The sequence below is a fragment of the Columba livia genome, chromosome 1 (genome assembly GCF_036013475.1).
Source record: "Columba livia isolate bColLiv1 breed racing homer chromosome 1, bColLiv1.pat.W.v2, whole genome shotgun sequence".
NCBI lineage: Eukaryota > Metazoa > Chordata > Aves > Columbiformes > Columbidae > Columba > Columba livia.
In genome coordinates this window covers 47,428,292-47,500,380 of record NC_088602.1, presented here as the reverse complement: position 1 = coordinate 47,500,380, position 72,089 = coordinate 47,428,292, and the positions used below count along the sequence as shown (strand labels likewise).

Here is a 72,089-nt window from a genome sequence, read left to right as displayed (position 1 = left end):
CCCAATTATTTTCCTCACTGTGCACATGTGATCCATATCATGTGAGATGTTCAGACTCCCAATGCTGATCTAACTGAGGGCTACACTGCTTCTTGACTACTGCAGGCTGGGTTATATTACAGATGTTTTCACAGGGCAAATAATTCTTATCTGATGTTGTAGTTGTCCTGAGGACTAAAACTATCCTATGGGCCACAATACCCCGTAGGCTACCAGTTGGATGGCTTTGTTCTAAATTAACCACAGAGTGGGTGGTACTAATGAGCATACAAGAATAATGCTAAATTAAGTTTCATTAAAAAATAATATATTTTCCATAAAATGCATTTTTCATGACCCTCTGGGCTAGATGAACGCAAAGCTTTTTATGTGAGGCTATGCTTGTACAGCTACTGCAAACTGTAGCATCACTCCAAAATTCAGCTACCGATACAGCAAGATTTGTCTTCTGAGTGTGCATATTTAAAGAAAATTACTTTTTTTTGTTTCACTTTTGTAAGATGTAATACTATATGACTTTGCGACCTATGCGTGCTCATGTTTCCTTCCAAAAGCTGACACAAATGTTTGAGCAAGACTGACATGTGATCCAACACAACAATACCTGTGGCAGTTGTACAACTGCTCAGGCTGCTAAATATGATTATAGGGAATAATAATAATTTTGGGAATTATGTTTGTAATTTGGTCAATGAAATTAATTTACCCTACCACCATCATCAATTATGAGAAATTTCTGAATTACTTTGGAAAATATAATAGTAAAACCAATTAAAAACACACCAGAGAAAACACTTGTGTGCACACTGGCAAGCAATATGTGTTAATGATTCTGTCTCCAATAAGCTGCTCTAAGGTTTATTTAAAACCAAGGAGCCTAAGGGAAAGAAAAGAATATGAATTGGAAAGCACTTGTTGGTTAATAAGGAAAGTCATATTGTTAAAGCTAGATAGGAATGGGGAGGGGAGCTTTTTCCTATCAGAAAAATCTTTTGTGGGATTGTAACATTTCTGATCAAATTATTGTTAAGGAATTCTCTCAGGTCTAAACAAAAACTACTTCCATTTAAATAAGAGAAATAAACATCATCTGCATCATCCCCAGAGAGGCCAACAGCCTCCCAGTTTGAACAGTACCTGGGAAAGTAAAGTACAAATACCAACTCACCTCACTTAACTCGAATCGTTATCATGAACAGTTATCTATCACATCCCAACTCATTATACCAGAAGCCAAACTGCAGTCTTCTCTGAGACTGCATAACAGGGTTTATCAACAGAGCACTCTCACATAGTTTTTTCCTTTTGCTTGTTGCATTCAGAACATGGACATATAATCAGACTCCTTTAAAACTGTGTTTATTGAAGGAAATAATGCATTTTGTTCCTTTATCTGGGTTAATTTCAGAGAACTTTTATTCCAACACACTTCAGGATTCCTCATCAGCCTGCCTCCTACAAATTAAGCAGAAGTTCATACTATGAGGTTTTGCTTCAGGTTATACAATCTACCAGCCCCGAGCCAAGTTGAGACTACACTTTTCTTCATTTTACTATTCTTTGTCTAACTGCTTAAGTTCAAAACAGATCTTCCACCCACGTCCTCTTCCTTCAGCTTCCTCTTTATAACTGACATGCACTCTTCCCTTCAGTCTTTCTTGGTCCTAACTCATCTCCTGAGCAGATGGCAATGGGGAAGCTGCCAGGGCAATACTAAGGCTTACTCAACACCAGCTACTGCAGCTGCATTTTAAATAATCCCAGCAGTATACGTTTGCCTATTGAAAATATTTTACTTGGTATAAATGACTACATATTCTTTTAAGTGTGAAATCATATTTGTATTAGTTGCCCAATCATTTGGTTTTATTTATTCAGCAATAATCTTTGGGACGCGGGGAGTATTTTTATGTGTAGTATGTATATAAGTTTTAAAGTCTCGTCCCACTGTGGAACAGGAAAAGCATTTCCCATCTTTCTGTAGTTACTTGTTAGAAGCTGTCTAAGGAAATATGCTAAGAGAAAGAGAGAGAGGGAGAGAAAAGTGCATGAAGAGTGCTGAAGTTTGTTAGGCCCTCCCAGATCTAGAGAGAGATAAGCCTCAGGGAAAAGCTAAATATGCATACATTTCTTTAATTGGTTTCAAATCTGTTTTCTTTGAAGTGTCTCTGTACTATATAAAGATTCTGTTTTAAGAAGTTAGTTTGGTCATGGCATCAACCACTGTCATTGATTTTGGAGAAAATACATGGCCCAAGAATAAGTCTAACCCTTGAAATTAATCGTAGTATTCTGAAACTGTAGCCAAGGATGTTGTCTGAAAGTGAGAGTGTCAACTGATTTGTCCAAGAGTTATGTGATTTGTACTGTTTGTGTACATTGACATTTCAACCTTGGCCAACCTTAATGTTGGCTTCACCTAACTCTGGATAAGATGTGCTTTCCCCATCTGCATTACACTGAAGCCTCTACACTATGTTATACCAAAGTAGTCTCTGCTGCAATTTTTCTTCCTGAAGCAAAGCTGTTAAAGATCTGAGCTCTGACAATCTGGGTCTCCTTCCAGGTATGTCCTTCTTTGCAGAAAGCAAAGAAAGGAAGTGGATAAAGAAGGGACAGAAGACAGGAACAATGAACCACAGTTAGTGAGTAGCAAACACAAAGGGTACCACATGGCAGTGGCTGTCTGCCCTCTCTTCATCACTCCACACCAGCAAGGACAGAGCAGAAGAGTCAGTGTGGAGCCAATGTCTGCACCCAGCACAAGACCATCTCTGCTACTTCTGCTCCATTCCTCAGCGGGAAGTTTGCACTTCTTCCTGGAGAGACACTTGATCAACAATCATTCACTCAGTTTTGCACTCTTAGCTAAAGCTGGGAAAAACACAGTGGAAGGAAGAAAAAACCTCACTGTACAAGACTTTCTTGTTCACTTTCACCAACTTTTCCACTGTAAACAAAAGCATACCCATAAAACAGAAGTACTAAGTAAAATAATAGCGTGTTGCCATTACTTTTTTCTCCAGCATCATCATTGCACAACAGAATTAATTGGAAAACAATTATTTTCAATTTGACAGTTAAAAGTAGATACATACATTTTCAGAAATCATAGAGTGTCTTGAGTTTGAAGGGACTCATCAGGATCATCGAGTTCAACTCCTGCCCCTGAACATGACAACCCCACAGTCGACCCCATGTGTCTGAGGATACTGTCCATTCTGTTCTTGAACACTGTCAGGTTTAGGGCTGTGACACCTCCCTGTTCCAGTGCTGCACCACCCTCTGGGAGAAGAACTTTTTCCTCATGTCCAACCTAAACCTCCCCTGGCACATCTTCCTGAAATTCCCTTGGGTTCTGTCATTGGTCATGAGAGACTTCAAAAGCCAGGATAGTTAAAAGAAATAAACTACATGGGATAAATTGCAAGTCCTTAAAGAGAGCAAATGGTAATTTACTAAAGGATAATATTATAATTTATTAGTATATGTTAAAGGAGAAGTAAAGAAAAAGGCCTTACTTAGCAATCATTAAATCATATAAATAAGTAGGTTAGCTATATGAATAATGTAAGAGCCTCCAAAACACCTAGAATGAAGAGCAGAAACCAGAAAATAGTGACACTCAGCCTACATATGGTTTTCATGGGAGGAAAAAAAAAAAAAAAAAAAAAAGAAAAAAGAAAAATAATTACATGTTATTGTTCCGTTTGCTATGAATGACACTTTAAATACGTTTTTTCCCCTTTTGGCCATAGATGATGTTAGGAGAAGTGGCACATTCAGGCTAAATGTAAGTATAAATGCAGAATCATGCAGCCTAACTGCACTTTCTGCTTCTTTCTCAACCTCTTGTTTCTGGAAAACAGAATAAGGCAACAAAAAAATCTTAAGTGGCTCGTTATTTAGCTATTTAGCTGATACTCCACATTAAAAAAAAAAAAAAAAAAAAAAGGGAAAAAAGGAGTTTTTTATTTAATGCTGAACTAGTATGGGTGCCCTGGGGCTACGGGACCAGCAGAGGGCGCCAGCAGCATTGGTTGTTTTGGGCTTCAACCTGAGAACCGAGCTTCGTTCTTCTCTCTGTGCCCATTCTTCCCCCAATAAAAGGTTTTTAAAACTCCATGATTGCACTTTCAGTGCTTAAAAGCACCATTGGATGCCTCGTGAGTACAGCTGTAAGATAACATAGGTGTCAGATTGCTGTGATGTAAATAACTTTTAGCACCTGGAACACCAAGGCAGACACAGATAGGGAATTTCACCAAGATGAGATGTGAGATATCCCCAGGCATGGTGGCTACATGGCGTGCCAAAAATTTACCTCCAAATCACCCACACTTAGTGGCACAACACGTGCTTATGTGCAGCAGCCACTGCACAAAAAAGAAGATGCTGTTTTCCAAAGGGCATGTTTGTACACATACACGTACCCAACACACCTGTGCCCAACTGACTACAAGAGGGGTGTGACCTGGGTGTTATGAGAATTAATTAGCTAATGAGCCTTATCTTCCTGTCATTACTCAGGTTAAAGTTCCATGTGTCTGAAGCCAAATAACTGCAAAACTTTTTAGGATTAAATGTATGATATTTGTTCTACTTGCACAGCCGACAACAGCAGGGACTGTTTGCCCCCAGGCTCTGGCCAGAGGAAAAATATGAGTTAAGCTCTTCCATGCACTAGAAAATGCATACAAAGGACTCCAGAAAACTTAAAGACAAAGTCAATTAAGGCCTTTTCTTCGTGATTCTTATTGTTGGATTCTCACAAAATTGTATCCCACTTTACCATGCCTTCAAAGAGAACCTTGTTAAAGGAAACAGCAATACTCAGCATCTTACAGGTTTTATTCTGGAGTTAAAAGCTCACTGCAAAATCTAGTAGATCAATGCATCCCTCGGCTCCCTGACTCTCCCTAAAAGAGCCTGGAACCATAAAGCTTCAGGATCAAATTTTCATAAGCTGAGGCCTAAGGTTGTAAAGGATCTTCTCATGCACAGTTACTGCAATTGCATATGTATAGCTGGCTTTTGTACATAAAAAAAGAGCCTGTATGCTAGTGCACAGCTCAAAGGAATCTAAACAGTTATACAAAAATACACATGGGCCTCAGTTCTTATTTTATGATGTGAATAAAGTGAAGGGGGAAGAAGGAGGTGATGGGAAAAAGATGAAATTCAGACCTCATCAAAGTCAAGGGTAGTTTTCCTATAGACTTCAAAAGATTCAGAACTTCATCTGTTACATTTATGTGCTACTGAACCTAGAGATATGTTCAGAAACAGGTTTCACCCTCAATTCATTTGGCAGCCCAGCTTCTTCCTGGTTGAATGGTGGAAGTACTGACAAGAATCTCTAAAGAAAATTCAACCATGATCTAAATCGGTGTTCCCATCTTTTTTTTTTTTTTTTTTTCTGGCTGTCTGGGCAACATAGCTCCTCCTAAGAGCCAGTAAGAGCTTTATATCCCAGCCCTTACGACTCACATAGCCTGCGGCAGAGTATGCGTGGTCTATTGGACTGACATGCAAAGTATAATAGCACAATATTTCCCAGAAACCATGAACGTGCTATGCAGTTCATTCCCAAGCTGTCCCTGCAGAAGAGGACTTCTGAGAGCAGGCTACAGACTGGATAAATAGAGTTTGCAGGCTGTGTTTGGCCTATAACTTGCAAAATGGGTGTTTCTCCTCCAAGTTCTCACTGCTTACACAGATCTGACTAATGGCCATTAACTGTTCTTCAACAGTCTCTTACATCTTTCTTTGGGGAAGAAGGATTGGGGGGAAAATGTGAAAAATATTCCCTTCCTGTGGCCAAATTTAGCCTTGGTCTATGCAAGTACAGCATTGTTGACACTGCTGGAGTTATGTATTGAGTAAAATCCTGGCTATACTAAACTTGATGGCAAAATTCCCATTGACTCTAATAGTCTAGATTTCACAATAAATGTTAAGGGATCTGTGACTGCAAGACTGAGGCAAAGGCAAAGTAAAAGCAAGAACACGTTCTTCACTGCAATCCGGGGACAGGGCATAGTTCTCCAGGACTTTAAGGCAAGAAATAAGAAGATAAATAAATAAATAATATGGATCCTCCTGTTCAGAAAGTTACTAGTTCTTGGTCACTCTTTCTCCCATCTTCTCATTTACAGACATCCATCCAGCTGCCTTTTCTTCACACTTGACTGTCCAGTTAAGCTTCTCTGTCAGCCTTGCTGTCACTCCTCTTTCAGCACATTATGTCAGCCTCCCCCTGCCATCTTGCTGTCACTCCTCTCAGATGGCAGGGTTCACAGCCTTAACTCGCAGGCCTGTTTGTGTATCGGAAAACAAATATTTGTCATACTTGCTTCTCATCCCCCATTAAAAATGAGCTTAGCTAAGAAGGAAAAGCCTGTCAGGAAAGTACTGACACTGGCTTCCTCTGCCAATGGTGTTCCAAAATGGTGTATTTTTTTTTTCTTCTGCCTCTCCAAAAAACTGAGAAGAATTGAGAAGTAAAGGATTGAGCTCTGCTGGGGAATACGCATACATATTCTGTAATGGCTTTTCAAACGCTTTCCTGCACGTAGGTCAGTGCAGAGCAGTTTTTGTCATTATTATTGTTTAGTTGTGAGGTTTTGTTTGTTCACTTGTTTATTTGCTTTTTTCCCCACTGTTCTAATGCTATCCAAGTGGTCATTTTGCACCACTGGGCAAAGGCGATAGCAAACTTTCTAACCATGAATTTTTATACCGCTCCCCAACACAAAAGACATACCGCAAAGCACCCAATTTGGCAAGTTCTAAAATGCTACTCAGTTTAAGAGCAAAATATTGCCATACATACTGTATGAGCAGACATTAGAATAGCATTAGTGGGTATAACGTGACAAATGAGAATGTGTAATCCTTGCTCACAGCAAAAAAAGAGTAAGCGAAAAAGTTCCATAGAGTGAAATCTTCCCCATCATGGATTCCCAATGTGATAAACCTTTGCAGGATATGGATAACCCCTGACTTTCATGTGGAGCTGGATTCTCAGAGGGTGGAAGTTAGCAATGGTACATCACTCCAGCTGAGTGTCTCCTCCTCAGTATAATAAGCTGTTTATTTATCCTGCTGCAAAAGTGTTCTAGGAAGTTGCCAAACAGGAAGGAGATCCTTGCCTGAAGTAATTTGCAATCATCTAAAGACTGTATCCTACCAAAGCATCTGGTCTGAGGTTTTGAACAGCTTTTACTCCCATAAGATTTCAAAAGGTATTCAGGAAGGCAACGTCTTACAGCATGCTGTAAGGTTTGGCTAAAATTGCCTGTAAACTAGCCTCAGGCTTTTAGTAAGTCTGTGTTACCTTAGTCTTTAAAATATAGCATAAATTGCTATGGATAGGTGAAGAGGAAGTAGATGCACAAGGAGATGAAATTGTATTAACAGACATATAAATGTATCATATTGCAAATGAAATATAGGCAGTAACAATACTCCACAAATAAAAAAAAACATACAAATCTTCCTTCCCATGGCCTGACCCATGAGTGCAGAGCTGCCAGGAAGGGTGAGTTAGTGAGTAAACTGTAATGTATCTATAGATCATAGATTTAAGCCAGCTGCTACACACCTCCTTTCTCAAGACAATTTATTTTGCTCAAATACGCTCTGGTCACCCTTAATTGAACAGTGATATTCTTTATATCTTGTTAATAGGTAGCATGATAAAGAAATAGGAACACACAACCTGTGTCATGTGAGTAAGGAAAATTTAATGCTGGTGGTGATCAGCTAGCTCTTTCTTTTCGACTCAATTTCCACAGACCCCAAACCTTCAGGAAAGTTTGTTTTTCTCCTTAATTCAGTCTCTGGTTTTACTGTCAGTATTTTGAAGAGTTACATTTCTGGCTGGAATACAATGTTTTAGTCACACTGCAGGGACATTGCAGAATATTGCAATGAATATTTGACCCCTGCCTTTTATTTCCTAAGTGCATCATCAGTGCCAAGCACTGAATATATTAGCAGAATCAGGCATTGCTAAACGACAATGCTAAGTCTAACAGATCTGGATTTTAGTTAGTTAGCATACAGTGACTACCTCATTTGATGGCAGGAAATGACAGCTCCAAGGCTGAAATCAGATCCAGGCAGGTGGGCTCCTGAAGGGGCTCCATGCAAACACAAATGTTGGCCCGTGCAGATCCAGCTGCAGAAACAGAGCCTAAGGTTGCAGAGGCCTTTGGAGAAAAACCTGTAATTGTATTTAAAATTTAATGCATCCTGTGCACACACATCATATAAGATGTGTCATGTGTGATGATACATCAGCACTGCCTGCATCAGACAGATAAGGGCAATGAGTGCTGCGTATGTAAAACACTAAGTATGGCATAGACGTCCAGACTTGCCTATGGCAAGACATTTCAGTAATTCTCAGGTGCAGGGATTTTGTTCCTAAATAAACAGATCTACTAAGCCCAAGACATCTTTTTGAACTCCAGGATAGGGAGTTCCTGTGAGAGAGGAGAATCAGGGAGAACGCCTTATACTTGCAAAATTACAATAAAAACTTCCCTCGCTGTGTGCGAGACAAGGGACTAGTTATCCTCGCCAGCAGAGCAGATGCAGAAGCCAGTGGAAATGAGGAGATAAAAAAGTGAAAGCTCAAAGATTGACTAACAGAGAAAGAAGTGTCGTGACTGCTAAATCACCCAAACTGCTTTGCCAAACTTTGACATGCTTGATTTCCTGTGCTTAAATAATTTTTAGGTTAAAAAAAAAAAAAAAAAAAAAAAAAGAATGGGGCGGGGGGTGGAAGTGAGCAAAAATAACCAGCTGTTCCTTGTATAGTCCAGGAAACATGTTTGATTTATTGCTTTAAGGTTATTTTTGAAGGGGCTGCCTGTGGCAGCCAGAGTGCCGGAGAAGTCACTGAGGCCTGTCCACTTGAAGGGCTCAAACTGTTTCCTGAACAGCCCTTCTTCACTCGTCACCTCCGACAGCTCTTATTGACAACGTGTGACTGGGGCCCCGGAGTGTTTTAAAGCCGCGGGGGGCCGGGCCGGACAATGGGGCTGTCAATTACCTTTTCCCCCGTTGTGAAAAGGGGCTGCGGACAATGCGCCCCGCCGGCGGGGGGTTGTGCCGCTCGGGGCCCGCGACCCCCGCGGCATTCAACGCCGGGACGCGGCGGTGCCGGCCCCGGCACCGTCTCCGTTCGGGTGAAGGTGTAGGAGTCGCCATGGCGAGCTCCGAAGGGGCGGCGGAGACTCCAGGGCAGGAGCGGCCGGTCGCCCTCCGTGCTCCGGTGGGGCGAGCAGGGGGGGTGCCCCATTCCCCCCATCCCTGCTCACCCGGGCGGCGGGGGGGAACGCCCAGGCTGCTCTACCTATATTGTGCCTTTAAAAACTTCCTGTGTGCCTTGATCACTTGCTGGGAGGACTGTCCATCATACAGGCGCTTTGTCTGGCAGTCACTTCCATTTGAATTTGACTGACTGAGGAAGCCCGAGTTATTTGTAAAGAACAACAAGGCTTTTCATTCATAATTTCAGTAGGGGGACAGGGTGCTAATGACTGAGCTTGAATAACCAGGGAATGTGGTATTCAAGGCAGGAAGAAGCCCAACTGGCTGCCAAATGAGAGGAAGGGAGGAAAGGGGGTGGGGGGGGGGGAGGGAAGATGTAGGTGAAAGTGCCTGTGTGAAAAGGCAAACAACGAAATCGGGATCACACACATGTATACAAATACAAATCAGGTTCTCAAAAGGTGAGACAGGCAAAGAGAGAAGCAGGAAGGAGAGCTGAGGAAATTCCCGTTTGTATTTCATTAACTTTACTTCGGAATCGGCTTCTGCAATGCTAAAAACGAGAAGGTCTCTGCAAGAGGAAGCTTTCTTCCTTCCTGCCGCCCCCTCACCACGGAGAAAACGCTTTAGCTCTCCTGTTCCTTTTTACTACAGAAAAAATCTCGGGTTTGAAGTTGGGCTGAATGAAGATTTTGCCTTTGCTGTTTAAGCTTTAGCTTTGACAAAACATGAAAGCACTAAAGCTAGCCCGGGCTGCAGCACAGCACATACCATCCATACATATAATTTTATACATTGACTGTCAAAATACACATATTCTCTAACTCTGCGAAGACCGTGTCTTCTCAAAAGTCATACTTGACCTGATGCAAAATATATTCAACTAAATAAAGGTTGTTACCGTTATTTCTATAGTCTGCAGTGGGATTTTGAATAAGGCATTAACAGAAATTTCCTTATATATGACAGATTTTATAGAGCCATAATTTGTGTCCCTGTGGGGAAAACAATTCTACAGAGCTAAGAAAGAAAAGAAAAAGGAAAAAAAAAAAAAAAAAAAGAACAGCACATAGTTTGGAAAACATAATTGCTTTGACACGACGTAAACCATCAGAAGTTGATATAATTTATGTCTATTTGAATTGTGTTGCAAGAAAGCAACAAGAATAAAACTTAAAATACATTAAACAGCTTAAACATTTAACCTCAAGAATGAAGGAAGTTTTCTCGATGGCTTTTTTTGCAAGCTCGTTCTGTCAGATGCAGTGGATTTATTGCCTATGTTTGTAATGCCATTTACAGCACTTCCTTTAGCTTTCATTAATTAGGACACCATCCTGGGAGCTGCTCTGGGCAGCTGGATTCCCTCTGAGACCCAGAGCACCGCAGACTTTCACTTGGGTTCCGGAAGGTGTCAGGGCCCAGCTTAGGAGGAACAGCTCAGAGATTTGGCTCCTCGGTTAGTTTCTGCCTTTGTCTCTAAGGGGTTCTTGAAAGTAATAGGTCTACTTAAAATACAGGAAAATATGATTACAAAACCACAAATAAGATAGGAGTAAATACCCCAGATGCAGAGACGGAAGTTTAGAGGAACTCTTTAATCAAGTGCTGGGAGTGGATGCTCCTGCAGAGATAACCTTGTTTAGATAATCATTTTGTCCTCTCTGAGTAAGATAAGTACAATTATCTACCAGTTCCTACTCTCTTTTAAGGTGTTCCGACTCTGTTAGACACAGACCTTGATATTATAGTTGTGCAGAAAGACCCTGGAACTCATAAGGAAATACAACACCATGGGTCTCTGTGAGAAGCAGCATGTGCACAGTGGAGAGATTAGACTGGGACCTGAGACTCCTAATTCTTGCTTTTCAGATAAATTACTTCTTGTTTTCACCCATGGACTTTCTCCCCTATAAAACAGACATAGCAACATCTCTTAAAAACACTTTTGAGATCTGTAGAGAAAACTGTGATAAAATATCCAGCATTTTTATTATTTTCATCAGTATTGCCATTATGATCAGGAGAAAGAAGATAGTCCTACGCAGACCTGACAGCAGGATGAGGGTCTTTCACAATTTTTTTTTGATTGACACAAGCATGCAAACAGTATTTTTTGTTGTGTTCTGTTTTTCAGACAAAAGATGACCAAACACCAGTTTTTATTTTCCTTTTCATGCAAAATTCATTCATCTCTAGGAAATTATTCTGTTCCACTCAAGTCACCTCTGCTTTCAGGATGTGCTTGTGTGCCACTCAGATGAATACAAGCCTTTCACAACTGAGGAAAATAAAAATAATCTCAAGCACGGGGGAGAAAGATGATACAATTTTAAACAATTGCTCGATCTTCTTGCTTTGGTTTGCAGCAAAATCTGTAAGTTTTACTTGTACGTATCTCTTGGCTGGTTTGCAAGGTATATGCTACCAGTTGTTAATCTCTCAGGTGTTTGTTTGAACTCCAGCTTCCAATGAAGAAAGGTACCTTATGGTCTGGGAGCAGAGTATCCATCGCAGCATGACGGTCCAGAGGAGCTACCTCCCACTTCTGAGAAGAGCACACATCTGTGCTCTTTTAGTTACATTGCTTACAAGACCCAAGATATTAATTTACCTTTCCACTACATTGCAGTTTAGAGCTAGTTTGGGTATCTCTACATCAGTGGTTTTCTAACTGCGATCTGTGGATTCCTATGGACTACTTCTAAATGGGAGGTCTCATAATTTATAATTTTCTAAAAAAGTTTGCACTTCCCTTGTGATTTTTTTCTTTTCTAAAGCATAGAAAAGTCTACAGACCAAAGAAGTTTGAAAAGTACTGCTGCAAACCACAGTAGAGATGTGATAAATCTCTTCATAAAACCTTCTTGTTCCCAAATTTCCCGTAACTGCTAACATTGACCTCTTCCATTTCTTCTGAGTCACTTTAATCCCAGGTCAACACACAAATGTCTGTTTCCTGCTACAAAATATTTGGGGAATTTCCAAACTAGCACGCACTTACTAACATTTTAATAGGCAATCAGTTAATTTTGCATAAAATTCTAGTATAGTCAAGCCCAGTGTTATCTAGTCTCTAAGTGAATGAGGCTAGAGAGTGCAGTGTTTCAAACACTGACAGACGTAGCTTGTCTGTAGTGTCATTTTCATGATTACTTCTACCAAAGCAGTCAAAAACATTAAGAGGAAAATTCTAGGCCAAGCAAATACACCATAAAAAGCCTGCCATAATACCAGTTTAGCAAATAAACTCCACTTAGTCCTGTCCATGCTAAATTGTCCCACTTTTGAACATTTGGTCTCAAGGTATTTGAGAAGAGAGAACTAATTATAAAGTACACTGTGTAAGCTGGAGAGGTTTATAAAGTTGAATTCCAAAAAACCAATGCTGATTTTATCAAGGACACAAATATAACCAAATAACATTGAACAGCACATCAAAGAGCATACTAGCTTTATTAGAACAATTTATATGCAGAAGTTTCACATTATATTATAAATACTAAATGTATGTATTCTTCAGTATAATTTCAGAAGGATCAGGAAAGGGTTTTGTTTATTTTTTTAAATTTACGTAAGTATATTTGGTATCCAACAAGAAAATATTATCCTGGCAACTGTCCCTCCTTATACTGGGGCAATCATAAGATGGCATAAAGTTACACAGGATCTGGCCTATATCACCTTTAAGGAAGGTGGTGATCATTAGCTAGATATGTATAACAGTAGTTTAATCCCAGAAGAACTGTGCATCCATAAAAACAGGAGACCAAATCCCAGCAGCTGCAGAACATGTGTATTCTCAAGCAGAGCAGCAGGTATTTATCCTATTTTTCACATTTAACAGTGTTGCTCCTTGTCCCACCAGAGTGGGTTCCCAGTAGCCTTTGCTCATTTTCCCCTCTTAAGGAATTCTGGGATTTCCTTCAGGTAAGCTACAATAAAAATCACAAAAATAAAATTACTGATTCAGGAACACCATTTTTGTCATAAAAAATGACCAACTGTTTATAGCAAAGTGACTTTTACTTCTCTGTTTCTCTCTGTGATATATCTAAGTGTCCTTGTCTGCCCTGAGAATCTCAATAAAATGTCAGTAGGCAAATAGCTTTACAGCTAATTACTTTTAAAAAATTCAATAATTCTTTTATGTACATTACCTTTTTCAGAGTTACAAACATGAAAGACAATCAATTAAAGGTTTAAGTTTCTAAGGAAATAGTGGTCATTAGAAGCAGTGTGCAGCCAAACTTAGTCCTTTCAGGATGTGCAGAATCAATATCCTTAATTCACTGTATCAGCTCAGGAGATAATGTACAAAATGTTCTGAAAGTCAGCAAATTTACTGCACTTCCATTCCCCTGCAAGAAGCAGTTCCTTATGAATGAACTTCTTTTTAATTTACAAAAGGGGGAAATACTACTTGTTTTCAAGTCCTGGATCTGAAAATCAAATAAAGTAAAATCTTGTGGGACAATTTCAGCCTGGAAAAAAGTTTTTTACTATTTCAGATGGGTGTCTGTAATGTCACAGACCTCAACTCTGCCCAGTTTTTCACCTGAAGTCACTGGAATTGCTACTGTTCTAATATATCACAAACACATATATCTATATGTATATAAATACATATAAGTGTGTGTGTGTACACAACATATATGTGTGTGTGTGTGTGTGTGTACACATATATACACACAACAGCTACACTCCTCTGCTGAGAATGAACTGAAGACCTTCATCTCCGAAAACAAGGTCTGCTTGGTTTGAAAGCAAAAAAATTCATGCAGTGGTTAGAGCAAACCACTAGGGGAAACATAGTCACATGCATTAAGCCACTATCCATGAGAAGAAATGCGAAATGTGAGTGATCTACATAATCCTGCGAAAGCTGGTTCCAATGTATCATCAAATTAAAGGCCTGAGAATTCAGCTTTGAGCTTCCAACTCTAAAACAAAAAAGAAGCCCACTTAATTTTGTGTATTTGTTCACTAGTTATTGATCACCTGTGTGCAAGTGAAGTTTGTGTGCAAATCTTGGCAGGTTTGGTGCTTCGTTTTCAAACTTAGCAGTACTAGGATGCTTTATGCTTTTTTGGGTTTTTTGCTATAAAACATTGACACTTCACTATTTAGCATGCATGACTGGCTCTGAATAAAAATAGCTTTGCTGTTTTCATATCTGTTTGAGGAACTACTCACTGTATTAAGTGTATACACCTGTACTTGAGAAATGGCATATAAATTGACGATTGGTCTAGTAATCAACAGATTTAAAAACGATATTACGAACTTTCCAGTTTAAACACTATTTATATACACAGTATAAACATTGACAAATAATCCAGCAGACCTTTCCCATGTGCATACCCTTGCATAAAGAACTCTCCACCTATTTTTTGACTTAGCTATGTGGAAGTGATTTTTCTGTTTCCACGATGAAGTGAAATTAAGATTTCACAGGTATTTTAACCTATGCCCATTTCTCGCAGCTGAATCCCGTGGGATGACCTTGTCGACAGCGTCCGCAGCCAGCACATCGGAGGACACCCAGGTCGGTCTTCTCCACAGCCGCACACCGCAGCGCGACTCCACGCCGGTGGGTGACCCCTCCCGTGGGGAAGACCCAGGGGAATGTCCGTGAGCTTCCTCCCGCCCTTCCCCTGCCCGCCGGCGGGGCTGCTGCCTCCGCGGAGGCTCCGGCGGGTGCCGCACGGGCGCCGTGTCCCACTCTCCCCGCAGGCCCCCGCCCCGGCGCCGCGCTCCCTCTGGCGGGGAGAGCGGCCGGGCCGCCGCCTCCATGCACCGGGAGTCCTGAATGAAACCCAGCCCCGCGGGGCTGCGGCTCCAGCAGCGGGGCTGCCCCCACCCCGACGAGATTTTTGCTCCATCTGCGGGTCCAGGGGGGCGAGCAGGGTGGGAGTGGAACGGACGCCCGGGCCCCGAGCACCTCCCGCGCTGAGGCGGCAGCAATTTTAGGCAAGATAGGGGCTTGGTGAAGCCGCCGTGGAAGGAAAGAAGTTAGACTCGCGTAACTCAGGCTAACCTTACTGACAAGCAACTATGGAAAAATAATTTGCAGGTTCAGAACATTATTGTGGACGACTGGATATTTGCGTATAAAAGTATGAAAACCTAAAGGCCCCCCGTGTAAAGCACTGCTCTCTTAATTTCCATGTTTTTGAGAACGACCACCCCCTTCAAAAAGCTGTGACTAGCAGGTGGAGAAGAGGAAGTGCCTGCAAAATTGCCTGAAGTAGTAAAAAAAGGGCTGATGGGGTTTTTGCACTGGGGCTTATTCATGTAAATAATGCAATGCATTACCGCCTTACACATCGTGTATATTTTAAGCAGTACTACACGTGATACGGGTATATTTGTGCTGGGTGCACGCCTACGTGGATACGCTGCTCTGCGCGTACATGTAGGCACAAGATGCCTGGGCCCAGCGAAAGTGGGCCCGTCAGTAACTTCAGCTCATACTAAAGGGACCGAGCTGTGGCCGTGTCAGGAAACGCCCAGAAGACAAACAGTCACGTTTGTGAACTGCTTGCAGACTGTGTCCCCCCAGGGGAATGTGAATTAATTAAAACAAAGTTTTTTCCTTTTTTTCTTTCGTTTCCCCCTGAAGAAAACCTCACCCCTCCGCACAGGCGAGGAGGCTCCGATGCTGCCCTGGAACACCGCAAACCGTGCAGCTGCCCGAGGCACGGAAAGTACCGCGGCGCGCTGTCAGCGGCCTGTCCCGCCGCCCCGTGGCCGCGGCTCCGCGCCCCGCGGGCCCCGCTCCGCGCTCCCGCCCGGCCACGGGGGCGCCTTCCGCGCCGCCTAATCGCGTTAATCCGCGGGACAATGCCCCGAGTAATCACCCTTCCTTCTCCCTGAGCGGCCAGGGACTGATGAAAAGAGGGGGGAGGGCAGAAAGTGTAAACTTTTATTCCACTCGGTTAAATGAAAACACGGGGCGGGGGGGGGGGGGGGGGGGCGGGAAACTGGAGGGAACACCTGGAAACGGGTCTCCCGAAAGCCCGCAGCGGCGAGGAGACCGGGTCTCCTCGGGAGAAGTGAGCTCCCCTCGGCTCCCTGCAAACCTATCGCTGCCTTGCCTCTGAATAAATACAGGAGCACAAAAGCAACCCCGAGCGCCGTGTGACCGCGCACGGAGGAGCCTCCTGTGAAAACAGGCTGCGGCGAGGCCCCGGGAGCGGGGCTCCCCGCCGCCCCCGCGCAGCGCAGGGAAGGGCCGGGGCCGGGGCCGGGCTGGCGCGGCGGCAGCACTGCCCTTTTGAATGCCTCCCGCAGCTCGGAGTGCTGGCAGGGCGCTGGGAGCGCCAGTGAATGTAGCCCCGCAGAGCCAATGAGCTGGGACCGGATGCGATATATCCTCTGGGACAACAACTGCTCTGTTCCTCCTCAGATCCACATGACGCCATTTACTGCTGCTTTTGCAGAGAGATCACCCTACGTCCTCCGGAAAGAAAAAGAGAGAGAGGGGGAGAGCGAGCGAGCAGAAAAACGCCGAGCCCCTACAGCTCAGATCTCAAATCTTCCTCCTCCTCCTCCACCTCCTCCAAACACACAACAACAACCACCACCACAAATCCGCTGCGCTCCCAAAACACCCCCCCCCCCGATTGCAAACCACAGAACTGCCTGCAACACACACACGCTCGCAGAGGGAGCGAGAAAGCTAGAGAGAGGGGAGAGGAGCTTGCAGCAAGCAGCCTCTCAGCAGGACGGCTACATTGCACAAGCTGCTTTTTTGGAAGAGCTCAGTGGAAGAAAGCTTTGGGATTTTATTTTAGTTCCACTTTATTTTGTTTTCTTTGGCTTTTCCCTGCCTTTTGATCATTTGCAACAACAACAAAAAAGTGACTTGGTATTGGCGATTCGGCCTCCTGTTCATTGAGGAAAAAAAAAAAGTGTGTGTGAGAGACTTGAGTGATTTCTTTCTAGGGGCAAAGAAAACCCACCCCGATCCGAAGAGGTGTTTTGATTATTGTTAATAGTATATACGCGCACACACGTATTTGTAATCGATCTGGGGAGAGAGACCTAGCTTTGCTCTGGACTTTTTTACATGGTGATCATTCTTACTCTAATTTGCAAGTTGGACTAAAGCAGAGTTTGGAAAAGAATTTTTTTTTGCTTTAGGGCTGGATTTATTTGCAAACCGCAGGAAGAAGAAAATACAAGAGAGAGAGGGGTTTGGTGCAGCGCCGCGATCACGGTGAGAGCCTTTTCCTTCTTTGCAAAACAAGCTTTTCAGTACACCCCCCCCCCCCCGCCCCGGTTGCTCCAAGAAAACTCGTGGAAATGTTTTAGGCCGATCCCTTTTCCATTCGTACAGGTTCTCCCTCTCCCCCCTTCCCCTCTCCTTCCTTTCCCAAAGAGGAGCCGGAGGTGGGATTTCGGAGCGGTTTCTCTCCGGGGAGGGGGGTTGGGGGGGGGGAAGCTCTGCTTGGGTTTGCGGGCTGCGCCGCGTTTGCTCCCCGCCGGGGTGCCTCGGGGGCGCAGGGGGCGGAAGGCTGCGCGGAGGGCGGAGGGCTGCGCGGGCGCGGAGGCAATGCCTGCGGGGGCTGCGAGCGGGGCGCGGGGGGGACGGGACGGGACTTCGGCGTGTTTTCCCTGCAGCGGAGAGCCGGGAACGGGCGGTCCTGCGCGCTCCTGCCGCGCCGGGCACGCGTGGGTTTCCGACAAGCCCCCGGGGGAGTTGAAGGGAAGGCGCTGCGGGGTTGTCGAGCGCTGGGGCTGTTTGTCCCTCCGGCTTGGGGGAGAGCAGGCAACCCGCCTTCCAGTGACTGATTTACGCCCGTCTGTAGTGGCGTCGGGAGATCCGTGCAATTCGGAAGTGAGTGCACGTCTGATATAAATATATATGTGTGTGTGCATATATACACATATATATTTCTCGTGTGATTAATTCGACCCGTAAGACGAGGAAAGTTCTTGCTCAGATTCTTCTATGCAGAGGATATGTGTGGAGCGGAAGGAAAGCCTTAATTTTTGCTGTTACTTTTTTTTTTTTGGTAGGTTTACTTTATACCAGCCCCTCCTAACCCCCCTCCAAAAAAAAAAAAAAAAAAAAAACAACAAAACCTGCTGGTGTTTTCAGCAAGCTATTTGTGTGTCAGTTTGCCCCACCCCGATGGTAAAGTCCCTTTTGCCCTAATCCATAGTCTGATCACACACTCGGCCCTTAATGGGGGTTTCAAAGCACTTTGAAAGAAGAGGAGGTGGTTGGTGTGTGTGCGGTGAGGATGGGGGTGGGGGTGCCTTGCACTGGCTCCGGCCACAAAACAGAAAATCACGGGCAGAGGACTTCTCCCCCTTAGGCTTGCCTTCTCCCAGCCAGAGACACGGGGTTTTTCCACAGCACGCAAGAAGCCCCTTGGGTTTTAAACTTCCCCAAATGTGCCGAACGCGAAACCCGGCCCCCTTGCTCGCCCTTTTGCCAATCCCAGCTAGGAAAAGTTAGCAATCATGGCACTTGAGCTCTGCGAGAGTGGACTTTGGCTTTTAGAAGTGGGGAATCGTGTTGTCGCACACATGCACGCAGAAAAAAAAAAAAAAAAGGCAAATGCTGCTTCTCTGCTCTTGGTGGATGGAAAGGAGAGAAGGGCTAGATCAGAGGAGGGAGAGACATGCTTTCCCCTAGGAATTTTCAGGCAAATGTGTGTTTGCAAATAAGTGTGCTGGAGACTTGCCTCTTGTTCTTAGCGGATCTATCAAGGGGAGAAAAAGGAGGATCTCCCGGCTCGGACCGATGTCCCGCTGAAAACGCCTTCTGGGTCCCTTCGGGCTGGGGCGGAGGGGGGCGGACTGAAGTTCAGGCAGTTTGCAGAATATGCGTAAAATAACAGGAGCTTTTCCAGCGGCCGGCTTTGTGGAGCTGAATGGGTGCTTATGACAAGGCGAGAGGGGGGTAATCTGCCTTTTGCCCAGCTGTCCCGGAGGTGTTGTCTCAGACCGTCTCCAGGGCGCCTTGCACTATCCGGGAGGGGAAGGCTTCTTTAGCATCTCTCGGGGGAGGGCAGGGGGGGAAGAGTTGAAAGGAAACATGGGTTTGACTTTCCCGATAAGGCGGCTGCAGCAGCCCCCTCCCACCTCCCGGCCCAGAGGATGTCTCCCGGTTTATCTCCAGGTTGGCTGCACTTGCGGGGCTGCTGGCGGCGCCTGCGGCCGCGCTCCTGGGGGCGAGGGGCGGCCGCCTCCCACCTGCTGCGCCCCGGGATGGACCCAGGAGAGGGGAAGGGGCCAAAGCGCCGAGGTTTCTCTTCCAGCTCCCACCTTGGCGTCTGAAAGGGGCTTCGCCACCGAGACCGGTGTCGTTCTTAGCGTCCGCAGGTCAGGGTCAGCTTTGCTTTAGCGCTGGGTTGTCATTTCTGGAGAGGCAGGGTTGGACTCGGCGTATCTTCTTGGCTGGCTGAGTCTGGCTCAAGTCTGGACGTGGAGAGCGGATAGGGCTGCTAGTTCCTCTCAGGAAGGTATTTTATTTTCTGTTCTTTTTTATCTCCAGATAGTTTCAGACAAAAAAAAAAAAGTCTCCTTAGGCTACTGGTTGAAACTTTTTATATGCCAAAGATTTTAATTTGAAGAAAACGTAAGCAATGCTTCACGATAAGTTTGCAAGACTCTTTTTGGTTTTTTGGTGGTTTTTTTTGTTTGTTTGTTTTCCCGAGGGATTGGACACCATGACATACACTCTGTGTCCAAAACCAGGATTTGGCAATATTTAAAGTAGGTGGTCACTCTTAAAACTTAGTGGCCTTTTTGTTTGTTTGTTTGTTTTTTAATAAGAAAAAAGGCACTTGTGGGGAGGGAGCCAGGAGTTAAAAGGTTAAATGTTTTCCACTGCTGTTAGAGTAAAGACAGTGTCTTGAGATATTCATTGTTAAACTGTTTGGCTATATTTTATTATACCGCAGTATAGTATTATTGTTGGTAACTGATGTGTACAGAGTAACACTATGGTGCCCTTTCTAGGTATAATTGAAGACATTGTGTGGTCCTTGTAAGAAGCTTGGTTCCTGCTTGGGTTTTAATTGTAAAATGTTGTTCTGGATTTTTGTATAGGTAATTGGATTTTGGAACCACTTTAAGATATGATAAAGGCAGAACAAATATTAACTAATTTAGAGGTCAGTACTTGAAACTTTTGCATATCTGAGTGTGGAAATTAGTTATTTACAAGTTCTCATCTTCTGAGTCTTTTACTGTCTTTACATTTAAATTCTTAAGTCTGCGTTTCTACTTTGTAGTTAATGATCCTTTAAAGTCATATTCACAGTCAAGTAGACTTCTTGGATGCTGGCATTGTTTGATTATATTATGCATGCCTCTGTCCCACAAGCCACTCATGGTAATATATACAATTTGAAATGTAGTCTATGGAATTTTTTACACATTTAAAAAAAATGAAACTGTGGTGGTGTTGCTTTTGTAGTATTGAGCCTTAAAATAACAATCACAGTGGTGTACACAAGTGTGACACACATTAAAATACTGGAGAGAGATATTTTTACTTGTGCTGTTGAAGTTTTTGGTAGCACTAACTCATTTAATGTCTAACCTCAAACATTTTATTGCTATTTAGTGTTTTTCTTGGGACCATTGCTATTAAACTAAAATTTCCTATTTACATCATGTAAAGTTTAATGTGTAAAGAGACTAGCCTACCAAAATATTATCCAGTTTTAAGCAAAATTGGAGAATTATATGTCTGTCATCAGCAGGTCACATTACACTTGCTAAATACTTGCAGGTTTTTATATATATATATGTATATATATATATGTTTTTCAGTAGCCTGATGTGAAAAGAAGAGTCACTTCAAGTGGCTGAAATGTAATCTCTTTAAAGGCCGTGGTCTAACCAGAAGATGACCTGGGAAGCCTTGGTTAGCAGGCACAATAGGTAGACTTTCTAGAGCCACAGGTTTATATGCATGGACCTAGAACAGAATTCCTTTAAGTTCTCCACAGGAGTGGGCAGGACAGGCAAAGGGAAGTGCATTCATCTGACCCGTGCTCTGCCCCAGATGTGACTCCTTTTTTCTTTTTCTTTTTTTTTTTTTAATGGCTGATGCATTACTTGATTGTGTGTGGTGTTGTGGGATCCTGCAGGCTTGAAAGGCTGCTGGAAAGGGAGCGTGATATGTGTTGCAATAGTGAATCCTCTCTTTGTCGCTCCAGGATTTCAGATGTGTTCTAAGCCTGCCGGGGTGAGCACGCTTCCGGGCACTGATGGAGACAAGAGCTCAGCACAGCAGCGGGTCGCAAGCCTTGCTACAGGCTCGGCGTGACAGTGGGAGACTGCACGGGGAGCCCGACCTGCGGGATGTCCTGATGCAGCAGGTTCACGTCTTGTCGTTGGACCAGATCAGAGCCATCCGGAACACAAATGAGTACACGGAGGGACCTACGGTGGCTCCACGGCCAGGGGTCAAGTCCACTCCTCGGCTAGCAACCCAGCCCAAAAGTGAAAGACCCCATGGCTTGTCCGAGCATCGTCATTTTAGCCGGATTCAGCACACGCAGACGCACGCCTCTCCTCGGGCTCCTCTGTCCCGATCCATCAGCACGGTCAGCACAGGTTCACGGAGCAGTACAAGGACAAGTACGAGCAGTAATTCATCTGAACAGAGACTTCTAGGATCATCTTCAGGGCCTGTTGCCGATGGGATAGTCCGAATGCAGCCCAAGTCTGAGCTCAAGACAAGTGAGCTGAAGCCGCTGAGCAAAGACGACTTGGGAGCGCACAGCTACAGGTGTGAGGACTGTGGGAAGTGTAAGTGCAAGGAGTGCACGTATCCCAGGACCCTCCCATCATGTTGGATCTGTGACAAGCAGTGTCTTTGCTCAGCCCAGAACGTGGTCGATTACGGGACTTGCGTTTGCTGCGTGAAGGGCCTCTTCTATCACTGCTCGAACGATGACGAGGACAACTGCGCTGACAACCCCTGCTCCTGCAGTCAGTCGCATTGCTGCACTAGGTGGTCTGCCATGGGTGTGGTGTCCCTCTTTCTGCCTTGCTTGTGGTGTTACCTACCAGCCAAGGGTTGCCTTAAGTTGTGCCAGGGCTGTTATGACCGGGTAAATCGGCCGGGGTGCCGCTGTAAACACTCCAACACAGTTTGCTGCAAAGTTCCCAGTGTCCCCCCCAGGAACTCTGAAAAGCCGACATAGCATCACTAGTCAGAAGTAGTAAAGTAACAAGAATTATTTTAAAAATACATATGCAACCAACTAAGCAGCTATGGTCTTGGCACTGTAGTAGAAGGGTAGGGAGATATACTTTGCTCTTCGCAGTGAAATGCTTCTCTCTGTGTGTGTGCCATCTTAACTGATCCGCTTGTTAGAATCCATCTAGTGGGATACAGAAAAAAAAAATGGGATGCAGTACATTGTGACCCACATATTGCATAAGCTAAAGCAACACAGACACTCCTAGGCAACTCTATTGTTTGTGAATAGTACTTGCAAAATCTGTAAATTAGCAAATGACTCCTTTTTTTTCATTTTTTTTTTCTGCCAGAGATAATGTGCTATATTTTTGTATATACAATAATATTTTCAACTGTGAAAAATAAGTGGTGTCATAAGACATGGCACAGTCACAAAATATTATACTAATATGTTGTACATTCGGAAGAATGTGAATCAATCAGTATGTTTTTAGATTGTATTTTGTCTTACAGAAACCTTCTATTACAAGATTCTGATTTCCCTTTGGACTTCATGTATATTGTACAGTTACAGTAAAATTCAGCCTTTATTTTCTAATTTTTTCAACATATTGTTTAGTGTAAAGAATATTTATTTGAAGTTTTATTATTTTATAAAAAGAAATATTTATTTTAAGAGGCATCTTACAAGTGTCACCCCTTTTTATGAGAACGTCATAGTTGCTGCAAATAAGGGGTGAACGATGCATATGTTCACTATAAAATAGAAAATATATTAACGTTTGAAATTAAACTGGGCTACTTGTCATTTTTTCCCCCCATTTATTGTTCTGAGTTGGGATAACTGGTACTTCTAATTGCAAACTTCACAGGGATATAATCACATTGAGTCTAATAAGAAGACGAAAATAGAATTTTTAAGTGTATTTTTATTGTTGTTTACTACTTCACCTGAAAATAATACAGGAATTTTGCTTCCTTCCTTTGCACAAATGTCCCGTATACTGTTCCTACAACAGAAAAGGAAAATGAACGTAGGGAAATGGATTAATTAATTCCAGACTAGGACTAATAGGCACTGAAAGCTTGACCTATTCTGTAAGTGATGAGCTTTTGTGCTTCAAATAGGAAATAAGTAATCATTCACAAAAAATGTTAGGCTTGCATAGCTTTACTCAGAGGAAGAGAGGAAAAAAAAAAAGAGAAAATTAATACGGTCAGTGAAAAAATCTTGCAGGGTTATTTGTTAAAAGTAGAGGAATATGCCACAGGGAATGATAGATCTGAGTGCAGTCCAGCCTTATGTCAAACATTTGCCTCACTCGTAAGAAGAAAGTTGCTTGATTTTTCATTTGTGGCATTTACCTTCCACTGAGGTCAAAATCCTTTTGCTGCCAAGTTTCCCACCGGAAGCCTAGAGAATGATTTACCTTTCTTTATTAACAAACTATCATTTCCTGTTCTGAGCATGTCTCTCCAAGTTTAGAGGTCTTAATGTTGAATTTTTTTTATACATTTCTTAAGCTGGCATTTAAGAAATAGTTGTAAGTATTTTTAAGCTGACGCTTAGAAAAATCTCACAGCCTTTTCTGAACCCTCTCCAACAAAAACAAGTTATAACCAATAAATTAGGAACTCACTAAAAGTTGAAAACCAGAGCACTGAGTAAACGTTACATCTTTTTGCCCCTTAATTTTAACCTATGATCTGGTGTTTGGGCTATTTTACATAGGTCTGTAGTACTCAAAAATCTTACTCTCTGTGTTTGTGTGTATTGGTTATCAATCAAGTGAAATTAAAAAGTACAAGTCCTGACTAGTTTGCAAAATGAAACTAGGTGATACATGGGCCTTGGTTTTTTTGTTTGTTTGTTAGTTTTGGGGTTTTGTTTGTTTGTTTTTACCTTACCTCTCAGGTGAAAAATGTAAGCTGGTTTTCTTTCTGCACCAGCTGGTTGGATACTTCGGTATACAAAGAGGAGCTGTATGTATTTAGCCTTCTGAGTGGAATTTGCCAGGAGGAAGGTGGCTTATATTGCATGAGTAATTTGTCTGTATTTAAAGTGCATCAGTATATTTTGACCAAGTGTTGGGGCATATAGGTGAGATCGTACTTGGGTGCTGATAAACAGAGATTTTTATTTTTTATCTAGAAATGTTGTTCTTGAAGAGGTTGGTAACCATCATATGTTTCCATTCAGTGAATATGATTCTTTAATTAGATTAGGTGCTTATGCCTAAACTGTCCTGGGTTGCTGACTGAAAACAAACGTGGGAATAATCAAATAATCCATTTACTTGGGGAATCTTTGACTTTTAGGCTATATTTTTTTAGAAACCCCAAACCCCACTGATTTCAGTGGACAGTAAATCCAGCCTTTTCAGTGTATTGATAAACTTGACAATGCTGAAGGTAAGCCCTGGCTTTCCAGTGATTGATGTTTCAGTCAAGGAAAGTATAAGCAAATGCTTTGGCTACCTAGATGACAGGTTCTAAGGGAAAAGGAAAACTGTTTTCTTGTTGATAGTGAAATTTGAACTTGGTCTTAACATCAAACACTGGTAGTCACCTTCCACTTGGTTCTTAATGAGGATAAATAGTGGATCCCCCCCTACCCTGGGTATGCCCACTGCCAGTGAAATGGGTTGCACGTATGACACTTGGGGACGAGGAAGTTTGGTGGGGGTGGCATTGGGCACCACCAATGGGGATAAGTGGCGCTGGGGTCAGAGCTTCAGGTAGTGTGAGTTAGTATGTGCACCGGGGACTTTTAAAAGTTGGCACGTGTGTGTTGGTTAACATCCTAATATTGCGCTTAGTTAGATAAGGTTTACTATTCTAAATAAAAGCAAAATCTTGCCTCAAACAGATTAGATTGCTGTAGTAAGAATTAAGAAGGCTTTTCAAGTGGATTGAGATAATGTTATTAAAGCGTGCCTACTTTGTCCTTTGAGATAGGAAAGTGGAGGTACAAGCAAAGAAAACTTTCCATACACAGGTTTTGAAGATAAATGTGAAAGTTGTGCCAGATATACATGTTATAGAAATTTGATTTTAGGCAGCTATTAAACCGTGAGAGAGGGGAAAACCCCTATTATTGCTCCATTTGTTGTGTTGTTGCTTTAGTGTTTTGATCTGTTAACCTATCAATTCTGATGTCACTGTGAGGGTTGCTTGGAGACCTACAGGACTGGACTCACATTTTTCCAAATGATGTGAGCTACAAATAAATATATCAAACTTGATTGTACAGTAACTTAGAAATATCTCTATTAATATCCTCAAGCAAATTTTTTATTTTGCTCTTTAATGGATTGAGGCTTGATTATAATTTCTTTTTTGAGATAGTGATCATAATAAAAAGAAAAAAAAATAGAGAGAGAAAGAAACTTGGATTCAAGTGGAGAGTAAAAAGGTGTAGTACTTTAGATGGAAATAAAATGCATTCTTAAAGGGTTTGAGATCATATTCAGGTGAGTATTTACATATTGAAGCAAGTTTGCAAATCAGTAAAGCCAACATTCCCCAAAGTTAAGTGATGGCGATGATTAACACAATAGCTTTTTTACAGTTTCCTATAAAACTCTTAGCATGTGTGAGGTGGAAGTGACTTGATAGTAGCAAAGTATTGATCATTTATGCACTACGCATGATTTGCCTTTTTTTTCTTTTAATGTACAGTATGACTTGTATTACCTTTTTCTCTTTCAGCAAAAAAAAAAAAAAGAAAATAATTCATTTTTTTGTGATGAGTGAAATCTTAAGGCTTATTCTTAAATGGCAGGGAGAGAATAGAATGCATTTCTGTACTGCAGCAGAACATTCAACTTTTTTTAGGAATTAACTGTTTGGAAAGATGGATTTGAACGGTCTGTCTCATCTCAGATGTTCCTAGTTGGGTGCAGGTACAACATGTAATAGTGATTTGATTTGCTCAGACTAATTTCTCAATCAGTCACTGAAGCAGAGACCCAGAAAGAAGTTGGCTGAATATGAGAGCACGCTTGAATGAGTAGTGCCTGTATGAATAGTACTGGATAGATTTCTCACTGAAAAAGTCAGCAATGTATTGGCTCATCTTAAATAAATCAGTTGCAGATCAGGGTTGTAGGTAGACTACAGTGTGACAAAGCACAACAAATCCTTACCAGTGAAAATACTATTTTTTTTTTCCCCCTGTCTACACATTCTGATTTTCAACTGGAAATTCAGAAATAAAAATTGATTTGTCATCACAATCAGGACAATTTGGCATGGAAATTATGTGCATATAAATAATACTTTTTCTTTCAAAAATACTGTCTGTTTCAAGACCCCCTATGTGATAGTCTTATTTATTTCCTTCCACATTTATTCTTTCTGCTCCCTCTCCTTCCCTTTGACCTTTCCTAGCCATAATACATAAGGGTTTACTGTCACTTACTAAGACAAAATGTGAGAGAGGAGGATGAAACATACTTTTCTCATTAATATTCTGTCTCTGAAAGTTTAAGACAAGGAGGAAAACATTATTACTTTGCCATACTTAAATCCTGCATTTTAGAGAGACATAAAGCATTTTTCTATTCATGTGACATTAAAATCCACAGTTGTGGAAAACATCTTATTTTCATGTCTTTAGTGTGATTTTTATTACTCGAGAACTCTGTATGTGTCTTTAAAGAGTTCCCCCTTGTCTTAACCTATTGGCGCTGTGTTTCAGATGAGGGAGGCAGAAGTCTTACTATGATAAAAGCATAATCTGCTGTTCCTCTATCACAGGGTTTGTTATTTTTGGGCATGAGTAGCAACTATTTCAATTGGAACAGGGTGGGAGTTTGGTGTTTTCAATCTTGGGAAAAGGCAACAGACATTGTACTATATATATATGCTGTAGGAAACTTTCTTTTTCTCCTCGGACTCGAATCCTTCTTGCTCATTAGAGAAGCTTATGGCTAAAATGTTCCAAGTTTTAAACTAAAATGAATTGGTTCCCATTTCAGTAGAACTTACCAATAATCAGAAGCTGTGACAATGTAGTCTACTATTATATAGGATTATTTATGGCTATTTTAATACTTTGGAGTTTAAGTTACATTTGAAAACAATCTTGCCAAGGGAGATAATCTGTTTTAAAAATATAAGAAACTGTATAATCAGAGTAGCTCTGCCTTCCTGAAAGCCTACTGTATAATTACAAAACCACTCGGTGCACCTGAGATCTTTTACAAGGGGAGACACTTGATGCAAATCAGATGTCGCAGACACAAGTTTAACTTGCAGAGTCTGAGCCCGTACATAAGGGTGTATCTGGAGGAAAAAAACACCTTATGGACATAGAGAGCACCTTGAAAAAAATGTGGGTTTTTCAATTTTATTTTTTCACCTTAATTTTATTTTCATCAAGAAGCAGTGTATATGACCCAATCATAAATCATGTGGTTGTCAATATGATTACTAAAAAAAGAATATATTGATGCTCTTTCAGAGTGTCTCAAAAAACACACCGAAGTGAAAAATGTCTAAATGATCATCCAAACTTAACATCATCTTCTTCAGAAATGAAGTCAAACACCAGAGCTATAGCATTATATGTTTCAAAATTAGTTGCACTGTAAGTAAAATGCATTGATTGGTTATACTTAAAACTGTTACTTTAATTAGAGACAGACAGTTCCACCTGAGGTCTAAAAATCAATTCAGATCTTTGTCAGCTTCCGCTGTAATGCAGGTTTTATCAGTTATTGATTTTTTTGGAGGCATTGATGTTATTTCTTGTTACCATATAAGACACGTGTAAAAGTTGGTGTACCACAAACACTTGCAAATACACAAAGTGAACCAAGTTATTTTTCCATCTCAGTTCTCTCGCATAAACTATTGCAAAAAGAAGAAAAATTTCATATTGTTTTGTTTGCTTTGGGTCATTTTGTTTAATTATTGTAGACAGAATGATAATTTACTGTAGTGTTAGTTTTCTGATTTTATTTTTTTCCTGATGTATTTGGCACTATGATGTATATAAGTGAGCAGTTAAGGGACCAACGATGCACTTTGTGAACTTACCCAGCTGCAGCTGCACTGAATAGTAGAGAAAAGCAGGAGTGTGAACGCTTTCTTGCAGACCTCGTTGAATGCAATGTACCTTTTAGCAGTAGGTTCACTGTCTTCTGCTGCTCTGCAGATAGAGATTATACAGTTGTTTATAATGTGTATATATATATATATTTAATAGCTCAGTGACTTTGTTGTTGTTGGAGAAACACTGTGTTCATACTTTAAAACCAGTGCAGGGGGATCCCATAATACTGCAGCTACATGTGAAGGCTATCTAACCACACACTGCCTACTATTCTAAATACTGGTTTTGGGGAGGAAGGCATTCCTCAGACCCCTTCGTATCAAGTGGAAGAAAAAAACTGTGTAAGTTATTCTGAAAAATGTATGGGCGGGAGAGTAATGGTATAAAAAGTGAACTTCCCATCAGGGCTGTGCCTGAACTGTTCTCTCCTGCAATACCATACAATCACAGTACAAAGTCTGAAAGTGTGCGACAGTGTCCCTGGTCACCTCTGTACTAGTAAATCAGACAGTAGGTGGAAATGTTCCTGGACAATGGATTGCAATTGCCCACGCTAGTGAAGCGTTAAGACTTTCCCTGGTGTGAGTTAAGCAAGTGCCAAAAAGTGCTCTCTCGCCCAAGCTATTCCCCAGCACGGTTCAGGAGCTTAAATGTTCCAGGGCCATTCCCAAAAGTCAGCTTGCCAGCAGCTCCCCTCTTTGAGAGGTTAAAGTAGTTGCCCAGCGTGGACACTGTCCTTTCAGGGCCAGCTGGAATGTGGTGTCCAGGAACATCCTTGGACACATTTGATTTATTTGCAGTCCAAGAGGAAGGAGATCCTTCCCACAAATCTCATGTCAATGGGAATTTGCCCACAGACATCCTCATGAGGGATGATGACACAATCTTATCCTGAAATAGTAACTTAATTGCACAGAAGCGACATATTTCAGTGTTTGTCAAAGGAGTCAGGGAGTTGGCAACATAGCTTGTTAGAATTTTGCAAAGCTTAGGTGATAGGGGCTCTTGCTTCAGTGCAGAGTAGCTACCTAAACTCTGTTATCGACATGTTGTATCAAACCTGAACCTGTAGGTTTTTTTTTTGTTTGTTTGATTTGAGGAATGGTGTTTTTCTTTCAGCAAAATTATTCCTTAAGTATCTGCTGATAGGTCATAAAACCAGAATTTTCCGTATATTTATCTTTCATTAATGTGCAAGCTTTCATATGTCACACCACTTAATTTTTAAGAATGAATTAAGATGGTATATCTTACTTCCGGAAGTTACATACATCTCAAAAGTAACAGTCACAAAAATAGTTTCTCCCATGATAATCACCATAACCACATCTTTCCACAAGATACGGAAAGTGTTCTCTCTTTTTTCCTTTCAGCCCCTTGCTCCCTTAGCCCCCAGGTTGCAGAGTGGGTGGTTTATGGAACCTTGCAATTGCTGAACGATTTTGCAGGCTTTCATAGAGAAAAACTGGTGTGTGAAGTATTGTCCTTGAACTTGGCATCTGGGAGAATGGATCTCACTAAAGTATCTTAAGTGTATGCAAAATGTATTTCTATATGCACACAGTCTGAGGGATGTGGCTGAAGAGAAAAAGACCATCACAATCCACTCTTTAAAATCTCTGCTTTAGCAAAATGCAACAATATAAACAATTTTTTTTCCTTTTTTTTTTTTTAAGTTGATAGATTAAGCTAAATTAAATATTAGATGGAGAGATGTCCTGTTCGGTTTATTAATTATGGCCAAGATTTGTGTTGTTTACATTCCACATAGATTTTATCCAAAGAGCTCACTTCAGCTGCAAGATTGGTGGGTGAAATGCCTGGCCTCACTGGAGGTAATGACAAAATTCTCCTTGACCTTCTTGAAATTTTGTATAGACAAGAGGTGAATTCTTGAATATGTCCTGATTGAGCATACACTTGAATGGGTATCCTGGGAAAATCCCAGCTGCCTAGGGAAACTGAAAAAAAAGAAGTTTATAATTACATGAGACACACTTTTGGATCAAGGAATAGCTGTCTTACTTTAGGATTTTTAACCTTCATTCTAATCTGACTTAACTTTCTCTATAACTAAGAGAATTTATTCTTACCGCTGCTCTAGCATATATGCAGTTGCTTCCTTCAGACATCAATCCTTAGGATTTTGCTGAGCAATTCTGTTTTGGGGGTTTATCCCATTAATGGTGCTGCAGATTCCTGTTAGGCTTTTTACTGACAGACTTGTGTCAATACTCTTCTGCCTTTATTTCAGCTTACTGTTATCAAACCTTTTTGTATACTGAAACTGCAACAGTTTGACTGAATTCAATTTAGCTCAGCTGTTGCAAAAAGGTCTAGAGAGGGTATTAATTTGGTTTAGCTGACAATCTGGTTAATCAGCATAGGCTTATTCATACTAGAAGTATCTGGACAATATTTTGTTGCAGTATTACTAAATCAGCTATAAGGAGTACTTGCGGTTAAATGAAAGGATGCTTACAGTAAACTACAGTGAACTATTCTCAGGCAGAAATGTCTATGCACACTAGCATTGCTTTGACGTAAGTTGCCCATTCAGATGGGCAAAATGTTTTTATAGTTACATTTCTGTATTGCACATTGTATCTCCCTTATGTATGTGCATTTCACAATTACATCTTCTTTAGGGGAAATGACGTGTGGAAGGAGACTACTTCCTATTACAATGTTTCACTGTTACTAACACTCTTCTTTCAGCGTATCAGCTTTTCCGGGAACATTCTCCCCTGGTTTCCAAATGAAACCAGAACAGACACTCCTTTCCCCCTGAGAGTGTGCATCTGCAGAGTGAAGTGCATCTACCCTGTGCTCTGTGGTTTGTATACTGAAGTCTCCTCAGTGTGGTGTGTTGGTCCAGTAAACAGAAGAGCTTTTTGCCCACGCAGTACTTCCAGTGAGAAATGAGCAATGAAGATGCTGTTTTTCTTATTGATAATCATACATAATATGGCAACTTTTAAAGGCTTTGTCAGTCCCCGAGCAGCACTGATATAAGCTCTCACACAAATGAACGGAAAGGCAGATTCTCAGCCCTTTGCAATTTATAAACTGCTTTGGAAGAAGACATCATCAGAGGGTGAGTGGTGAAAGGGCAGATGAGTGCACAGAGATGATGTGGTTACATAAACCAAGTATGTGCACATCTTGATGATGCCAAATCTTTTAAATATTCCTTAAATGTATCAGAGCTTTTTAAATGTTGTTTTTTATTATTAGTATTTTTGTTCGTTTGTTTGTTTTCTTTTTTATTTGTTTGTTTGTTTGCTTGTTTTAATCTATGCAGAGAAGCAGAAGAACCCAGTAGATTACTGGTTTGGTTTGGGTTTTTTTTGCATAGGTACAATTGGTTTACCAATTTCCCCCTATGGCTGCAACTATGCTACAAATAAAATCATAGGGTTACAAGCAATTTATATCCTGGTTTTCAGGGGGGGAAAGAATCCTGTCTAAATGCATGAGGGCTGTCATAGCAATGGCCATGAGCAGCTATGGACATGAAATAATTAATGACTGTTGAGTTTTACTGTTGGTTTGTCGTTATTGAGAGATTCAGTCCCACCGTAGCATGGACACTACGTAGGCACAAAGAGAGTTCATTTCTAAATTTAGTGACTTAAATCTGAATTGTCCACATGTGATTTAGACATCTCACATTGACGGCATGAAGGATATTGTTTTTCATCTCTGTTTTTTTTTTTTAATTATTTTCCTGGTGAAGGCAGGCTACAGCATGCATGGCAATGAAAGAACTCCCATCCTTGGTACACATTTCAGAGATGTGCAATAAGACTTACTGAGACAAGGAAACACCAGAGACCAAAAAAAAATGTTGAAGTGAAAGGTTTTTACTGTTTTGATGTTTGCTTCATTGCTGAGGTCGGTATTTTTTTGTTGGCAGTGATGGTGATTTTATTATCATTATTATTATTATTATTATTATTATTATTAGTCTTTCCTAGCAGTCCAGTCTCCTTCAGGTCTCTTAAGGTCTGTCAGTCCTGCAAGCATAAATCATCCCCTTGCCTTAATGAGACAACATGGAATATGAAAATATACTCTTGTAGAAAATCATGTTCCAGCATTGCAAGACAGTGGTTGTTATCACCATGGGGTTTTTGTGGTTTTGTTTGTTTGTTTGTTTGTTTGTTTGTTTGTTTTTAATAATAATTTAACTGTGGCCCAAGTTCTTAAATTCTTAGGTTGAGTAAATCAGCCTGGATCCACTAATGGTATCGATGTTCTGGTGATTTGCAATAGCAGAGTGTCTGACCCAGTAACTTACTACCAAAAAAATGTGTTACATAGTAAAATAAGAATCTAAACTTTTTATCAGCTTTTGTTTCTCACTGTGTCTTTGTTGAACAATAGCTTTCACTGTAAATCGAGACAGTTCAGATTCCTTACTTATAATACTTTAAGAGCAATTATTTATTATGCTCAAGATGCTTGCGCAAAAGGAATGCTTTCAATTCAGTCATTTATCTTTAGGATCCTAGGATCACTTGAGTGTTCCCAGACTTGTTATGAAAAAAGCAGAACTGATCATTTGAATTTACGTGCAACAGTGCTTTACATTGAAGAAAAAATACTTAAAGCATGCTTTGTGTGGCAGTCATTTATGCTTAGCCTGTTTATTACAGAGTGAATAATATTTTTCAAGAATGATTCATCTGGCTTGTTTTAGAGGCTGCCTTAAATTTGGTCATTTCTATAGATGCTGCAATTCATAGTCATTAGTAAGCTAGTGGTCTGATCTAACCTCAGCTACCTGTTGCTGACTGTGAATGGAAGAATTTATTTTTAGTGTGAAACCACAATATGAATATTTTCCACTCCAAAAATATAAAAAACCCTTTAAGTAAAAATTTTACTCTTTTGCTGTGATGTGCTGTGGCTCTGATGTCAGACATACTGAGTTTGTCTTACAGAAAATCCTTTAAAATGCCTGATTCTCTATTGAAGTTGACAAGAATTTCCTCCACTTAACCCCTTCGGTGCCCCCAGGCGTTCAGCTCACATCAAACAAAAGGGAGCTCCTCTAACTCCTAGATGAGGATGGTGTGATGTGATGTTGACAAATCCAAGATGAAAAAAGAATAAAAAAATGATGGAAAAATCTGGACCCTTGAGCAGTCAGGAAGGAGGTTTGTGGGCAGGTTCATGTAGCTGTGACACATGAGAGAACCAGAACCTCTGGAAAGCTGTGACTTTACAACCACAGAAGCATTACAACTGCCTTGCTGTTACGGAAGCCTGCATTTTGACGTGATGTGTTTTTTGTTTCTTTATTGGGTTGGTCTGTTTGGGATTCAGAGGTAGAAAGGTCTGTAATTTAGCAAAGTGTCAGCTCTGCTCAAAGTGTCAGCTCTGCTTAGTAAGTGTCAATGGATTAATCATGGTAGAAAGCCATCTACAGGCCTTGAGCACTTGAATTCTGTAGATAATTACTGAGAGGCACTTTATGAGTCTCATGCTATACAGAACCTCTTGGCTAGTCTCCTCAGTTAAGTAAGGTGGAGTTATGAAAGCTGTTATTCAGTGTGAGGAAGGATGGACCAACACACCCATCACAGACTATTTTGTGAAAGAATAAGAATCTGAGGCCCATATAATGCCATTGACCTATACACAAACTTCTTTTTTTTTTTTTCCATAAAACATTGAATTGCATTACAGATAAGATAAAACAACAGTACTTAATATCCAGGTGCTTTTATACTTACATTTGGTTTATAATTTTGCAGCCAAGCCTAATCTATAACACAGTTAAAAGCAAGGAGATCAGATGGAAAATAAGAATATAAGGCAGTTTGAAAACAGCAGAGTTTCTAGCTCATACCCATAGCTCAGTTCATTTTAAGGACAAGGACTGGCTCCTAAGCTTTGACTGAGAGCCTGGTTTCCACAGAATATTAAGTCTTCCAGATAATTGATGGGCTTTGGTCACTGTTCACCACCGAGCTTTTACCATTCCAGTCAGAGAGGCTACTGACCTTCCCTGCTTTAGGTTGTCGCCACATTTCCACAGCTTTAAAAAGTTTTAAAAATAATTTGTGGATTTCTTTGATCGAGGAAAGTGAGTTCCTCCTTCATATTTATGATGCCTCAGAAGTTCATATTTTGTCCCCTTTCTTAATGAGCCAAAACAAAGAAGACATAGGTGGTTTAATCCTGTTAGCTTAATTAATTTATCTTAGGTGAAGAAGGCTGTTGTCTTTGTGCCCTCACTAATATGGAAAAAAAAAAAAAAGTGTATGTTTTTTACTGCTTGCTCACACATGATCGTTAGCATAACGTAAAATGTTAATGTGGTCAAAGCTGCTGGAATTTCAGCACATGTGGTTTGGTCATTTGTGCTACCAAGAAAATGTTTACCATCTCTACCAATACATGTTATAAGCTACAGTCGTGCTCTTAGAACTGTGATTTTATTATCTGATAAGTAGAAAATGTTTATTTTAAAAACAAGCAAATAAGTACAATTCCCCAAATAATTTTCTTAGAATAGATAAGACCTGAACTTCTGGTTAACACCTCTGAAGATGTTACTAACCATCTTGCATTTCACATCCATGCCTTATAAAGCAAGAGACCTTGCTTTTATAAATCCAAACTTTTCTTCTCCTCCTGAGCAGCTACAAGGGCTTTTTCCAGGTACTCACCACTTCATTGCCCAAGTAGCTTCTGTTTGATTTTTGACCTAGAAAAAAGAAGGGACAGGGAAAGCATTTCAGGAGAACCCCCCATCTGGCTGCAGAAAGGAAGAAGGTGCAGTAGCACAACTCACTGCACCTCACTAGAGAACGTGATGCATGAACATCCTGTTGGTAAGTAATGTAACCTTATCACAGGACTGTAAATATTTTTGGTAATTGCACTTTTTTGATTCATACTTTTTAGTGTGATTGTGAAAGAGCCATCTCTGCTTTCAGATCTTCATTGTCCTGCACAGAAGGGAATCTTGACCATGATTAAGCCCCAGATTCAACTTCCCCCAATTTACAGAGACTGTAACAGGTTTTTTTAGGGATTATACATTTGTAAGGACTACAATAGACAGGTATTGTCTATTTTCCTGCTATCCAAAGACTAGAAATGGAAGTACAGAGGAAGAGAAGGAGTGTGGAGAGGGGGTGATGAAGCTGGCGAGGGGCCTGGAGCACAAGTCTTATGAGGAGCAGTTGAGGGAACTGAGACTGTTTAGCCTGGGGAAAAGGAGGCTGAGGGGAGACCTTATTGTTGTCTGCAACTACCTAAAAGGAGGTTGTAGCATGGATGGTGTTGTTCTCTTCTCCCAAGTAGCAAGTGATAGGACAAGAGGAAATGACCTCAAGTTGCGCCAGGGAATGTTTAGATTGGATATTAGGAAAAATGTGTCCACGGAAAGTGTTGTCAGGCATTGGAACAGCATTCCCAGGGAAGTGGTGGAGTCACCACCCCTGGAGGTGTTTAAAATGTGTTTAGATGAGGTTCTTAGGGTCATGGTTTTGTGCTAGAGTTAGGTTAAATTGTGGTTGGACTCAATGATCCTGAGAGTCTCTTCCAGCTGAAATGATTCTACGATTCTATTCTATGATTCTACAACATCTAGTAAGGGAAGAACCTGCTGATAGGTTTAAGAACCTCTTAGGAGACTTTCAAGAAGTGACAGCCAAGCTGAGATGCACCCATAAGCAGGAGTTGGTTGAGAAGATGCATAAGGCAATACCCAGGGACAAATGACCTTCACAACCAGACACAACCCCATCAACACCCGTAATGATAACCAGTTTCAAGAGCCCAACTGCAGCCTGCTTCTGGACTGGCTTAACCTCTTTCGTTTTTGTAAACTTGGTGTTAAAAAGTGAGACATGCACATTGTGTGTATCTGTGAAATGTCTGCTTTATAGACAAGAGATCCTTGAACAGAGATTAAAACAAATGGCTGGGGAGGGGGCAGTGTTCTGTCTAATATCCCAGTAGAAAAGTGGTACCTGTGGGAGGGGGAGGAAAGGAATGGACTGCAGACAGTGGCCATGTCTGCATGTTTTCCCTAAATAGCATCTCTGTTGTCACCATCAGAAACTGCATCCTGGGCTGTATGCACTACTTTTCCGAGGCCATGGGACGTCCCTATGTTCTTGAGTCATTTTGGAGACACAGAAATTCATACCAAGTCTGAACTGTGCTGGGTTTACCTCAAGTAGGTGTAGGGGAATTACAGGGACTGCCTGTGTGTCACTCAGCTGCAGTTTACTACAGCCTATCCAGGCTCAGATAGCTGGCCGTCCTTGTCCATTATCTTCATCTGGATTCTACTGGAAAACTTGTGTAGAAATAATGAAAAAGTACTCATGGAGTTGGGCTGGATCTATGATTATTTTTTTTTTTTCCATTGTGAATGGACCTAGCAGACATTGGGCAAAGATGAAAATTCTTCTGCTAAATATGTTGATAAAGTAATTCTCTACAGTGGTGTAAGGGAAGATTTTTCACTAAAATTCAGTCTTTCAAACGGTTAAGTCAATAAGACACTGCAACCAGTGTTCCTCAGAAAGCCTAACAACGTGAACACAGCTATTTAGCTATAGCTTGTGGATGATTCTGCAAGGTTAGCAAGTTGGCTAGGTGACAGTAAGCATCAGCTCTGGGACATCCAGAAAAGATATTAAACTCTGATACATCAATATTTAACGAACAGAAAAGTCCTTCTTTGCAGCTTTGCTGAATGGAGAAAAACACATCCCATTGGTCACAGTTTAAATATGAAAACCTGTTTAGTGGGGTGATATTGTTGAAGTTTATAAGTAAAATGTTGGAAAATATTTCAGCACAGTCCTAGTGCTTTAAAGGCTAAACTTCTGCACATTAGCTTCCCTGGGCAGAAAAGTGGTGATGTGATGTGAGGCAAAGTTAATGTGCAGACATAGCAGGAGAGAAAATTAGGGTTTCCCAAGGTCAGGTTTTGTTCAGGTCAGAATCACGTGTGTGTAAAGGGAACACTGAGACCCAGGATGGGCTTTGATTTGATCACCTAGTGCCTTTCTATCTGTAAGACTGGCTCTAATCCCACTCTTCATCTTCAGCAATAGTATTTTAGTGAGTAAATTCATAGTCCTCAGAGTTATTAGATCATTGGCTGAACTGACAAAAAATAGAATTATTATAGACCAATTTTTTTCCTCCAAAACCTCAATTAGAAAATCACACTACATTTCAGATGATTTTTTTTTTTTTTTTCTGAAGTGAGACCTTTTTGAAATATTAGATACTTGATAAAGGAATTGTAAATGTAAAATGTGGATATCCTCTCCTTTCCATTGCCTTGCTCTACTTTGCTTTCTCTTCATTAAAAGTAGTTTTAAAGAAGTCTGGGCACAATGGAGCCCTGGATGAATGAAGATCATCTCAATTCAGATGTCCACAGCTTATGCATCTATTTCTATACTCACCACTCTTGGGCTCCCATGCATTTTAGTGTATGTAGATGAATATTCTTTGGCTGTGTCTGTGTGGCCAGCTGTTACAGAGCAAAGAGTGGAGGATGGGGCTGGGTTTGTTGGGATCTGTTACAATTCTGTGTATTCACATTGCTTCTTCACTGGCAATGACGTTGATGCCCGTTGCTGATTCACAGCGCATCCCTGTCCTATGTAGAAGAGTAATTGCTGAGTGACTCTGCATCCATTTTGCTAGTGGGACACTGCAAATGGCACCTCATGGTACAATGTCCCCCTTGGCTCCATTCGGAGCAAAAGTGCTTCAAGCGCACCAGCTGTGTAAATCAGAAGACTCTAAATATAGATTAAAGACAAATTTGCATTAAGAAAATACCCTTCCAGTGCACAGAATAACTAGTGTAGGTGCACCTGTAGAGTACAAGCTGTATGGCCTATTTAATCTAGTTTTTATTCGTCTGCACTAGTATGAACTGAATTGATTAAGAAGCAAGTGTAAGTGACTAGCCCAGATGGAGACATCTACACTTAATTTAAAAATGATTAAAAAATTAATCTGATACTGTACTTTTTTTTACATTAAGAATTTTTCTCCACATTCAGATACACAAGGTGTCGTATTTAAGCTATTTTACTAACTCTTAACCTGTATATTATTTGTATAAGTAAGCCCTGCCTTTTATTTAGGCCTTTTATCTATTTGATATATTATATAATTTCACAACCAAATCTAAGTAACATTTTAAAATTCATATCTTTTTTTAACAAAAATGGAACGATGGCTTTTCTTAAATTCTGTATTAATTTAGAAATAATTAATTCAGGGCAAGCTTCTGTTTTAAATGTGGATATCTATACATGAAAGAGTTGTCTAAGCTTCTATTTCAGTCAATGAGAGTTCTAGTCAGTTGTTCACACTTGAATGCTTTGTGCCATTTGGGTTGTCCAAGTGTATCTGTGATATTTGCATGAGTCTGGCGTGATCAGCATGAGTGGCAGGTGGACTCCAGGTGCTGCACTAAACACCTGTAGACACAGAGCTGGGCAGTCGGAGGATCAACAGAGTCAGGAGATTCAGTGTCCCTCTCAAATCATCCTAAAGCAAATCTCTGAGTTTGACTAAATGAATAGCACTCTAAACTCCTTTGACCGGATTGACTTGGTCTCCACTGACTTTGCTTAGACACCTACATTTTTTGCTTCCTGAATTTAAATGTCAGAATCTTGAATAGAATCCTACCCCTCCTTGCTGAATTACTGTATCCTGTTCTTACTTGGTTAACCACTACATAATCATTTCAAGTGACTATGTGGCATACTAATTCAGAAATAGAAAGTGCATTCCTTATTTTACTCAATTTAATAGCACTCCCATTTTTTAAACTGTTACAAGTTTAACCAGCTTATGGTTCTGATAATTATGACAGCTTTCCATGGTCTTTTATTAATTATATTTAGTGTCATATACTAAATATACATGAAAACTACACATCCCATTTCTCCTCACTGTTGTATCTCTGGGGCTGAACAGTCCTGTTATTGCCAAAAATAATTCCCCTAGCACAGCTTTCATGGAGCATAGCACAGAGGTTCAGTAGAAAGTTGTTTCATGGCTTATAAAATACACTGTCCAATAACAGTGTCAGTGAAAATTTTCCAGGCATGTAGAAAAAGGCAGGACTGTACAGAATTACTTAAGATCATTTAGTGCAATCATCTACAGTAAGAAGGACTAAATGTACTGCAACCATTCCTTGCAGATATTTGCCTAATCTGTTCCTAAACAATCTTAATGAAGGATTTCCTGCTGAGTGTCTGTTCCAATATTTTACCTACTATATACAGGAAGATTGTTACTGCCTCCCTCCACAGGCTTCTGATTCTTGGAAAAAAGAAAAAAAATATCTTTCAATCAGTTGCGCATACATTTCATGGTGATTACATCTAGAACATCCTGTGGAAGTGCTTATGTCTGCATTGACCATAGTGGAATACCATGACCTCGTCTCACCGCAAAAATGTAAGACCAGTCACCTTTGGTCAGACAGAAGATCCATGTCACCCTTTATCCTATTCCTTACAGAAGGGGGTGATATATAAAAACATGCTAGTTGGTACAAATCCTACCCTGGGAACACTCTCCCATAATTGAGCAGCTTTCCACACAGAAACTTCCTGCACCCTACCTAGTGTTTTAATGGCCTTTAATAACCTTTCTGTTAATTTCTAAAGCCTGCTCTCTAAGCCATGCTAAAATTATTGTCCGCAGTATACTACAGCAAGAAATTGCACCGCTAGTCTATAAATCTAGTTTTTAGCTGGCCAAAGAAGGTAAGATTAATTTAACCTTATACACTTTCAAATTTATTATTCTAGATGTATTTCAGTATCTTTATGAGGATTGAAGGTACGCTGACTCATCTATACTTTGATCTATAATTCCTTGATTGTGTTGCAGCACTTAATCTGTACTATGAATCTCTCAGCAGGGATTATTAGCTCAGGTGCAGCATAAAGCAAGTTCATCTAACTGGGTATGTATGTTTCTAGGGTCTCTGCAACAAACTGGTTTTGGTGAACATTTATTATGCTGCTGTTGCTGCTAATGCTTTTGCCAATTTGCAAAAAAAAAAAAGAAATATATATATTATCTGACTGGTTTCCTTGTCTTTTTGCAGTTCAAATTCCTGCAAGAATTTTAAAGAATGATGCAGGATACAAGAATCACGGCAGTGTCATCTTTTTGTCGTAAGGCAAATGAATGAGTAGCACCAGAGTTATGCTTTTAGAGTTTTTTCTCATGGAAAGGGAGACCTACCTCAATATTGGGGCATGATAGATTCAGATTTTTAGACAATATTTGGTGAAATATTCAAGTCTCTCTGTATCTTATTCCATTTTACATCTTTGCAGTTTTGTTTTTCATCTAGTACTGTTTGAAGCTTCTTGTGCTCTCTCACAATGTATGAGTTTTCCCTTTTTCTTTGTCAGTTATTATTTTCAGTGTTACAGCAACAGTCACCCCAAATCCATAAATATCAGAATTACATCCTGCTCAGGAAGGGGCAGATAGGACCGTCATTAAATATAATGTGAAACATAAACCCAAGATGTACGCAGGGGCGCAAAATGCAGATGAGGTTAGATGTATGGTGGAAACTGACTGGTTAGACCATGTTTATAACTCCTTTGCACAGTGGCAAAAAGCAAGGAGGATAAACCAGTTTATCTGGTCTATTGATTTCTTGTTGCTCTGAATCCTGATACTTGGATTTTTTTGGCTTGAATCTTTACACTGCAAAAAGGGTGAAACTGATGCTTAGGGCCATCTCCCTGAGGGTAATATATGAATCAGGTATGCAAGTTGCTGGCAGAGGATTTTCTAAGGTAAGTCTGCAAAACATGCAGCTACAGGTCTCCCTTTAGGAAGGGTTTCAAACCCACCTCTCTCATTTTACATGTTAAATGTGGCCTAGAGGAACATCCACCCACACCAAATGGAAAAGCCAAATTTCCTTCCAGTTCCAAAAACATTATAGACATCTGCCAAATGACATTTCTAATTCTTCCCGTAAAAAATGGAAAGCTAAACAGAAGCATCACCCTTCCAATAAAATCCATTCCAAACTCTTCCTGATTTATTCCAGATCCGCTGTGCTTTGGTGAGGCTGTTAAATAATACCCACTTTTGTTCTTACAGGGCTTACCTCAGAATGTATTTTATATGGGTGTTCCTTCAGAGACTTTTAAAAATGCTCTAGAAATCATAAAAAGGCAAAGTTTGACTTCTGATACATGTGTTCAGTTCCTATTGACTTCGGTGGGGAATTTCAATGCCGGAATAGACCACAGTGTTGGAAACATTTATTTAGGCGTGCTAAGGAAAATGAGTAGTTCTGAATAAATGTTAATATTTCCATCAACCACAACAAAATTTAAGAACCCTAGTTCATTTTTTTTTTTTAATACAAGAAAGAGACAAATCACTAAAATGTGTTTAAGAAATCAAAGGAATGGTGAAATGAAGAAAGCCACAAAAAAATCTTGTCGGGAGGGTTTTTAAAGACTAATTAATAAAAAAAATCATGCAATAGATATATCATCTCTAAGATGGAAATAAAGGATAAAGCTTTAACTCATTTTTTACTGAAGTGTGATTGTTGAAAAGCATCCAAATTCATGTTACCATAAACAAAATAGGTCTTAAGATTTTATCCTTTACATTCTAAGGCTGTTGAAAGGGCTGTTTTCAGCTGTTGTGCCTCTATTTGTTCTGGAAGGTTTTTGCAGCCTGACTACTTGGGAAAGCACAAGAAGACCCAGGATCCTCTGGCTATGCCCTGACCTGGTCAGACAGAGCCAGCTCCTGTCCTAAGTCAGGTAATTGCTCTCAGGTTGCTCAACCCTGCTTGTTACCTCAAAACACAAGTGCCAAGTGAATGTGTCTTATAAATGACTTTGGATCAGAGCTGGCTCATGTCTGGCCATTTTGAAGAACAGACAAACAAGCTCGCATCTGTCTGTACCTGTCCCTGTAGATATACCCTAAAGCTGCTAAATAGCTGATTTTTTTTTTTTTTTTATGTCACAGTAAACAATGAATATGGAATGTCAAGCATCATCATGGAACTAAAAAATCCTCAACAAAGAGAACAGGTAAAACAATGCAAATAAAATGAGATTTTTTTCCTCCCACACCCATAAACTGTCATGCAAGTGCAATAGCTGGAATTGACGTAAACTCTTTTTGAAAAGCTAATTTAGTAGTGTGCAGTCACCTTTTATTTTGTTCATTATTCTCCTATTTTAATATGTTTCTTTTTCTTTTAAGATTAAATTGCATCTTGATATTTCCAAAGTGTGAGCAAGAAATACTGGCTATTGGCACAGAAACTACAAGGGAGCCTGTGAAATTTTCAATTTTCTTTCATAAAATTAAAGGTCCTGGTAAACTTTGCATAAGATTCCATACTTTGAAGTCCTAAGTGTTCCATGAATGTGTCTCTTAGCAAAATTTTCCTGAAGTATATTTGTTATTAAATTCAGTAATGTAGCAAAGTAAAAATGGCCATTGCAGTGTATGAAAAAACATTAATTTCTTCAGTAATAAAAAAGAATACCACAGGTAAAAACAGAAGATAGATGTATAATCCTCACTAGGCATTTAGAGCAGCGCTGTCTAATATTATTATCTTTTTATCATAAATATTTGAGGGTTCATTATGTACTTTTAGTTTTGCATTTTGGTTCTTCCTTTTCCACGTTTAACAGACGTCTTTTCTTGATTCTACTGGCATAATTGCCGTTAAAGTACTGATGTAGTCCTATGCCAAATATTGCAGTCCCTGGTCTGTGGATCCATCCTACATGGCCTGCTATAAAGCTGCCGTTGTGCTGTTTTACCTGTGGTTTTGTGCTTTCTGTGAGTGAATACAGAGGACTGATGACCACATCATGTTTGGCAATACCATAGCAGTAATATACATGGGAGAGAGATTTATGGAACTCTTCCAAAGGTCTTTCCCAGGTTTTCCGAGGAGCTCTAATAACATGAGAGGTAAAAGAAAATATGGACCAAAGCTTTTGTATCTAATTTGGGTCCCTATCCAAACTCACATTCAGATGGATCAGAGGACTGGCTTAAAGAACTGGTGGTCCCCAGTGTGATCAAAGAGCCATTCCATTTTACACTGACAGCAGGATACCATATTCACAAATAATACGTTTTAAATAAGTCTTTTAAAGCACTAACTCTCCCCACGATTTGAACATAAAATGGAACTTTGTTCTAGCAGGAGACAAACAGGTGGCAGCCAAGTCCAGAGGTGCAGCTGAATCTGAGAAGATGAGACTTAATTTCCCAAAAGCTTTGCATAAATAAAGGACAAATAGCTTTAAACATAGCAGCACTTTACACCTAAAATATCATCTATGTCAGTAGGAAACAGCAATATGTCCCCAAAAGTAGACCAGAACACGAAGTAGCTACAGAGCTTTGTGAGTGGGTATAAATATAGAAGATCTGATGAGCCATCTCAAACTTTTCTCCAGCTGCTTTGATGACATCATTGGTTTCACTATCTACAGTGGCACCATTGTCACATTAAACAATGACAGTTCTAAAACCATCCTCTCTGCTTTCCTGACAGATATTCATATGCTGTAGAAGGGAAAAAAAATCTTCTTCTTGTCATCAGAATTTTTCTTTCTTTTCTTTTTTTTTTTCCCTCCCACATAATTCCCTTTTGTCCTTCAGGTCTTAATTGCAATTCATTATTATTTTTGTGAAGAGCAGCCTCATGAAGGCAAAGAGTTAAAGACGTCACTTTAAATGACAAAAGCTGAACACTTTACCCCACTTTCAGTCTCTCATCTATTCATCCTTTTCATTGTGAACTTCGCTATTTCAGCTTTCTAAGCTCTTCAACTACCTGCCCCTAATTTGTATTCCTGGGAAGAGGCCTAGGCTGGTTATTTTGCATTTGTGTGCTAATGGTGATGAGTTTGCTTCTAAGAGGAGAACAGGGAGGGGAGGGCAGGAACCTCCAAAAGGGTTTAAGTGGGAGTGGGGGTGAAGGTGCAGGAAGGGTTGTTTGGGGGAGAGTCATGCTGAATTTTAACCCTGAATGCTTTCTTATACAATTTAGCACAAAGCCCTCCTGATTATATGGAAAATGACACCCTGTGAAAACTTGCCTGTTCATATACACCTTTTAAGCAAATAGTCAAGTGTCTGGAAAGCCTGGGAGACAGTTGGGTCATCTTTTTATTAATACATTAAAACATGACATACATTTTCCAAAGCTTTTTGCTGCCTTTTTTTTTTTTTTTTAATATGGCCCTAAAAATTATGTAACTTATTCAAAGTATGTAGAGTATCCTAAAATATGCTTATTAGGGGAAACAGTCTGTATATGTAAATGACAGCAGTGCAACCCAGCTCTGCTTTGTTTGATAAAACCATTTGCTTTCACAAGGTTAATTTTGCCTGTGTGTTTAGATGCCATGTGAGATAAAATACCTTTCATTAGATTAAATAGGCAAACAGAGGCTTTTTGACTTATTGACTAGTATTTCAAAGCTGAGCATTTCTTATGCTAATCATTTTTATAACTAATTTAACAGACGTAAAAGAATGTCATTATGAATAATTAGAGATGTTAGTAATTTAGTTTGTAATTAACCAGGGATGTGGCAGACCATTACAGATGGGAATACTCATTAGCCATGAGAGGCACTGGGTGTTTTACTGCTTGTTATAGGTTCTGCCTATACTTAAAAATGGTTTGGTTGTTTGCACTTTTTAATATGGAGCACTTTCATGCTGCAGGGTATATCAGCTCCTTGTACTTTGTCGCATGGTAAACGAGACAACTACACAAAGCACCTGGTGCAGCAAGCCATGTAGGCACTCATTTTCCATTTCACGAACTACTGTGTGACAGCATTTCTCATCCCAACTCCACGCCCCAGAGGTGAATTCGCAAAAGGGGCATTTTTCTTTTGCAGGTGTAAGTGGCTTGTAATACAATTAAGCACGTAAGTGTTTGATCTTCGAATCTGTGCCCATGATTCATTTTGTGAAAAAAAAAATGAAAGGCACCCTAACTGCTGATGTCTACCTACTTGCTGAGCTTATGACATACTTTGCAGAATGGTACTGCAGTCCTATACGTCATCTATTTGCTCTGTGTAGGCTTCCACTAGTGACTGCACAGCAACCTCTGGGGTATGAAAAAGGCTGTTCCTTTAGAGTCTAACATCCCTGAGTGAAGTTCCATGCACCACTGTTGTTTCTGCTCTTATTATGTTTTGCTTTCTCTGGCTACAATTTCCAAAATTATTATTTATTATAAATGTTCAAATTCTGTTTCAGTAAGTCCTGATGAAAATGTAACTGTCTAAAGACAGACTTTCTTCCCCTCCATTTGAAAACAAACAAACAAAGAAACACCACCTTACAATTCCTCAGATACTGAAAGTCCTCTGGAATCAGTAAGGTCAACTTGTTTTGGAAAAGAAACTGAGCATTGATTACAGTAATCATAGTTAAGTCATTTTGCAATATTAGCATATTAGCAATACAGACAGGCCATTAAGCTCTCCAAGAAGGGCATCCTGCCCCATGATTTATTAGTCTATACAAAGCAAGAGAGTGACAATTTTATAAGCTATGGCAGCAAATAAACCTGAAGGAGAAGAGCTTCCTCACAGATCTGATATTGGGGTTATATGGAAATGTGCACCCTAGTAATGGCAGTCTTTGTCTTTAGAACAAAGTCAGGCACAGTTTTTCAAGAGTGACCCAGTTAAGCTGCCGTAAGCTCTGTTTAGTCTGAATATGCACAACAGACCTCCACCTGCCATTTAATGTAGTTTAACTAGATTAGTTTAAACTGTCCCTTTAGTTAACCAGTGCAACTTTCTCCTGTAGAGAGAAACAAAAGTGGTTTCAAGTCAGATCATTCATTGTTTCTGTGCAAAACTGTTTGCGATTCCTCTTACTTGAGAACAAGTGTGTCCCGTTTCTATTCCTGGGTTAGAGTCTGCACCAAAAGTATCAGAAGGTGTAAATTTAAATGAACTGCTATTTCAATTCAAGTGTTCACATGGGGAAGAAGATGGAGATTCCTGATATGCTTATTAGCCTTCTTATGTATATTGTATTGCCAGTTAAACTTTGCCTAAGATACAATTCAACATACTTAGTCAGATTAGAAAATATTTTTTCTTTTCATAGCAGAGATTAGAGCACTAACCACAGCTATGGAAAACCAGTGTTCAGTGCCTGCTCTACTATAGATATCATAATACAAATGACCTTGGGCAAGTCACTTAGCATATATTTGCACTGCAATCAGACAACCTAACCTTAAAGTTCAGCATTCCTGAACTTTTTAGCAGCACCAGCAGACCACTGTCAACCCCCACTGTTTTCAAAGGCCACTGTGGCCCCCTATAAACATTTTAATAAAAAGCACCATTGTAACAACTTTGTTTTATATGGTTCAGCAAACCACTTACTATAAATTGGGAACTGCAGAAGGGAATCACTCCAATGGCATGGCTTCAATGTGGGTTAAATGGTGAGGGTCCCAGGCAGATTTGTGCATCCTGAGCTGCTTTGTTTGCGCTTCCGCGAGTGCCCGAATGAGTCTGGCTACCACCAGCTCTCCCGTGCCTGTCCTTGCTGCTGCCGCCACACTTCCCAGCCATAGTGTAAACCGTGCCTCAGCTCCTCACCTGCAAAAGTATTTGTCTACCTCACAGGTGCAATCTGAACATAAACATACCAAAAGACTGCAAGGAATGCAGACGTCACAGGGTTAATGAGAGCATTTAATATATAGTTTAAAATGCACTGAATACTTATCTTTTCAACTTCCCTTAGGACCTTGTGGGAAGTCCTGGTGGGTATGGCTAGAGGAATGAGCAAACTACTGAAATGAAGGTGGGAGGTTATATAACTGTCAAAAATTATCTCAGTTCTGTTGGTTTAACCAATGTCTGACTCATCTGACCTCTCTCTAGCCTGACTACAGTGGAGATTTAAAAAAAAAATAAATAAATAAAAAAGACACCAGACCATTTTAAAAGAACACAAGGTGCTAAAAGAAAGGGGGTTGCGCTATAATGAGCGGCTGATGACCAACAACCACCTTTCCAGATGCCAGAATTCTCTAGTTTGTTCAGTTTTTCCCTCAGAATTAATGTGATGTACCTGAACATGTGGAATCTTCAAACTTGAGGCTGAAATCTCCTTAAAGTGATGAACACTTCTGGCTGAAGTGATTGGGGAAGGCACCTGCATGTCACTTCCAGAGGGTATCAAATAAGGAACAACATAAACAAATTTCTTACAAATACCAGATTTTGAGCAATCAGAGTACAGACTGGCTGTGCCATTCTTTGATCTAAATAAATTTCTTTACCCTTAGTTGCAATTTCTTTTCCATGTGACAAGCAATAATGTGATACTTCTTTAGGCAAACTTTATATGAATTTAGATAAAAAGTAACTGGGATGCATATCACATCCTTTTAGGTTACTACTTTTGCTAGCAGTAAACCAACTGCATGATATCATGAGCTTCTTGCAGTGTTTACAACACCCAAGGCAAACCAAACCAAACCAAACCAAACCAAACCAAACCAAACCAAACCAAACCAAACCAAACCAAACCGAACCAAACCAAACCAAACCAGACATGGGCCTCATGCTAAGTTGATGGCTACTGTCTTTCTGTAGGGAAGCAGACTGTAAACATTAATAGGTGTAACTACATCATCTGTATCTATAAATTCTATTAATTTTCCTTGATGCCAGGTTCTAAGACACGGAAGTCTATATAGCTGTCCTACTTTGACTGTTAAATTTTCTCTACATGTTACTTCTGAATGCTCTTGGAGGAAGAGAAAAATCTTTCAACTACAGTAATCTAGTCTTCACTGTGCAATGACTGGAACAGTTATTGTTTTGTCATTTACAGGTTATTGCCTAACAGAAAGTTGTCTGAGCTAGTTTCCTCAGATTAGGTGATGACATATTTGAACGTCACTTATCGTAATCATGTAAGCAGTATGTGTATCTTAATAAAGATCCTCTGTGCTGGGATTTTTTTTCCCCCCTAGGGGTTATAAACTATGTTCTGATGCATAAAAATGAATAATTTAGTTACAACTGTACCACCACAAGTTTATTGTAAACTGAAGCCACAATTGCAATCTTGGATGCCACAAAAAACTCACTATAAAAATATCTAAGTGGTCCTTTCTTCAGCTGCAATAACATACCACTTTACATTACCAGATGTTAAAACTCTATAGATTATCTGACAGCAAATACTATATCAAAGGCAGTTCAAAAGAAAAGTAAAAATGATTTTCATATTTTTAATCATGCCTGCAGATGGGTTAGGATAATCTGTCATAGTTCAGAAGCAGAAAAGAAACAGGCTTGATGTAACTTGGCTCAGTGGTCTGTTTCAAATATGGTTCAGACACAATGGGAAAAACAAACAGGTCTTTGCTTGAGAAAACAGATGCAGCAGGCAAGTGCAAAATCTTACTTTGCTCATTTCAAAGGCAAAAAGTAAAAATCTATCTTTTTAAGAGATAGAAACAGAGAGAGAGATCATTCTAAAGATCTAATGTAAGCTTTTCTAAGATACTTTCTGTGCTTGCTCCTTCCTCTTCCCACACACGCTGAATCAACAAACCCAGATGTTCACAAGAATACGTCCCTCGGCACAGCCACGTCCCATGCCATGCTTGTACAACAAGAGGAGATGCCTCGTTGCAGATGGACGGGAATCCTGTGGGACCAATTATTGCACTGCAAAGTGATGAACAAACTGTGCTGCAGAGACAGCAGGGAAACCGAGTATGTTCTTTATTTCTGCATGGGGAAAGCTACATGGACTGGACCCTTTTCAGGGTCTCTAAAGATCTAGTGTAAAGTAAAAGTGTAAAGTGTAGTGTAAAGATCAGTGCTTACAAAAAAAAAGTGACTTCTGACTGGCAGCTCTGGGCATGTGCATCCTGGGTCTTTGTCTTTTTAGCAACACGATGTTACTTCTTAGTCTGGCACAATGCTGGACTGAAGAGTGGGATCTGGAAGACAGAAAAGAGCCTGATACCAATAAAAACCACAATCAATAATTATTATCTTACCTTGTTATTTATGGGATTTATAGGGAATGATTTTCCAGTTCATACCCACCCGAGCACAGTCTTGGTCATCTGCTTACCTGCTTTTCTCAGATATTTTCCTTGGCTGACACCTATTTTATTTTCAGTCAGCCTGTGATTTAAAAGTGCAATCACTTGAACCTGAAGAAAGCAGAAAGCTTATGTTTTGCACACAGAAACTCTTGTGTCACCTTCTCCTAGTTTAGTTAAGCCTGAATACCTCACAGCACCCTTCAACCAGCCTGTACAGATGGGGTTTAAAACAGCGAATTCAGCAAGAGTGCTCAAAAAAAAAAAAAAAGCAAAATAAGTGGCAGGGTTGGAGGGTAGGATGGGGAACCAAACCGCCTGGTATCTGACATAAAAATAATAATAATGATAATAAAATAATGCAGTGCTTCGTTAGAAACAATAACGTGGATGTTTACTGTGCCTGGCCGCACACCCTCAAGCGAGGCGTTCGCCGCCCCCCTCCCCAGGGCCGGATGGCTCCACAGCTCAGTGCCTTGGCTTAGGTGCAGTTGGAAATGCCCGAGAATGGCTCTTTGTTGATTTTCGCCTGTGCGAGAGAGCCTGGTGTTGCTGCAAAGCGAAGTGCTATTGAATTTGCTCACTCAGGCAGAACACTCGACAGGAAGGAAGGAAGCAGCCATTCTTTCTGGTCCTATTGTCCGGCCACCGGGCTTAGGCAATCAAACAGCCCTGTGGCCCGGCTGCCGGCTCCCGCTCAGGCCTCTTCTGGTGGGCCCGTGGCGGGGGAAGGAGGGGGGGAAGCAGGGGGCTGCCTTCTCATGGGGTTTACTTTGTTTTCCCCTGCGCTTCAACCGCATCTTTTCACGGCTCAGGGCCTCAGGTAGCCATTTTTCCAGCCCTCGGCATTTCTCCAGGGAAAAAGAGTCGGGGAGGCGGGAGGCAAGAGCAGCCCCGGGTGGGAAGGAGCTGCTCAAAACTGCTTCTGGATTGCCACCAGAAAGTGCAGGACACTGCAAGAGACACTGAACAGTCCTTACAGCGGTAGGAAATATTTCCGTCATGATCAGAAGGCACTTTTTGCAGCTGTGGGCTATTTAATGACACATTTATCTTTCAGGGGTAATGAAGGGTGAGGTGGAAACAGGAGTGGGACAGACAGAGCAAACCTGTCTTTTGAAACAGGCTCATTTGGAAAGGATGCGAATATAATGTGCATTTCTGATTTCCCAGTCCCTAGCTCAGTTAGGTCCTCTACTTCCCCAGAGAAGAGAGTGAAAAACAGAGCTGAAGGGACTGTTTTCCCAAGGCAGAGTGCTTCGAGCTTGTCCCTTGCTTGTAGTAACCCTGCTGGCGTCAGGGCCAGTTCTGAGGATTCATGATGGAGGGATTGCAAAAGGGACAACCGGTCTAAGAGAATCCAGAGCAAACATCTGCCCGCCATTGCATTTTACCTGCTGTATTGCATCCCCGCAATGTGTCAGCTCTTGCAGTCTAAAATCAGGTTGCAGCCATAAAGTTCCTATGTGGATTTCGCGATGCCTTTTCTCTTGTTCTTGCTCAGCTCTGTCCATGGGGTAGCCTCCTACTATGGTTTGGTGGCTGCATTTACTACATGTGATAGCCACAGCCCTTTTTTATTTGGTTGTGGTGGGCTTTCCTCAGACAATATGACCTGTCAGTGAATCAGCTAATAGGTGTGTCAAGGAAGTCATTCTTAATGTGACATGCTAGAATATGCACCAGAAAATCTTCAGTACATGATGAGATAGTAGACTCTAGTGAACGCAGAGGTTTTAGTATTCACACAATCCTGTTTCAGCAAGCCCGGAGGTGGTTTTGTGGTGGCTTAAGCCACTCTAAATCCAGGCTTTGGTGCTCCCACCCATACTGTGTGTTCCTGATCCATTCTCTTAGTCAACATTATTGCTTTAAGTCTTGCTTGGACACAGCTGAAAACAAATGGCAGTCCTCAGGCCTGTTCACCAGGTCACCATGCAGAGGCCGGTGTTGGCAGAAAGGTCAGGAGGGAGGAGGATTGTGTGGTGAGGGCAGGCAACATGGTGGAGCTGCCGCAGCCTGGGCTTGGTGGGATGGCACCATGCTGAGGGACTCCAAGTGACATGCTCAAAGCCATAACATTTTGCTTAAATCTGGGAAAGCCTACAGGCTGCAGTTGCATTTTGTTAACTTCAACAGAAAGACACACACTGCATTCTGGAGCTGGTCTTGGGTTATAACCAGATTCTCACCTTTATCTTAATAAAACCTCTGCTGAACCAACTCACCCCTACTCCAGTGCAAATCTGAAGCAACCTTGATGACTTCATGGAGTTATTCCAGGTTTACCGGTGCAACAGGCAGAAATCATCACAAATTATACTTTTTCCTTTTTTCTTTTTTCTTTTTTTTCTTTTTTTTGTTCTTTTTAACGGAAACAAGTGGAAATTACTAGAACAGAGAGACATTTGAAGCCAAGCAGAACTCTTGGGTTTGGATTTTATTACAAACTTGAAACTTGGGCCAGTTTTGATGGGATTCGTAAATGCTTTCAACAAATGTGGGCTGAGTTTCAAGGGAGGCTGGGCTCCGTTGTGAGGGAATCCGGGCCAAGGTATGGTTTTCAGTGGAAAGCATATGAAACTCAGTGCATTTTCCTGATTTAGAGTCTTGCTTTGAAGTACTTGGTCCATTCAAACCTAAAACTCAAAGCAAAAACCCACATGGTGTGAGTGCACTGAAGCCAAAACTATAATAAAAAGTTCCCTTGAAACTCCATGATTCAAAGTTAGCACAGCTCCAGATACTCCTTATAAGCTGTTACCAAGATTGTTATTTTGCATAGATATATTATTTCTGAAATTTTAAATAATCTGAAATATTTACTAATGTCCAGATTCGTGACATCTTACTGTAGGAGCTGTAGTGGGATGGAAAGGGTCCAAAATTATTACTTTTATTAATACTTTGTCTATGAATATATGACTAATTAATTTCATTTTTTTATCTTGTCCTAATTAAGATACATCATTAGTGACTCTGTCTATGGGCTCTTTCACCACACTTAGAACTTTAGTGTCTGAGAGCCCTCCAACAGTGCATGAAGCAACGTGAATAACATCTGTTACGTGCTGTTTATTGTCTCATCCTTTCCCTTGAGATGCAGAATGTGCAATAGAGTGTCTTGTTTAAGTGGGTTTTTTTGTGTCGTGATTTGTTTTATGATCAAGAAACTATTTCTTTGAAAATGTCTTAAAGGGCAAATGAGTGGAGGATATTACTGGTTAGAAACTGGAGGGAAAAATTCCCATGAGGTAGTTCTTTCTCTTTCTTTCTTTCTCTCTTTCTTTCTTTCTCTCTTTCTTTCTTTCTCTCTTTCTTTCTTTCTTTCTTTCTTCCTTTCTTCCTTCTTCCCTTCCTTCCTTCCTTCCTTCCTTCCTTCCTTCCTTCCTTCCTTCCTTCCTTCCTTCCTTCCTTCCTTCCTCTCTTTCTCTCTCTCTTTCTCTCTCTCTCTCTGTCTCTTTCTTTCTGTCTCTCTCTCTCTTTCTCTCTCTCTTTCTTTTTGGCACTGACAAACATTTTCACATTACTGCAACAGTCACATACACACGTTTTGTGCACATATTCGCATAGATAGACAGAACTGCTTTCAAACATTTTTGTTTGAACACAGCATAATGCAATTAGCTTTACTGCCCAGCATGGCTTTGATAACAGAAAGTATGCTACAAACCGACTTCCCTCCTCTTTACAGATGCATCAAAATTCCATATGAGCAGCCACCCAGTGACTCAACTGGCTTTAGCATTTCCAGTTAACTACCCTGAATCATAAAAGTCTGGGAAAAGATCAGAGAAGCATGTTCTTCCAAGTACGGCATCACTTCAGCAACGGGGCTGAATTTGCATTACATGTGGAGAATCGCATGTTGGTATGCATCGTTCATAGCCCTATGTAGATCTGTTAGACACTTCTGGGAAGGGTGGTTGTCCCCAGCTGCCGGCCTGCGGAACACCCATAGAGCTGATGGGAGGTCTGCATGTGGCTTGCTGACAGGATCAGGTCCTGTGGCTAAAAGCAGTCAAAATATATTATGATATCAGCAATAATTCTGGTACTAAGGGTCTTCTTTCTTGCACAACTTTGTAATTAAGCCTTGTCTGCTTCAGCTGTGATCCTGATGGTACAGGCCAAGAGGAAACAGGGGCAGGGTGGTCAGAACGGAGGTCTGGTTCCCTCCCTTCTGTAGCTTGTCAGAATCGAAACAGCAGCCTCAAACATCACCTGGAACAGGGAGCTGAGTTGTTTCCAAGGTGAAAAAGAGAAAGAACAAGGACATCTGTGGGGATGCCATGATCAAAAGTAAAGAGAGAAAGACGCAGTGAGGGACCAGTAGTGGAAGTGGATGCACATTGTCAGAATAATCACTACAGCTCTTCCAAGAACATCGCCATCATCAGTGGCCTCTCCTAGGAATAAATGCACAGGCACACACTCTGCTCTTCCTTGTTTGGAGAAGTTCAGAGTGAAAAAATAAAATAGCTCTCCAAAGTTCTGTGTCCATCCTTTCTTCCTTCTGGCAAGTGTTGCTGGTCCCTTCTGCATATAAAGTGACATGAATTAGAGCAATGGTTGGTTTTAAGACTGCTAGAGTAACATTTAAGAACACTGTATTGGACAGCTGTCCTAAGACAGTGTCACGAATAGGAAAATGACTTGTCATTATTTCACTTGTCCACATACACTAGTATTGAGAGGTGACCTGTGCTTTAAAAAATCATGTTTCAGGTTCATGCATGCTGAGTGAAGCACCTCTTTATACCAAAGCTCTGCATAACCAAAGGAAGAATGAAGAAAGCATCATGTTCTTGATTCCTCAGGCCAGGCCCAGACCAACATAGACTGAAGCTCAGCTGACATAACTGGCATAGCCTATATGTGGTTAGAACACTGACAAAGCAAGTGCATGCTTGCTCCTCTCCCTCTCCTTGACCTTACAATTTGCATTGGGTAAATCCAGGTCATAACAGAGGAGATGACCTGGCCTGTAATATTTCTTTGGACAGAGAAGTTTGTCAGCATGTTTCAATTTGCTGAGCTCCATCAGGCTCCACGTGATTTTTAAGAGAAGCTCCATATCCCGGATACTGCCTTGTGCTGTGGTGTTTCCTCAACACAGCCATCTACACCTAGTTTGGTAAAAGCTGGTTCCATTACTGGCTCCAAACCTTTTTTTCTGGTTGCTGTTTTGATGTGAAGACCTAGCAGACATCTGAGTTACTTAGTTTCCTTGTTGTATCCCACTTCTTCCCTCCCCTATATGGATTGTAATGAGTTTGTCAGCTGTCATATCTTGGAGATTAAGCTTTTGTGCAAGTTTTTTTTCAGGACAGACATGTGTAAAGGGGCCCTTTCAGCTAGAGAACAAGTGTTACTTAATGGCCATACACATTTTTTTGGCATGCATCCATACATTGGCAGTATGATCAAACACATCCCAGCAGACACTAGAGAAGACATAGCTGTAGGTATAGAGACCTTGGGAGCACAGGGGAAAATATGTCATCTCTGTTTTCTTTTAAGACCTCCCTGAAGACTGAAGGCCCATACTAAATGATGATCCTGGTTTCTGTGTTGTCAGCCTAGAGGACTGTCTGGAAAATTCCATACAAAACAAAAGGGCTGCTGAGCCGCTTTACGGACAAATTAACTTATCAGCTGGAGAAGTTTTGATTTACAATGAAATTCTCTGTTGGTTACTGAGAGCTTCCCATTTAAAATTAATGACCTCATAGCTGATGAATGATGAAGCAGGAAAGGAAGTGCACTGAAGACTGAACAAAAATCATCAGGTGAAAGGGGCGCTCTGTGATTATGGAATAAAACCTAGTCATTAGGGCTTAAAAAAAAAGAAAAATCACAACAGAGCTCTGCTTCTCACTGGTGCTAGTGGTGGATGTTTTCTTGGAATAGAAAATGACTTCCACCCCTCAGGATCTGTGGTGCTATAAAAACAGTCCCCTTCAGAACTAACTTCCAAATCTGCTAACATAATACTCCTCTGAAGAAGAATAAGAATGTTGGTTTTACAGTTAATTAAGGGGTTTGGGTCAGGAACTTGAAATATGTCCATTAGAGTATGGTTTTCTGGTTAAGGAGTCATAAATACACAGTACACTTTATTAAATAGCTTGAAAAAGACTGTGTTTAAAATATGATAGCTGCTTTGGTGTGTTTAGCAACAGATAAATACACTATGAAAGAAGAGAGGTGTCTCACCCTGGTGAGAACTGGGTGCGTCATTTCTTTGGAAAAGTATATTTTATTGTTACCTGTGCATTCCTCTTCTTTCTCTCTTAACCAGTTTGAGGATGAAAGAAGGGAATACAAAGGTGAAAGCAGAAAGGTAGAGCAAAATAACACAGAGATTTGGGGTTTTTAAAACCCAAAAACGACTGTTACAAGACAGAACTGAAGAGAATACCTACTTCTTGAAGCCATGTGGAGTGTGAGAGAAGCACTGTATTAGGGGTCCACGTCCCGCCAGCTGGGACAGTCATTTCAAGAAGGGGAGATGATTAGTGGGGCAAAGCATAGTCAGAAATAAATGGAAAGAGGGAAAGGAATTTGTGAAAGAAAATGGTGTATAAAGAGACACATTCAGGTGCCAAAATCCCAAATCTGCTGTTGTGGCTCTGCCTCCTAAGAAATCTCTCCAGCATTGCAGGGGGTGGAGGTCCAGGGGGAGGAGGGAGAAGCAGGGTCCACTCAGGTACCCTTGAACAGTGGAGCATTTGTTTGTGAGCAGAGTAATCTTTTAGACAGTTCATCATTTCCAGGACTATTCTTATGCTAATTCCCCAGACTTAGGGAAAACTTAAACTCTGTCCCTTGCTGAATGGAACCATTCCTCCATCAAGAGTTAATTTTAAAAAGAGAGCAAACAGAAGGACTTGATGTTTGGCAAGCTTGGGGTTAGAATGTTCCCATATACACATACACATTTAGAAGAGAAGTATCTTAGTATTCATGATACTTAGTGATAGAATAGCAAAAAGCTTTCAATTAGGCATGAAAAACAAATATCACAATTTATCTCAATTCCTCAGTCTTTCATGTTGTGAAGGTATTTTTTATTTCTTTTATTTGATTTTTTCTCCTTTTTTATTTTTTTTTTTTTTTTTTTTTTGGTGTGTCTTTCATTTCAAGTTACCCTTATTCTGGGTCCTTTTTTTTCTTCCCTTTGGTCAAAGCATTTCTGAATTTCTGCCAAGAAGTTACTATGTAAAGCCTGTTGTACTCAAGAGTTGGATTCCCATTCCTGGAATCATGACTAGCAACCCCAAAATAGAGTACATTGTTGTTTCAGAAGGAAAACAAGAGAGGAAAGAAATCTTAGGAACAAACAGAGAAGGATGAAGCCAAGCGACAGTTACAGACTCTTCAGAAAGCTACTCTTCAATTAGACATTTAGATTGGCTACTAATGAATCTAATCTAGATGGTAGGAAAAACTGCATTTGAAGTACTGTCAACTGTTATAAATTAATGCTATGCAAAGCTACCTACTTTTGCTTCCTGCCTACTTGCATCTTTACAAACACTTGAGAGGCAGAACACCTTGGAATGTCCTGTTTCTGCTGCATAGCACATTTTTTTTCCTGAACACAAAATGAAACTTCACCACAATTACATTGGAAATTCGTTTCCTGGGGCAAAAAAAATCTTTGCAATGGGGAATTAAATAGAGAATAAACTTTTTTAATAGTGATGTGAGTAAATGAGTTACCAAAGATATCGATGTTTCAGCAAAAATATTGATGTATCAGCAAAGAATTTAGAAAAAGATTCCATGCTAATAGAATCTTTCAGGAGACATCCTTTGCTAAACTAAGTGTTTTCAGGAAATATATTTTGTTAAAGTAAGTATATTACTGCATCCTCACCTAAAATTCTGTACCAAGTTATCACCTCATAAGCTTTATATGGTATGCATTGCTTTTGCTGATTTTCATCACACAGAGTTTAAATTTCACAGGTATAGCAACTTTTGATCCTATAAGAGTAATTATTATTAACAGCAGAAAGTTTAAAAACATGGAGAGCTTGTCTTGAGAAAATCAAAGAAACTTTGGGTTGGCAAACAATATTTTATCTTCTTTGTAAAGGAATAGTATGGAGAGAGGCTGACCACCATACAGAAGGTTCTCCTAGTAAATTAATGTGTTCTCAAGAAGACGGATTTTGAGTCAATTAAAGAATATGAAAATCCGAGGAGGAACCTAAGAAGGTAAAAATACTTCTATAAACTCTGAGGAACTTTATGGTGGTTATGAGATTCTCCCTGTTCCCACTAGAACTTTTATAATGACAGCAGGAGGGAACTCAGTTTTTCATACCTCCCAAATATTAAATCCTTTCACTTGCATTATGAGGACTCTTTGTAGGAATGTGTGTTTTATGACACACAGTGGACAGGCCTGTTTCTGTCCATTTAGTAGCTTACAATGAGCTCAATGATTCCCTGTAATATAGACAGAAATAAAATCCTATTTTTAGTTTAATAAAATATGATTAATATGAAGATGTTTATAAGAAAAGAGACATGAGACAAGACCAGGCAAGAGAAGACAATGATTTCGACCTCTGCTTTCATTGGGTGTCAGCACTATGATGTCAAGCTTGAGAAACTGTAAAGGTCTGAATACAGAAGTGACAATCCACCCTGGGAAAGTTCAGCCCCTTTAAAGTGCAACAAAATTGTGCATAAAAGACAAAGTACAGTCCAAAATCACTCATTCCTTTGGAAATGCTGGCATGTAGCATTAAAAAAGTATATATACATACACATATGTGCAATATAAAATATATCTTAAAATCTAGTTGTAAAATATTTTGGAATTCCTAGTCTAGAAATACAGGGTTACATCCTAACCATCAAATGGAATATCTGATTTGTCCCTGTATTTTAGATAACCAATGAAGCATTTCCACAAAAGTCAATATGTACTTTGTAAGGACATAGTCAACACAGTCAAACAGATGGCTCTGAGTGGCTACAAGAGATTTTACCTGCTGAAACTTAGGCACCCAGTTTGGGGGCAGGCAGGGTCTCAATCTGGATATCTTCAAGTATACTGTATAGAGACTTTAGCACTTATCTTTTGGAGTAGTCTGTCTGCTCCAGCAGACAACTAAAACTATCAAACTAATGAAACTATCAGTTGCGTGCTTGTATTAGACGAACTGGAACCTCTCCTGAACTATCTGAAGGACAAGTTTACAAAATAACATCATAAGGAATTTTTATTAAATCTTGCTAAAGGTGTCATAAGCTCAGAAGTATGTATTTTTTCTTTCCTCTAAGTGGTAAGCAAAAGGCAGCTGGAAGACTTAAAAATACATTTAGTGTATGGCCCTACACAACTGAATCCACATATAATGCAGAAAACTTTACCAAGTGGACTTACACAAAGTATTCCAACAAAAAACTTCCGTATGGAGTTGTCTGGCCAAAACACAATATAAAACAGCACCACTGAAACCAGACTTCAAGGGACACACTGTCTTATTTTTCTAATCCATGTTGGTGCCTATTCAAGAATAATGAATATAAAGTGCATATGTGTCTCTAAATAAACTAGTGTGTTTGCACTTAAAAATGTGACTATGTCAGTTTCTGTAATTAGATCCTTTAGCATCTGCTATTGATCATTCCTACACTTCTTTAGCTTACATTTGTGAATCAAGTAAAATGTAGAATGTTACCATACACAAGAGCAATGCTAGAGAAAACATCTATCATGCCCAGCACTCCAGGGCCAGACAGTCATGCATGTTAATCAATCTAATTTGTTCTTGGCCCACAACATAAAAATCTCTGACATCTGCAGAAAAATTATGTTTGAGCACTTGGTGCCACACGATCACAAGAAGAGGATATTCAGGCAATTGGAACAGCTGGTTAAAACTAGGTTTGGTGCAAGAGTTCACAGATAGGCACTCCCTGTTTTAGCACAAACTTGGACTGCCATCTTTTTCTTAGGAATGACAGCATGCTATGAGAATGTGGAAACGAATATAACCCACTTCAGAGAGTGAGACTTTTCTCCTCCCAAGCAACGCATTTGCTTTACTGCACAGAGAGCCCAGGCGTACTGGTTTACACCATGCACTGTCTTATTCTGCACTTATTTGTATCAAGCCTGCGTGTGTTACATTTAGCTGACCACCAGATGTGCCCAGGAAAGTCATTGTGATTATCTCTCTGAAGATGGGATCCAAAATAGGGCAGGTATGGACAATCCAAGTACTGACTCTCTCTCTGCTTTCTTGAATGTAACTGCAATAGCAGCTGTAGTGAACAAAGCAGGCATATAATTTGCCAACTACCAAAGCCTATACAATCAAAACTTTCAGATAGGTTTCACTAAGTGTATAGATAGGTTGCATTCAAGTGTCACACAAATAGTCTCAGAATCATAAAGGTTTGATATTGAAGAACCGAACTCCGTGAAATCCAACTGTAGGACAGAATACCCAGAAGAAAAGAGAAAATACGAATCAAAATGAGGGTCAATTGTGAGTCTTATAGCTCTTTCACAATTTTATTTCTTCATAATTTTCACATTTTGAAAGAATTGATAATAAGATGAAGGAGAGCATCGGAGATTTGATGTCATATATGCAAGTGGAATGGGCAATGTCTCTTGTAGTCCAAAGCAACTGAGTGATTTGATTGAGAATTAACAGAGTGAAAAGAATCGTAAGAATTTTCATGTGGTTACCGTTGCTAATGATAACAGACACTGGTACTCACATGTCTGAGGAAATATATTTTAGAGTAGGCAATGTTATAACAATGTCCAAGAGAACTAAAAAGGGAAAGAATTTCATATCTACTATAGATCAATAGTCAAAGGACTGAATGATGTGTCAGTGCTAATGTAAGAGGCAAATTTCATTTAGCTCCCTTATTGATCTCTGAGATAATTACACTCTACATCAAAAGAAATTCAATTTTATTCATGTGTTACTTTGTGAACTGCATTAGCATCAGTTGGACTCATGATCTTACATTAGGGAAAATCTTCCAAACTGAAATGTATGTGGTTTTTCTTTCCTGGATCTGAAGTATGAATTACAGCCAGGCAGATATACTCCCTTGCTGATGCAGTTCTAATAACTTTAACAAAGTTGTAGAGACAGCAGTATAAATGACTATATAGGCTACAATTCCGTCCACCTAATTTTGACTCAAAATTTATGCCTACATTTTAGGCATCATCAAAGCCCTTTTATAGTGCAATAACCCTCAGATACAGGGAAACTGAGCATTAGGAGCAACCCATCCAATCTACTGCTTGGATCAAGCTAGGTCTTGCAATCATGTGGGTTGGATCTCATGTTGCTTATCATTTTGGCAAGAGTAAAAAAATGCAGTCCTTATCAATCATAGCTGCATAAGGCAGCAGATAGTGAGGTAAAAATATCTTGCAAGGAGTTTGTTTTGTCAAGGAAGCTGATACAAAGAGCTGTATAGAGATTCAAGCTCTTTGGATTCCTTCCCACAGATGACAGAAAAAAACAAGATCCTTTTCAGAAATGCTAAAAGCTCCAGATACCACTGTCCATCTCCCCAAATCCACCAGCTTCCCCCAACAGCCTCTCCAGGGAAGCTATTGTCATGCCTGTCAAATGCCAGTCTTGAAAACACAGGTCTACTACTATGTCTCAGGCAAGGGGTGACAAGGTTTCTCTTGTGCTCCTGAGACACATTGATTTTTCTCTCTGAGAAGCAGTCCAGAGAAGGACTGCAGTGCTGTCCATCAGCCACTCTGTTTAGAACGCCTTGTAAAACAGCTCTGTCCTGTGGTCTTATCCCTCCACAGTCCCTTCAGGAGGGGATATCCACAGAATCATAGAATGTTTTGGGTTGGAGGGGGCCTCTGGAGATCATCTAGTCCAACCCACCTGCTAAAGCAGGTTCGCCTCCTTTGACACCCTACAAGGGGTGGTCATCCTTGCCCTTCACACAGCACATTGTATGGAGCCTCATGCATCAAGAGATGCATGATTAATGAAGCTGATTAATGTGTTGTCACTGCAAAAATATGGAAAGTCAGATGGAAAATAAGAAAATATACAGTTGTTTGAATTTAGTGTCAATGTTAGTAACATAGGGAATGCTTCCCTGATTCAGCTATTTGTATTTTATATTACTGCATTCAATAAATCTCTCTGTTAATGAAAGCTGTAAAGCATTTCCAGATGGCCAGCCTTCTGAACACAAGAAAGGGCTGAACCTCACAGCTTTGCAGAGGAATTCAGGTTCATCTGTTGCAGAAGACACAGGGCCTTTTTCCTAAACTTGTCCCAGTGACACTCTGAGACAAACAAATACAGTATGAAATGTAAGTATCAGCCCCTGGCTGGGCAAATATTCTCATGTTTACTCATAATTAAGGGTGTGGCTTGGGAGAGTGGAGGTAATTAGGCACTGAACATTATTGAAAGAGCTAATCCTTTGCTAAAGAGATGTAAACCATTTGTGTAACCTCACTGGCATTGTAGTAAAAACACATCACAACATTGTTAAAGATCTTAATTCTTTGCCACTGAAAGACTAAAAAAGCTCATGGGTCATAAAGTTTGGAGGAATGTTGTACAATTATCATATGAAAGAAAAAGAAAAGGATTGCACCTCAGCTTGATTTTAGCTAAGTTACTTCTGAAATACTCAGTTTGAGATGTAATGGGAGATTCACCATAGGCCTACTTCTTTTCTTACTTGCCAGACAACATTTTACAGAAGAGCTGTAATCACAACAAATTCTAATGAATAGAGACATAATACGAACATCATAAATGAATTATATTGAGAGACACAGACATGTAAGTATCTAGACATCTTGAAAAAATAAGACACTTCACAATTTCCAGGATTTAAATAAATGAACCTTATTCAGAACCCTAAACACCACCGGTAAACTTGACAAGGCAGGATTCATAAGCTTCAGGTGTGTGTATCTGAGGCAGTCACCTAAGATTTCCTTTACAGCCAATAGAGAGAAAGAGGTACATTAAAGAGAAGAGTCACTTGACCTATTTTCATCCTCTATTTTAGGATGAGATGAATCATACTATAGAAGTGCTTATATCATTTCATTGAATATAAATGAGAGCACAGAGACTACTTCAGATGTTAACTACATCTGCACTATGATTTATGATGATGAAGATACTGATACCTGTATTTGGTCAAATGAATTCCAGCCACGTTGTCTTTTGTTGGTTTTCAGTTAAGCACAATTAAAAGATTCATTTAGGGGAATATCTTGCACTTTATGAAAAAGAAATTGTGAAAAATAAGAAATACGTGAGACTGAGGTCGAATCATGTGCCTATTATGGTTCATATGCAGAGTAATTGGTTGGATTGATAGTGTACTTGAAATACTAGAAGTGTGATGACACATTCTTCCATCAGTGAGATATTTTCCTTCAACAGAGAGCTACGAATATATGTAAATGTATGATTTAGCTGTTTATAGAGGCAAAAGCGTAGCATGGGTTGTAATTTTGAATTTTTTAAAGGGAAGAATGCAGAGGAAGAAGCTTCACTGACATAGTCCAGTGTCAAAACAGACAGTATTTGATGACTGCAAGGAAACTGATATCTTACAGTGCTATTACAGTAAAGAGAGGAAGTCCTACCTTTGTGTGGTATGTGAGTTGGAATTACAGGTATATATAAATATACTACATATATATCTAAATGAAACGAGCTAGAAAGATTAAACAATTAGGTTATGAAGAGTGCTAGTTTCAGTTCCTTTCTTGAGAACTTGTCTTCTGAGAAGCAAGTGGGTACTACACATGAGCAGCATTGCTATTTTAAGAGCATGTGTATGTGGTGGTATGTGTATGCATATTTATGAGAATAAAAAAGGGTGTATCTTCTGCCATACAAAATAAAGTACTTCTTACGTCCCACTTTGCTGGTGATCAGTTTGAAGTACAGATGGCTGTAAATGTTATTTGTTTATTGCTTGGGTATGAACAATATTCAAAAGATACCAAGGACCATTAACTTACTCTTACTGCCCACTCCCTCTTCATCATCTGAAATCCATGGAAAGCTTCTCACATCCATACTTTGCAGTCTTCCAGATTTGTATTTTGGCATTGACACTTATATTTTACATTTATGTCTTCTGTAGCCCTCATATATGAGTGAGAATATGAACCTTCCGAAGGTCTCGTTTTTTACGTGGTTTTGTTTTTCTTTTTTTGACTAATAATAAATTGTTAGCAATGTTGTATTGTTAACAACATAGCATCCTAAAAATGCATATCTGAGATATCCAAGTATTATGAGGTGGTAGGCCAGACACGTTAAGCTCCTTCCTTCCCCAGGTATACCTTCTGGTCTGCAGTGAGAAGTAGGCATCCAAATATGCCCCAAAGCAAACTTGCTTATAGCCACATCAGAAGAAGGCAACTTTTCATTTCCACTGTGGGCTCCACTGGTAGGCAATACTACTGGTGGGCTATGAATAATTACATGCCCTCTTCTTTTTCAGCCTTTCTTCCCTGGCTACTGCCCCTCTGGATATCATCAGTAAGACTCACAGAGGGGTTTTTTTCCTTCTCATACTTTTACCATGTGCTCCTCCAAGGTCTTGTGTGGCGTAGTGACTTCAGCACAGCTTCAACCATGGTGACACTGTTGTTATTTTAGCTTCTGTGGTTAATGTTGCAAATCAAATCTGGCTCCGTAAACAGCCCCCATGGTGTTGGCTCTCCTCCTTAAGATTCCTTCTTAAACCCCCACTTTCAGCAGTCAGCTTTCTGTCAATACGCTCTGGCTTGGCACAAACCACTTCTCCTCACACCTGTGATTGTATCAGGAAAAAAGAGACCAAAATAAATATTTACAGTGTACATGCAAGAAGAAAAGGACTGTTTTCCCATTTCTGTCATTGATTTCCTCTGTTCCTCAGTTACTGGTCCTCTATTTATTTATGATATTGTGTCTAACTTAGACTGCATTTCACGGGTAAAAGTCCCTGTTCCTTTGCCTTGGTTGTTTGTGCTGGTCTTGCATACAATGGCAGAAAACAAGGGAAGAAAGAACATGGAGAACACTCTAGATGAAAGCAGTACTAAAACCATAAAAATTGGTTGAAGGACTCAGAAGAAGATAGTCACCAAAATGACTAGTAAACTTCTTTTAAAAATCTATTACCTTTCATATTCTTAATGCCTTTTTAGAATTGCATGTGCTATCCTTTAACCTACTAGACATGTAAAACAAACAAACAAACAAACAAACAAACAAAAAAACAGCCCTAACCCATGGGAGTGTGTAGAAAAGATCTGATTAAAATTAGGTTTGTTTTCTTCTAAATGTTTAAAAAGTAGTGACAGACTTTTATGGCTGTTGAAAGAGTCTCACATTTTTCCCCTAAGTGATTGCAGAATTCTTGTTATGCATTAAAAAAAACCCCAAAACAACAACAAAAACCAGCAATGGTAAACAGCATTTTAAAATGAAAAATTCTCTCTTTCTTACACTTGGAAATACACCAAATTTTTCAGACTGGTTTGGCTTATCTCTGCTATCTTGTACATCCTCTGGAAAGCTGGATTTAAGAAGTAAGGAAGAACTGAGTCCTCTGCTCATCTGGAGAACAATCGGAGTTTTCTGTTTATAGAGGATTTTTATATCCCCCAAACTCCTAGATAATGAGAGTTCTTCGCTGACAACAACAGACTTTGTAAGAGACCCTTTTGATAGGTTCAGAATTGAGTAACAGTTATCAGGAAATAAAATACTGCTAAAAAACGGAATAATTCTATATGCTGTAAAGTGGAGATGGGTCCAGTTGTATTTATTTATACTCTGAAATACTCCAAATTCACATGTTTACAAGATGGATATGTTTCAAATGCAGGATAATCCCATACATTACTGGCAGTGTAGATGCTATGTCTAGAAAAGCAAGTCTGTGAACTGCTGAAGCCAGGAAGGCACAAGGGGAAGGCTCTCCCTCCTACTTACATACCTTACCTCTTTTTATCTTTTTTTTCTGGGAGGAAATGTTAAACAAAAAAAAAACATATTGGGATAAACAGACATTCATGTACAGCTGGTCTGATATTCAGTTTTCTCCTCACAAGAAGTGGAAGCCTTTGAAAGCTAATGGTTTGCTCTGTACTAAAGAAAACCCGTCTTGAGTGGGGAGAGCTGCATTTGCCTGCCCTTGCTTTTATCTACTCTGGGGCTAATGGAAGACACTGGTTTCCTGTTCTGTCAATCTTGCCTGTCAAGCAGACACTGAATTCACTTTAATCAAAGCCACAAACTTTTAACAAGGCGTACCAGGAAGGTTCAGAATGTCTCTCTTGCTTGTACGTATGTACTTTACCTTTTGAAACATCAGCTCTTCACATTGTGTGAGGGCCAGATGCTGAGAAGGTGAAACACTGCTGTCTTTCCACTCACTTCAGTAACCACACTGATTTGTACCAGCTGAGCTTCTGCTCTGCAACTTACATTTTCAAGAGTCTGAGATATAAACATCTACAACTGGAAAAAAAAATGTTGAGCTTCTGATTTTCTTAAGAAATAAAGCTAATTTAAAATAAAGGCTTGCTTGCTGCATCTCTCAGAACAGCTTTCTATGACTGCTTATTTATTTTCTTTTGTTTATACTTAAGGTATTTTAAACTTGTTCCTGATTGTTGGCATCATATTTTAATGTTGTTTAAAAAGAACAAATGTATTTGGATAGAACTCCTTCAGGCATCGGATTACATGGAATTCTATCTATTTTGGCATTCAAAGTGTGACCAGCAATGGAGAACATAGACAGTGATGACAAATGCATCTGAATGTAAGAGGGCAGATGAAATGTTTGTCCTGCCCATAGTGACACTGCTGCCTTTAAAATGCCAGAATTTAAAGAATTAAATCACTAAGCTTCACATGTTCTCTGTTTTAGGGTAATAATTCCTTCTAACTCTAAAGTACAACACCGACAAGATCTCTCAAGACCTTGGGGCACTTGTAACTTGAGTATCCTGCATGTCCTATGGTTTAAGTCTTTATAAATTACTTACAAAGATCAGATAGTGCAAAGGAATTGAGAACAAACCATGTGCACTTTGATACTGTTTTCATACCAAATGAGGAAACTAAAAGTTTCCTCTTTGAAAACCACATGAGTAGAATATAGGTTGCCCATGTTATAAAAACAGCAGAAGTTGTATTATAATGGCATTTTAACAAATAATTTATAATTTCTCCCTTATTTCGTAATTTGACTTTTTTTTTTTTTTTTTAATCTCTCTTTAAGAGAAAAAAGGCAAGGGGAAAAACCCTAAAGTGTTTTAAATTTGCTTAGCAGAAAAGTTACAACAAAATATAACAGATGGATAAAAAGGCTTCAAAGAACTTTTTGAGACCAACAAAATTTATTCTTTTTTTCATTCAAATGCTAACAGTTGTGATTAAAACATCCAGAACATGAATTGTGGCTAGCATTGGGGGGGAAAAAAAAAAAAAGTATGAAAGTGTTTTTCTATTTCTATTTTCAATGTCATATTCACAATATCATAGCTTCAACCACAAGTTTTGCTACTTCTAATTTAGCAAAAGCAAACACACTTGCCTTCCCCCGTTTATCAGCAGTAAATATTGCATATCAAGCATGCACATAAAACAAATATCCGGTCAAATGGAGGAGACGGGAATTGTTCTGCCAATTAGTAAATTATTCAGTGCTGGTAATGTTGCAGCTATTTAACTGTTGCTAATTGCCCAGCTATATTTACTGAATACCTAACAGAAGAAAATAAATAAATAAAAGACGCTCTGAATCACCAGTCTGTCTGAACCAAACCATCAAAGCATGCTGTTGTGTTTGAGTTAGTTTCTCCAGAAGTATAAAAATCTTCTTGCTGGAAACTCTGATGGTAGATGGTAATGGCTTCTGTTCTCTAAATGCTTATGCACATATGTACATTTGCTCAAGTAAATAGTCTATGAGACTGTGCCCATGAATAGGGTGACAGATATAGAAAAGTGTAGGCCTGGCTGACTCCTCTACTGTTTACAAAAACTTCAATGTCCTTCAATCTGTTGTTAAAAGATGGACAAATTTAGATATTTGTTGCTTTAAATCCAATGTTAACTACATCAGTCTGAGTTGTATCATTGATACAGACATTCAACATTTCATGCAAAATAAAATAACACAGTCTGTGCCTTTATTCATTTTCATATTTCATGAATGTTGAGGCTTTAAACAATATTGTGTGGATTTTTTTCTCAGTGTAGATGATTTTAAGATCTTTTAAAAAGTCTCAGTTAAAGTGAAGCAGCATACACACAAAAAAAAGGTAGACCAGTGTTCACCTATTCCGCTGACATCTAATCTAATCTAATTGAAATATTTTTACTTATATTTCTTTTTACTTTTCATTTTGCAAAATAGAGCATGCTAATACTTTTCCTTGCTAATTTTACAGTTATCTTTGTGGCCAGTGCTACTTCTCACTCTGCTTCCCCTTCACTGTCCTACACATCTGCTCATTTACCCTAACTGAGGTTGCCATGAATGCTGATATCCTGATTTGCTTCCTTACTCATCACCAGGAAACTCTCTTTTTGCTCTGGCAAGTGAGGCTGAAGGTACCTGACTTCAAAATGAGGTGACAGAGCCTGTGAAGTGGCAGTGGGAATGAGTTCAGGGAAGGGGGACCATTAACCAGCCGGATAGGACCAAGGCAAATTCTAGTCCCTGAGAATCAGTATACCTTAGTATACCTTACTTTGCTTGAAAATTGACATAGCCTTTTTTTTCCTTTTTTTCTCTCTCTTTTTTTTTTTTTTCCATTGGGTCTATTTTTTTTCCCTCTTTAACTGAACTCATGCCAGTTAAGAAGAGCTCATGTAAAGGCATCAGATATCAACAACAAGGAACTGGCCTAAGAGCACTGTTATATTAACAAAGGCAATTCTTTCCTGTTTTCCTCAATACTCAGAAGCCTTTAAATCACAAGGGCACAGTCAGGCCATCAAATGCTCTATCATCTTCTCCCAGCTTGTGCAACAGTTAAAACCCAGTATTTCATTTGAATCTATATCTTGGTGATCTTTTAGTACATAATATGCTGAGAAAGGCAAAGAGTATATTAAATTACCTACAGACAGTCCATGGTCATAAAATGTCCAGAATAAAGTGCTCTTTATGATATTTTTACTTCTTATTTCTTCACTGACTCCATTAGGATACAAATAAATGGAATACAAATGTTTTAGTCTGACAAATAAATGTTTGACTGCATTTAATTAAATAATAAGGGACGCAAGCAAAGGCAAATGTTACAGCATAACATCACAACAAATTAGTCTTGTGTTTAACATTACATTGACAGGAAAGAGAAACAAATTGGGAGAAGAATTTCTCTGAAGCACCTTTTCACTTTTGATTTATATTTAGGAGGCCTAAATCTACTGTTCTAAGAAAACTGCTGTGAATATTCTCTTGCACTTTGAGTTAGCCAGGATCAAATGCCTATTAGTAGCCCTATTCTAGTGTGTGAAAGTTTACAAGATTCAATCTCTGGTTCATAGTTACTTAAAACAATCCCTTTAACATAGTTTATGTTCAAGGTTGAATCAAGGTGTCATCGTAGGTATGACCAAGAACAAGTGTGGTTCACACTAATCATCATCTACTCCCACTTCTTATTCAAAACTCACATATGTGAAATGAATTATGGATGGCTCCTTCTGAGAAATATGTATAATTCCTAAATGTAAATAGTTAACTGTGCAAAGAAACATTTAATGTTTTCATTTGAATTATGTCTTCTGCTTGTCTATTTGTTCCTGTATTGACTCAGAATTTTTTTAGCAGGAACAAATATGATAAGAGTAATAGGCAAGTGTGTGTATATGCATATGTCTCTCTATACATACATGCAGTATACGGACTCATTGGAACTATTTTGGCTGCTGGACAACTTTCTGTGGTATTAATTAGGCATTTCATTGATTTTGATTGCATTCCTGTTCTGGAAGCATAATTCGTGGTTATACATCAGACATTTTTAAACAACAAGTCTTGTATTCACAGAAAGACATAATAGCTTTCTTGGCTATAATAAGTTATCAAAGTGCAACAGAGAAAATAAATTACACACATGAACTGTGACTATATGTTTCTCATGTTCCAAGGGCTATTTCTATGTGATTTTCATAAGGGTAAACAATTTCTAGAGACAACCCTATCTATACAAGTGCTTAATTTTACTTTCCTCTGTAGTGTAGGGCCTATTTAAATGAATAATGATGGAAATTATCTAAAGCCCACTGCCATTAAAAGGATGATTGATACCAACGCATGCAAAGGGGCAATTCACTGGCTGGGAGGGGAGGGAACACCCCATTAGAATTGCCCTGTACTAATATAATGTCAAAGAATTGTCCATGTTTCATGACAGAGAGGTGACCAGGAAGCTACACAGCCCCTTTCCATATCCCCCTCCTTCTCCTGATCAGTGTTGCAACAAGCTACTGTCATGTAGCCAGGTCACTGCTGATTACAGTCTTAGGGCCCTTACATCAGGCTTAGACTTCTCTCAAGCATGTGTTTACGTCTCATTTAAAAAAGGCCCTAATGAGCCTGATTTTACACAGATTTACACAGTTAAATTTTGAAATATACAGGAATTGTGAGCATTTGGCATTTCTGGTAATCAGGTTTGATGGGCCACAAGTACCATGAAGAAATTATTTGAATTTCTGCAGTGTAAAGCTAAAACTCCTACGTGGCCTGTAGGTAATAATTTAGATTAGGAAACCTCTCCCTGTTAGTAGTATCTATGTCATCAGTGTTTCTGCTGACCTATTTTAGATATAATTATTTTAAGGTAAAATTAAAATTAAATGAGGTTGATCGTGCTTGTAGTTTTCTAGTTTAGGGAATTTTATTTTCTATTTTAAAACCAAGAATGGCTAGTCTTTCTTTTATTTAACTTCTGTTTATTTCCATTTGCTTAACTCAGATTGTGCTTAATGTCATACAAGCACACAAGAAATTGCTTTCTTCCCTCAAAATGTTGCAAGTTACTTAAATAAAAAAGCAAACAAAAGTTCTGAAGCTCTTATATTATCTATTTTATGCTGGTATGAGGTGGAGGTTGTGCAGTACTGGAGAGAGCAAAACAGCATAAAAATGATTTATCACAAGTTAGTATTGTATAAAGCCTCTTGATTTATCATCCAAGTACTTCATTTAAACTACAAATAACTTCTTGCACAACCACTGGCTTTAAGTCCTAGGAATGTGTATGTACATGATGAGATAAAAAGAATTATTATGATATTAACTGTAGGAAATAAAGATCAAAGGTTACCATCAGGACTCTTCCTGAACTAAAACTATGCTTTGCCTCAAAGTGATACCTCGGCTGTCCTGAAAGTATAATGAGCAATACTTAAGGTGATATTTATATTGGTGTTGGTTTCTCTTTAGTAGCTCTGTATAAACTCAAAATTGTTTAATTCAACAAGTACTTAAAAAAAGTCTACATGTAATAATCGAAGTATTATATTTTTCATATAGTTTCTAGCTGTTTTGTTGTTGTTGTTTAGGTTGGGTTTGGTTTTTGTTTGTTTGTTTGGGAGGGTTTGTTTGTTTGTTTGTTTGTTTTTTCCAATCCAGCTATCAAGTTTGCATGCAGTTTCCCCCAAAACTGTGTGTTTCATCTTTCCTGGTGTCATTTTTGTACAAGCAGAGAGGACTGGAGGTGAAACAGAAGGTAAAGGGGCCCAAGATAGTTGGTTAGTGTTCAGAGACTGTTTCTACTGGGCACAAGATCAGAGCATCCCGACATGTAGGAAGTCAAGGAAGGAAGCCAGGAGACCTGCGTGCTTAAACAGGGAACTGCTGGGTAAGCTCAAGTGGAAGAGGAGAGTCTACAGATCATGGAAGGAGGGGTTGGCCACTTGGGGAGAATGTAAGGCTGTTGTCAGAGGGTGTAGGGAGGCAACTAGGAAAACTAAGGCCTCCTTAGAATTAAACCTTGCGAGAGGGGTCAAGGACAACAGAAAGAGCTTTTTCAAATACGTGGCAGATAAAACTAACACCAGAGGCAATGTAGGTCCACTGATGAATGAGGTGGGTGCCCTGGTGGCAGAAGATACAGAGAAGGCAGAGTTACTGAACGCCTTCTTTGTCTCTGCCTACTCTGCCGGAGGCTGTCCTGAGGAGCCCCATACCACTAAGGCCCCAGAGGAAGGCAGGACAACGGAGGAGTTTGCCTTGGTTGATGAGGACTGGGTTACGGAGCAATTAGACAATCTGGACATCCATGAATCCATGGGTCTGGATGAGATGCACCCACAGGTGCTGAGGGAGCTGGCTGACGT

General features: G+C 40.0%; 1 protein-coding gene and 1 long non-coding RNA gene across 10 annotated transcripts; one reads left to right on the top strand and one right to left on the bottom strand.

Moving 5' to 3' along the window:
* Positions 1–16,377: 16,377 nt before the first annotated feature.
* Positions 16,378–23,258, top strand: SPRY2 (sprouty RTK signaling antagonist 2). 9 transcript variants are annotated; one of them, XM_021292265.2, is made up of 3 exons: positions 16,378–17,509; positions 20,356–20,420; positions 21,474–23,258. In XM_021292265.2, exon 3 carries the CDS (start codon positions 21,525–21,527, stop codon positions 22,464–22,466), a length of 942 nt encoding a protein of 313 aa, XP_021147940.1. In that variant the 5' UTR covers positions 16,378–17,509; positions 20,356–20,420; positions 21,474–21,524; the 3' UTR covers positions 22,467–23,258. The 9 variants fall into 9 exon arrangements, with proteins under 9 accessions (XP_021147940.1, XP_005506048.1, XP_064912704.1 ...); XM_021292269.2 differs by lacking the exon at positions 16,378–17,509 and adding an exon at positions 18,155–19,626; XM_021292266.2 differs by lacking the exon at positions 16,378–17,509 and adding an exon at positions 18,155–19,766.
* Positions 23,259–23,409: 151 nt separating this feature from the next.
* Positions 23,410–47,206, bottom strand: LOC135579032 (uncharacterized). The gene is made up of 3 exons (XR_010471291.1): positions 47,009–47,206; positions 28,511–28,622; positions 23,410–23,475 (listed from the first exon to the last, which is right to left on the bottom strand). It is a non-coding gene; the product is annotated as an uncharacterized LOC135579032 (long non-coding RNA).
* Between the last annotated feature and the right edge of the window lie 24,883 nt (positions 47,207–72,089).

Excerpts from the sequence above, each read along its gene's own strand:
- SPRY2 (XM_021292265.2), top strand. The coding sequence starts at position 21,525 with ATGGAGACAAGAGCTCAGCACAGCAGCGGGTCGCAAGCCTTGCTACAG.